Source organism: Nomascus leucogenys, chromosome 8 (assembly GCF_006542625.1).
Source record: "Nomascus leucogenys isolate Asia chromosome 8, Asia_NLE_v1, whole genome shotgun sequence".
Classification (NCBI taxonomy): Eukaryota; Metazoa; Chordata; class Mammalia; order Primates; family Hylobatidae; genus Nomascus; species Nomascus leucogenys.
Genome location: NC_044388.1, coordinates 84,090,704 through 84,162,792, shown reverse-complemented (window position 1 = coordinate 84,162,792; position 72,089 = coordinate 84,090,704). Strand labels below are relative to the sequence as shown.

Sequence of the window (72,089 nt, the reverse complement as noted above, 5' to 3'; positions counted from 1 at the left end):
CATATGCAAGGTAACCTATGTAAGGCTATTAGCAAATTTATCAGCAGAAACGTTTCAGGCCAGGACTGAGTGAGATAATACATTGAAAGAGCTGAAAGAAAAAAACTGCTAAGCAAGAATACTTTATCTGGCAAAGCTGTCCTTTATAAATGAAGGAAAGATAAAGATTTTTTCAGACAAACAAAAGCTGAAGGAGGTCATCACCACTAGAACTGCTTACAGAAAATGCTAAAGGGAGTTAGTTATTCAAGTCAAAATGAAAGGGTGTTAATGTTATATGAAAGCACTAATTTCACTGGTAAAGGTGGATATATACTCAAATACAGAGTACTCTAATATTGTAATAGTGGTCTCTAATCCACTTTTAACTCTCATATTAAGGTTAAAAGACAAAAGAGCCCAAAAGAGCCATAGCTATAATATTTTCTCAATGGATATACAATATGAAAAGATTTAAACTGTGACATCAACAATATTAAATGTGTGGAAGGGTATGAGTAAAAGTGTAGAACTTTTTATGTGATTAAATTTAAGATGTTATCAACTTAAAGTAGAATGTTACAACTATAACATATTTTATTTAAGCCTTTAAGGTTACTACAAAGTAAAACCCTATAATTGATATAGAAAATATGAAAAGTAAAGAATTAAAACATACCATTACAAAACATCATCAAAAGGGAAGACAGCAAGAGAAAAAGAAGGGAACAAAAGAACTATTAAAAAGTCAGAAAAAATTAACAAAATAGCAATTAATAATAATATTTAAGTTAATTAATTAAATTGTCCAACCAAAATACATACAGTGGCAGAATGAATTTTTTTATTTTTAAGGAGTCAACTGGGGCAGCAGGGCCAAGATGGCAGACTAGAAGCAGCCGTGATCTGAGGCTTCCATGGAAAAGATCCAAAACAGTGTGTGAATCCTGCACCAGCAACCAAGGTATCCAGGTTCTGTCATTAGGACCGAGTAGGCGGCTGGCATGACCCAGGGAGAAGAAGGAAGAGCAATGTCATGTGGCAGCCCACCTGAAAGCCACAAAGTTCAGTGGAGCCCCCAACCCCAGACAAGGGAGGCAGTGAGTGAGCATGCTACCCAGCCTGGAAACCATGCTTTTTCCACAGAACTGAAATAAGGCAGGCAGACAAGATTAGAGAAAACAGAATGAAAATGAATGAACAAAACCTCCAAGAAGGATGTGACTATGTAAAAAGACTGAACCTACAACTGATTGGAGTACCTGAAAGAGATGGGGAGAATGGAACCAAGTTGGAAAACACACTTCAGGATATTATCCAGGATAACTTCCCCAACATAGGAAGACAGGCCAACATTCAAACTCAGGAAATACAGAGAACCCCACTAAGATACTCCATGAGAGATCAACCCAAAGACAAATGATCATCAATTCACTGAGGTCAAAATGAAGGAAAAAATATTAAAGGCAGCCAGAAAGAAAGGCCAGGTCGCCTACAAAGGGAAGCCCATCAGACTAACAGTGGATCTCTCAGCAGAAACCCAACAAGCCAGAAGAGAGTGGAGGCCAATAATCAACATTTTTTAAATAAAATAATTTTCAGCCCAGAATTTCATGTCTGGCCAAACTAAGCCTCATAAGCAAAGGAGAAATAAAATCCTTTTCAGACAAGCAAATGCTGAGGGAATTCATCACTACCAGGCCTACCTTGCAAGAGCTACTGAAGGCAGCACTAAATATGGAAAGGGAAAACTGGTATCACCACAGCAAAACACACAAAAATATAAAGACCAATGACACTATGAAGAAACGGCATCAACTAGTGTGCAAAATCATGATATAACATCATGTTGACAAGGTCAAATTTACACATAATAATAGTATCCTTAAATGTAAATAGGCTAGCCGGGCGCGGTGGCTCACGCTTGTAATCCCAGCACTTTGGGAGGCCGAGGCGGGCGGATCACGAGGTCAGGAGATCGAGACCACGGTGAAACCCCGTCTCTACTAAAAATACAAAAAATTAGCCGGGCGTGGTGGCGGGCGCCTGTAGTCCCAGCTACTCGGAGAGGCTGAGGCAGGAGAATGGTGTGAACCCAGGAGGCGGAGCTTGCAGTGAGCCGAGACTGCGCACTGCACTCCAGCCTGGGCGACAGAGCGAGACTCCGTCTCAAAAAAAAAAAAAAAAATGTAAATAGGCTTAATGTCCCAATTAAAAGAGACAGACTGGCAAATTGGATAAAGAGTCAAGATCCATTGGTGTGCTGTATTCAAGAGATCCATCTCATGTGCACAGACACACATAGGCTCAAAATAAAGGGATGGAGGAAAATTTATCAAGCAAATGGAAAGAAAAAAAAGAAAACAAAGATTGCAATCCTAGACTCTGAAAAAAGAGCCTTTAAACCAACAAAGATCAAAAAAGACAAAAAAGAGCATTACATAATGGTAAAAGGATCAATTCAACAAGAAGATCTAACTATCCTAAATATGTAAGCACCCAATACAGGAGCACCCAGATTCATAAAGCAAGTTTTAGGGACTAACAAAGAGACTTAGACTCCCACGCAGTAATAGTGGGAGACTTTAACACCCCACTGTTAATACTAGACAGATCAACAAGACAGAAAATTAACAAGGATATTGAGGACTTGAACTTAGCACTGGATCAAGTAGACTTAATAGATATCTACAGAACTCTCCACCCCAAAAAAACAGAATATACATTTTTCTCAGTGCCACATGACACTTAACGTTAAAATCGACCACATAATTAGAAGTAAAACACTCCTCAGCAAATCCAAAAGAACTGAAAACATAAAAAACAGTCTCTCAGACCACAGTGCAAACAAATTAGAATCCAGATAAAGAAACTCACGCAAAACTACACAACTACAAGGAAATTGAACAACCTGGTCCTGAATGACTCCTAGGTAAATAATGAAATTAAGGAAGAAATCAAAAAGTTCTTTGAAACCAATGAGAACAAAGAAACAATGTACAAGAATCTCTGGGATTCAGCTAAAGCAGTGTTAAGGGGGAAACTTATAGCACTAAATGCCCATGTCCGAAAGCTAGAAAGATCTCAAATAGACACCTTAAGATCACAATTAAAAGAACTAGAGAAGCAAGAGCAAACAAATCCAAAAGCTAGCAGAAACAAGAAATAACTAAGATCAGAGCAGAAGTGAGGGAGATAGAGACACACAACACCCTTCAAAAAATCAATGAATCTAGGAGCTTTTCTTTTTTGAAAAAATTAATAGGCCATTAGCCAGACTAAAAAAGAAGAAAAGAGAGAAGAATCAAATAGACACAATAAAAAATGATAAAGAAGATATCACCACAGATCCCACAGAAATACAACTACCATCAGAGAAGACTATAAACACCTCGATGCAAATAAACTAGACTATCAGGAAGAAATGGATAAATTCCTGGCCACATACACCGTCCCAAGACTAAACCAGAAGAAAGTCAAATCCTTGAGTAGCCCAATAACAAGTTCTGAAATTGAGGCAGTAATAAGTAGCCTACCAACCAAAAAAGGCTCAGGACCAGACAGATCCACAGCCAAATTCCACCACACATACAAGGAGGAGCTGGTACCATTGCTTCACAACTATTTCAAACAACTGAAAATGAGGAACTCTTCCTTAACTCATTTTATGATGCCAGCATTACCCTGATACCAAAACCTGACAGAGACACAACAAAAAAATAAAACTTCAGGCCAATATCCCTGATGAACTTTGATGCAAAAGTCCTCAATAAAATACTGGTAAACCAAATCCAGCAGCACATCAAAAAGCTCATCCACCACGAACAAGTCGGCTTCATCCCTGGGATGCAAGGCTGGTTCAACATACGCAAATCAATAAACATGATATATCACATAAAGAGAACCAATGACTAAAACCATATGATTATCTCAATAGATGCAGCAAAGGCCTTCAATAAAATTCAACATTACTTCATGTTAAAAACTCTCAATAAACTGGGTATTGATGAAACATATCTTAAAATAATAAGAGCTATTTATGATAAACCAACAGTAAATACCATACTGAATGAGCAAAAGCTGGAAGCATATCTTTGAAAGCTGGCACAGAACAAGGAGGCCCTTTTTCAGCACTTCTATTCAACAGAGTGTTGGAAGTCCTGACCAGGGCAATCAGGCAAGAGAAAGAAATAAAGGGTATTCAAATAAGAAGATAGGAAGTCAAACTGTCTCTGTTTGTAGACGACATGATATATATTTAGAAAACCCCATTGTCTCAGCCCCAAAACTCCTTAAGCTGATGAGCAACTTCAGCAAAGTCTCAGGATACAAAATAAATGTGTGCAAAATTCACAAGCATTTCTATACACCAAAAATAGACAAGCAGAGAGCCAAATCATGAATGAACTCCCATTCACAATTGTTACAAAGAGAATAAAATACCTAGGAATACAGCTAACAAGGGACATGAAGAACCTCTTCAAGGACAGCAACAAAGCACTGCTCAAGAAAATAAGAGAGGATACAGACAAATGGAAAAACATCCCATCCTCTTGGATACAAAGAATCAGTATCGTGAAAATGGCCGTACTGCCCAAAGTAGTTTATAGATTAAATGCTGTTCCCATAAAACTACCATAGACATTCCTCAAAGAATTAGAAAAAACTACTTTAAAATTTATATGGAACCAAAAAAGAGCCCACAGAGCCAAGACAATCCTAAGGAAAAAGAGCAAAGCTGGAGGCATCATGTGATCTGACTTCAAACTATACTGCAAGGCCACAGTAACCAAAACAGCATGATACTGGTACCAAAAACAGACATATGGACCAACGGAACAGAAAAGAGACCTCAGACATAAGACCACACACTTACAACTATCTGATCTTTGAAAATCCTGACAAAAGCAAGCAATGGGGAAAGGATTCCTTATTTAATAAACGGTGCTGGGAGAACTGGCTAGCCATATGGAGAAAACTGAAACTGGACCCCTTTTTATACCTTATATAAAAATTAACTCAAGATGGATTAAAGACTTAAATGTAAAACTCAAAACTATAAAAAACTCTAGAAGAAAACTTAGACAATACCATTCAGGACACAGGCATGGCAAAAATTTTATGATGAAATTGCCAAAAGCAATTACAACAAAAGCTAAAATTGACAAATGAAATCTAATTAAACTAAAGAGTTTCTGCACAGCAAAAGAAACTATCATCAGAGTGAACAGGCAACCTATAGAATAGCATAAAATTTTTGCAATCTACCCATCTAACAAAAGTCTAATATCTGGAATTTACAAGGAACTTAAAGAAATGTACAAACAAACAGCCCCATCAAAAAGTGGGCAAAGGATACGAATGGACACTTCTTAAAAGGAGACATTTATGCGGCCAACAAACATATGAAAAAAAGCTCAACATCAGTGATCATTAGAGAAATGCAAATTGAAACCACAATGAGATACCATCTCATGCCAGTCAGAATGGTGATTATAAAAAAGTCAAGAAACAATAGATGCTGGTGAGGCTGTGGAGAAATGGGAACACTACACTGTTCGTGGGAAAGTAAATTAGTTCAACCATTGTGGAAGACCGTGTGGCTATTCCTCAAGGATCTAGAACCAGAAATACCATTTGACCCAGCAATCCCAACCACTGGGATTCCTTGGGATAAACAAAGGAATAAAAATAATTCTATTATAAAGATACATGCACAAGTATATGTATTGCAGCACTATGCACAATAGCAAAGACATGGAATCAACCCAAATGCCCATCGATGATAGACTGGATAAAAAAAAAATGAGGTACATATACACCACGGAATTCTATGCAGCCATAAAAAGGAATGAGATCATGTCATTTACAGAGGCATAGATTAAGCTGGAAGCCGTCATCCTCAGCAAACTAACACAGGAACAGAAAACCAAATACCACATGTTCTCACTCATAAGTGGGAGTTGAACAATGAGAACACATGGACACAGGGATGGGAACAACACACACCGGGGCCTGTCAGAGGGCAGGAACGAGGAGAGGGAGAACATCAGGACAAATAGCTAATGCACGTGGTGCTTAAAACCTAGGTGACGGGTTGATAGGTGCAGCAAACCACCATGACACACGTATACCTATGTAACAGTCCTGTACTTTCTGCATGTGTATAGATTCAATGCTATTCCGGAACTTTAAGTAAATAAAAGAAAAAAGAAAAAGCCAACTCTATGCTGCCTATAAAGGATTTACCTTAGCTTCAAAAACAGAAATAGGCTGAAAGTGAAAGGATGGAAATATACATTCCATACAGGTAGAAAACAAAAAATAGAAGGGGGTATATAAACTTATGTCAGATAAAATAGAAGTCAGTCAAAAAGTGTATCAAGAGAAAAGGAAGATTACTCCATAAGGATAAATGGGTCAATCTATCAAGAAGACATAATAATTATAAATATATATGCAGCCCAAAATGGAGTGCCTAAATATATAAAGCAGAAGAGAGATATAGCAACATGATAATAGTAGGGGACTTCAATACTCCACTTTCAACAGTGGTTACATCATCCAGACAAAAAGTCAGAAAAGAAACATTAGATTTGAACTGTAATTTAAATCAGATGGACCTAATAGACAAATATCAAACATTTCTTCTAACAGCAGCCGAATGCATATTCTTCTCAAGCACCATGAAATACTCTAGGATAGGTCATACTTCAGGCCACTAAACAAGTCATAACAAATGTAGTAAGATGAAAATTACATCAAACGTCTTTTCTATCCACTAAGCTTTGAAAGTAGAAATCAGTAACAAGAGGAAAATTTACAAATATGTGGAACTTAAAGAATACACTCCTGCACAAGCAACAGACAAAAAAAAAATCAAACAGGAAATGAGAAAGTATACTGAGTCAAATGAAAATGGAAATGCAATATACCAAAATGTGTGAGATGCAGCAAAAGCAGTTCTAAGAGGGAGGTTTATACCTCAAGAAACCAGAAAAAGAACAAACTAAGCCCAAACAAACTAAGCCCAAAGTTAGCCCAAACTTCTTTTCCAAAGGAAAAAAATAATAAATATTAGAGCAGAAATAAATGAAATAGAGAATAAAAAAAGATAAACAGAACTAAGAGTTTGCTTTCTGGAAAGCTAAAAATGGATAAAATATTAGCTAAAGAAAAAAGCTATGTCTCAAGTAAAGTATAAATGAAAGTGGAGACATTACAAATAATACCATGGAAATGCAAAGGATCATAAAAGAGTACTATGAGCAATTTTATGCCAACAAATTGAATAACCTAGCAACCAATATTTTATAATAAATCTCTCTCTCTTCCCCCTATTTACATCTATACACACATATCTATATTCTATTATTTCTGTTTCTCTGGATAACCCTGATTAAGACAAGTTTACACATTTGAAGGCAGTTTACCATAGTCTTCGGACCTGAGCTATTGCTGCAGAAAAATTTAACTCCGTCCTGCTTTCCAATGCTGTAGCTGCCTGTGATGGCGGTGGCGATCATTTGTTTTTATATAGAATCTAACAGGATTATCTTTTAATTTCTGTTTTTCTGAAATGTATGATAATGTATCTCTGTGTGAGTTTACTTTTATTCACTTCTTCAGCATTGCAGGGGCATTTTCAATATAGCATTTTATGCACTTTAATTATCAAAATTTCCTTATGCTACCTTTTCTCCTCTGTTTTCTCAATCCTCCGTGCAAGACATCATTAGTGTAATTACAGACGGCAAATAGGAATGATAAAACCAATAAGAACTCTTAAAACTTGTGCTCAAAGAGGGAATACATCCATCCCTTCTGTTCATATTTCATTAGTCAAAGCAAATCACATAATCAGGGTTTATGTCAATGAGGTGAAATTAACCATCCTCCCACCAGGAATGGGTCTGGTGGGGAGGGCCAGTGAATATTTTGCCAATAATAAAATGTACTACACTCGGTGCCCGTTCATATTTGACCGTTGGCTTTGCAGGCACATCTTAGAGCTGATAGGTTAGCTTCACTGTGTAGTCATTGAATGAGGAGTCAAGTATTTTAACAGTGGAGAATGCACAAGTTAGTACATAGGGTATTTTCCCCCTATGATTATCCAGTTTCTTTAGAAAGGAATCCTTGACTCCGGCTTCATGTAATTTTGCCTGGCCATAGTTGTTCCAGAAGCAAAGAGGACTAAGTGAGCAGGCCTTCAATAAAACATCTTATTTTAGTTACACATCTTGCTCCTGTTTTTCAACATACATGAGTCTATAGTTTCCAGATTCTTCTACTAAGTTTCCTCAGAGAGTAAACCTTTGTTCTGCCTGGGAGCATTCATCTGGTTAGGTGGCATTATGGAACAATCTGGATTTAAGTCTTTTATATGTAGATGCACAAATAATTACCCCATTTTTGGTTTTGCACTCACTACTCTTCCTAACTGGGAAGAGTATCTCCAATTTCTGAACTTTTTAAAAGTCCCCTGCCATGAAATGGTTTGGCTCATTATCAGTATTCTCACCATGCACTTAAGGTTTCAGTTCTTTCCAGCCAGTTGGATTTGTTATAACTTTTCCATTTGTTTCCAACTGATCTCCCATTGTCTCCACTTCCATAATCTTTGTCCATGTGGGTTTTACCATTTTATACTCTTTAGTGTCAATTTAGTGGCCATTTGAGAGGAAGCAGAGATAAGCACATGTGATTTAAAGTCAAAGTGTAAAGGTTTAAAGAGTATAAAAGGGAGTAGAATTGTTGAAGAGTTTTGAAACACATTGGAAGAAAAGGTAAAAATGTACTAGAACAATGTTTGAATGAACCCTGAGACAAAGGAAACTTGAGGTTGACAATGAACAATGAAGAGGGAAAAGAATAAATATAAACTGGAAAAAAGGAGCAAAATTCCTTAACATAATGAAATGGACATAATAAATGTGAATAACCAAGTCATAATTAATACGGAAGATAAAAATATAATAAAATAAGTAAAATAATATCTTAATAATAACCTTAATGAGCTCTTATATATTTGTTTTTAAACATGAGATGAAGTTATATTTAAAAAAAAATACCTGTAATAAGATTTAGATCCAAGGGTGGAAAACATGTTTCGTTCATTTTTAAATTTCCACTTCCAAGCAGAGTGCTTGGAATGTAATTCAATCGCTGTTGCTTGAAGGCCTTAATGCCTTCATGATTTAACATAATTGAGGGTCACAATACCAATTTAGTAATTTTAATTCAGAAAATTTGTGCAATAAGAATCTGGCATCTGCAGTTATTTAAACAGTATATGAAAACATAGGCTATATTTGGTAAAGGAGCCCATGTTCAGGGAAATATGATAATATTTACAGGAGTCTTTCATTTGCAAAACATTTTGTACTCCTAAAATTGCTCAACATTATTCTTTGTTTAATAATTACTGCCAGGATTTGAGGTAGGACCACTTACGTAAGAGAAGTACAAAGTTTTATAAACTTTGAACAAAGTTACAAGAACTTAGATTTATTTGTTGTAGACATATGTGTTCATTCAAAAATATATATATTGAACACCTATGTTTCTGGCACTCATGCATGTTTTAGTCGTAGCGATGAACAAAACAGTGAGACATCCTTTTTCTAGTGGAGCTTATATAGTAATGGTGTTGACAGCTGTTGTGAGACCTCGGTTCTTGTCTTCTAAGCTTAAAAGAAATAAGAGATAAACGGCAAAGGAGATGCAGCATAACTTATCGTGAAAGAAAAAGAGTATTTTGAAAGTTAAGTGCAGAGTAGACAGTGCATCCCGAGAGAATTCAGGGTGGGCTACTCGTAAGGATGAGACAGCAAAGACTGGCACTAGGGAGACTCCTTTCGTGGAAGTTTTACATGATTAATCATAAGGAGGTGGGAAGAGGTGTTACTAGTAAGCATGTTCTGGATGGTCATCTGGGTGCACATGCGCAGTAGCTGTACATGCTTGTTTATACATTGCATGTCTCATTAGCATCTTAAATCTCACAGAGGGATGTGTTTTTTACCATCATGATGAGCAAAGGGTCAATCTGAGGACAGGTAAAATTAAAGTGTGCATGCTCTCTACAGGGGAAATTCCCTACTGAAGATAGCTTTGCTTGAATGCACGTAACTACAATGAGAATGCTGAGGCTTACTGTGTTGATTGTAGGGCCCCACGGTTGCCATGTCCCAACGACATGACTACCTATCCTGCCTCAACAGTGGTAGAGGCACAGTGAAAAAAATCAGTAAAATATATAGCATATTGAATTGTTATAAAATTTATGGAGAAAACTAAAGCAAGAGAGTGGAAAATGTTCCTGAAAAGTTGGCATTTGAGTAAAACCCAAACTTGATAGTGAGGGAAGAGTATTCCCAAAAGAGTCAACAGCAAATGCAAAAGCCATGAAGTGCTACAGGTTTTGTATTTTTGAAGAATTAAAAGAAGAGAAGTTTGACCTGCGTAGGATGTGAGTAGGGAAAAGTAGAAGTTAAGTAAGATAGATGATAGGGAAACAAAGTTTAAAAAACTTCTCAGGGGCCATTAAAGGGACTTTGGCTTTTACTATAAGTGACATGAAAAACTAATGAGGATTTTGAGTAGGGCAGTAAAAGCTCAAAAGGAATTCCTTTTTTTCTGAGTTCACTACAAGTTCTAATAAAAATATTCAGTGACTAAATAAAAGTTAGTATACAGTTTAGCTGTTCTTACACATGTTTGAGGCTGAGCTTCTTTTATCATTAAATGTATACTGTAAAAGATAAATGGCATTTGTGGCATCAAAAATTTTAATCCAGCCCATATCCTATCCATTTACCACATAAACGTATATGGCTTCCCAAGGTAACACTGCGTGTGACCACAGAGTTTCCTTTTGGCCACATGGTCAAAAAAGTTCACTTACTTTTAAAATCTATTAACACAATACATAAAATTAAAATGTCAAATGAGAAAAAACAATGTTGTCATCTCAAAAGTTCCCCAAATGAACTTAATAAAATACAAACAATGTTTTAACAAAATCCTTCAGAAAATAGATGAACATCAATATGGATATTTCCCAACATAATAAAGGATATTAAATTTAAGCCAAGAATTTATATTATAAACTTACTGTTGCTTTCTGATTAAAATTACAATGAGTTGAGTATCCCTGGCAGTCAGAATTCTACAATGGCCTTCAAGTTTCATGGCCCCACTACACCCAATACACACACACACACACACACACACACACACACACACACACACACACAATCTCTTCTATAATCCCCTTCCATTTAGTACAGATCTAATTTATGAAAATGATGAAATATCACTCCCATGATTAGTTTACTAATCAGTTGACCTTGGGTTAATAAAAAGGGGTATTAACCTGGCAAGTCTGAGCAGTAGGATTTATGACCTATTGAAACCATGAGATAATAATTGCCTGTGGTTTTAAGTTGCTATTCTGTGGTAATTTGTTATGCAGAAATAGAAAACTGAAACAGACTGCAAAATATCACCATTGTGATATTACACAAAAGAAAGCATATTTATCTAGGGAAAATTCTGTGGTAATTAAGTGAAGATCATTTGAACTAAAATAAGTTAATGTATATATACATGAATACACAGGTATAAAATAATAAGCTCAAAAATGGACTCATTTCTTGGTAGTAATAAAATAATTCTAAAAACCTAAAACAAGCCAACAAAAAATACAATGGGTCCATATGTTTAAATGCATGCGGCATTTCCTCTTTCAGTACCACATACTCTTCCTACAACCTCTCAAGCTTCATTTCATCAGAGACACTGTCCCTAAATTTTATTAGATTGAAGTCAATCCCTATATGCTCTTGGTGCTTCACATACCTCTCTCGTTTTATTAATTATGATATTACAATTATATCTTCATATTGCTTGTTCTTTTATTATTATTTTCTCCAATGGATGACATGAAAAGCTCTCTTTGGATAGGTGTTTTTCTTCAGGACTTCTGTAGAGGTTAGCCCTCAAAAATTGTTATAAATATTTATAAATGATGAGATAGAATATAAATGTTAATTATTCCTAAGTTAGTTTATAGGTTTGATAAAGTATCAGTTACTGAATAGCACAGGTAGCCTGTAACAGAGACCCTTCATTATGTAGTGAAAATAGTCAACAAAAGATGAAGTAAAAGAGATGTTTAAATGTGTGTACCTGTGTGTGTTTCTGCATTTATTGTATTGCCAAGTTAATTTCTGAATTATTGCATGTCACTTTTTTGTTGGCAAAATAAAGGCAGTGTGGTAAGGAAAAAATTGTGATCGAATTTGATTAACCTCTATTTAAAGATAAGAAAATATATAAGTATTTAGTCATTCTCATCTAATGTAGAGTCTCAAAGGTAGGGCAATACCTTTGATTATCTTTAAATCAATATCAATGATTTTATTCTACTGGAGTTAATAGGTATTTACACAATCAAATAAATCAAGGATATGAACTCTCAAAATGATTATCACCCTTTTATAATTATAGGTAATTACTTATTAGTGTTAATTATCACTATAGTTAATAATTTATTCAACAAATAGAGCAGACCAATAAGGCAGGACTTATGATGACATATAAAATCAACCCTAGGACACTTGATTGAGGAAAATGACCTTTTAAGGACTGAGAGATCAGTAGTGCCACCTGCAATATCTACGAAGGGGACTATAGTGTAGAGCCAATGAATGAAAAAGCAAGAAATGATGATAAAGAGGATATTTTCTCATAAGAATAGAGAGCAATAAAGGTAAGGCAAATGGATGAGAAAACAAAGGAAGTAAAAGCAAAATTAGCAACTGAGAAAAATGTGGGAGATGAAAATATTAATCACGGGGAAAAAAAGAAAGGGAAACAAATATGAGGAAAGGAACAATGTCCATTATAGGAGAAACAGAAATTTATCATAGAAGGGAGAAAAATATCTGAGTAAAAAATATGAGAGGATAAAGATAAATATAAAGGCAATAAAAAAGTGATAGGCAAGAGGTAATGCAACTGAACGGTACAGAAAGTAGAAAAGAGTGAAAATATTGGAATGCAAGAGAAACACACAGAGGAGACAGACTGAGAGAGGAAGAATGAAAGTGAGAAGGCCCAGGATACAGTAAGTCATTTTAAGAGAGAATGAAAATGGAATGAGAAGAAAAATGAAAGTGGATGAATATAAAAGACAGTAGGGGGATATCTGAACATCAGCAGGATTAATATTTCCAAGCAATTATTGTGGAAGCAAATAAATGTTCTTAAAATTCTTATTCTACTATAAGTCATAGGTATTCAAGTAATTAAACTAAGAACATTACCCATAAATATAATCACCCACTTTAACAATTAATGTAATTACATATTAGTGTCAATTCTGATGGTGTTTAGTCATTTATTGAACATATAGAGCAGGCCAATAAATGAATGTAAGAAATGACAAAATCAATTCTACGTGTGCTTGTGCACCGTTGTGCATGTGTGTGTGTGTGTGTGGTGCTGTCTCTCCTCACCTTCCTTTCCAGCCCTGTTAGGAGGAACTCATTGTAGAGCCTACATCACAGTGTGGGGAACTGATGATTAATGAGGGAGAGTGTTTTCAAATCTAAGGTTCTTCATGATCGCTAAACAGTAAAACCACAGGGAACAACAGAACACCTGTGCCAGTACTACCTAACAATGAAAAATGAGAAGAGTGTTGCTTTTCCCTCCTTTGTCTTTCCATAAGAGAGAAAAATCTTTCAAAAGTTGACGGAGATTTTGACATCTGGTGCTAAGCCAAAGTCCCATAACTATTCCATAAATATGCTTCAAAATATAACATGCTCTCTAGCTGGGTGCCTGGGAACTTTCCTGCATCAAATTATTTATGAGTGATAGATAAACTACAGTTGTAAAGATGTTTATGGGTGTTTTCAAAGATGGTTTCATGTCCTCCTGCCAGATTTCTATGGGTAGCTGGAACATACATACTTGGTGCTGCATAGCAACCTGTACTACTAAATAAAAATAAAATTCCGAGATGTTGTTTCAAACATTCACTGAAGTCCATGTTATTTCCGTTAATGCCTTTGTCTTTTTAATGCAGCCCTTAGATTTCCCAATCAATTTTCACCGACTTTCTAATTTGGACTTCAGTAATATGCAGCAATCTCATCAGAAAATACATTTAGCACATGGCTAAATTACTGGGTTGGAATTTCATTTTCTTTGGCATTTTAAGATAGTCTGAGTAAACTGATAGTAAATGCTCTGGGGACAATAGGCCTCTTTTATCAGTGTACAGCTCTCCACTCAGTGTTAAATTATTTCTTGAAATGGGTAGTTGGAGAGAATAATACTGAGAAGAGAAACATTAAATATGTTTGACTAAGCTAAGAGCCCCAGAATATATTTTAAATTAGTAGGTTCAGTATTATCACCCTTAATTTAGTTCAGTCACAAATATACTGTGTTGTAGGATAGCACATTTTTCAAATAAACAGGGACCAGAGCAGCAGAATTAGCTGACACTAACTGAATGGCAATTTTAAGGATTTATTTTTCTGTTGAAATGAGCTCCTAGCGATAAATGTAGAAGACTCTGGAAATGGACTGGTGCAATTCAGAAATCTACAGAAGCTCCTTGACTTATGATGAGGGTGCATCCTGATAAACACATCATAAGTAGAAAAGACCCTAAGTTAAAAATGCATGTAATGCCCCTAACCTATTGAACATCATAGCTTAGCCTAGCCTACCTTAAAAGTGATCAGAACAGTTACTGTAGCCCACAGTTGGGCAAAATAATCTAACACAGAGCCTATTTTACAATACAGTGTTGAATATATCTTGTAATTTATTGGACAGTGAGCTGAAAGTGAAAAGCAGAATGGTTGTATGGGTACTCCAAGTATGGTTTCTAATGAATGGGTATTGCTTCCACACTATTGCAGTAAAAAAATCGTGAGCTAAATAATAGTAAGTTGGGGGTCATCTGCATTTTTCTAAATTTTGGTGACAAATTCTTGGTTTAAAAATAAAAACATCTAGGTGCAGAATTAGAGTGAAACATCAGGGCTGGAAGGGCAGTAGGGCATGAGGGTGACAAACACCCAAGGACACATCTTTGAAACCTCACATTCTACTTCAACCTAGCCTTTCCTTTTTATTCCTCTTCTTCTCCTACATGAAAGAGGAAACAGTCCCTAAAGCCAATTTCAGCCCCTCCTCATGTTAGTTCTCAGTACTTCATGATTGTTTAAAATGTGTGATCTTTTCCCATCTTTTCTAAAACCTCCTAGGTATCTTGCCTTTTCGCTGTTATTGCAATCTCTCCAGAAAATTGCTGCTGACTTGTAACCCATTCTTCCTCATTTTTTTGTCTTTCCATTGGCAAAGTCACATGGTATAGTTGTGAGTCAATACCATAATAGAACATTAACATACATATGCATATCAGGATATTAGAGAAAATATGAAGAATAAAGCAACTGTATAAATTTGCAGCACCATCCAAAAAGTGGTAAAATTTCCACCACTGCTCTCTTACATAAATATATTTTTAAAGATTAAAAGCATGTGGGAAGATATACTAAACCAATCTGTTTTATCTAAATCAGTATGATTTACTTCGTCTACATATTTATAGCCAATTTTTAGTCAATCAAAGTTATTTATACACACACAAACACACACACACATATATATATATAAAATACACACACACACACAAACGAATTCCTCAGCTAAGCATATTGCTATAAGATATAGTGTAATGGGTTTTGAAGGATAAACAGTTGTTCCTTTAGGAAACAGAAGAAATAGCCCAATTTTCAATCTACTGCATATATTTTAAGTGAAATTAGTGGGATGTCTTCATGCAAGAAAGATCCACTAAGAAGGGCGATGGTTGATATTTGGTCTTCATTCAGAAAAGTTGCTTTGACCTCAACTGAAAGTACTGAGAAGAACAGAAAACAATACTGTATGTTATATTGAGGAGCTGAAGCACATTTATTGTGACATTTGATGATAGTATAATAATGTGCCTCGGTACCATATTATTTGGTGTGCCATTCTTAGATCTTATGTTGCCATAACGACAGAATATGTGTGTGTGTTTAGTAGAAAGACAATCCTTTTTTTTTCCAGTCAATTTTTTCTTTGATCTATAGAACTTGCTTCTTTTCTCTGAAGTTTTCACAATACAGCATGATAGAAGGAGCACAGGTAATAATTACAGAAACTTCAAGAGAAAAAGAATACATGTTTTAAATGAAAGCGTTAAGTCCCTTGCCTTATGTCCTAAGACACTTAAAGATGATTGAAGTGATTCCTTTCTGTATCTATCATAATGCCCTTTTCCCCTTATCAGAGACAAACTAAAGATACAAAGGTTATGGCTTTCTTGATTAATCTGTGTGACAGGGGCAAATTGCCTGTTTTCTTTTGTTCCTTGTGTTTTCTTTTTTTTTTTTTTTTTCCTATAGAGTGCCAGAGGCAGGGAATTCCTATGCTTCACTAGTGACTCATAAGAAAACTTAACAGAAGGTCTCTACTGCCCACTGGCCCTGCAGTACCTGACTGATGTGGTCCCAAACTAAAGTAGGCTAACCTTCATTGAACCAAGCACTTCAGAGGCATGGGAAGAAGTATGGGGGAAGGAGTCCTTGCACTCTGGCAATGAAAGAAAGTAAGTCTGCTATTTTGCTGTTAGTTGTGTTATTTATATTTTTGAAGACAACCTTTTGTTATCACTGTTACCTGTAGAGTTACTGTATTTTGTAGTTACTGTATTATCTTAGGAGTTAAAAAATATAGGTCTCTGTGAAAGCCTCAGTTTTCTAGATTGTAACATGGATTTAATAACATATAATATTTTTGGTGAGAATTATGTTAAATAATCTACGCCAATGTTTAAAAGACTACCTACAAAAAACTTTGAGCATAATCAGTGATAATTACCATAATTACATGAAGTGATGTGGAAAACACTGAAGGGGCTCTTTAGGCTACTGCTGAGCTGATGACATATACTCTTTACCCCTGAAGTCACTGTTCCCCTTTTCCTTCAGTATAGAAGAGTTCATCAAGTTTGCATTTGATAATCCAGTTCACATTTGATAATCTTCTTGCTAACTATCACCCATGACCCCAAGCCAACACAATAAGCTGTTAAGAGGCACTATGCTAGGTATTAATACTTTGTAGCATTTACCGTGGTGATGTAGGGCAGGGAGTTACTCATAAAACCATTATTTTACATATTTTACAATTTCAAAGAAACATCACATGTATTTTCAGTAGCAAATATGTACACACATTTAATATTTGATATGAATATCTTATCAGTGGTCCTCAAATCCAGCTGTGCATCAGAATTACCATGGAGAGTATTACAAATGTAGGTTTATGGGCACACCAACACTGATGTTATGATTTGGTAGGAAAAAAGTAGGGCCACAAAACCTACATCTTGACAACTTCTAAGACTATTCTGATATAAAATCCAGTTTCAGAATTAGAGTTCTGTAGTAGTTACAGTACTTAAACTTATATTAACTTCGTGGTAAACACACACACACACACATACACACACATGCCCTATTTGCTACTTTAATTTTCCTTCTCCTCATGTATTCACAGCAATCCTAAGAAAGAGACAATATGATACCCTACATAACAAAACATAGGATGTACTGTATTTGCTTTTAGCACAATAGAAAGACATGCCAGAAAAAAATGTAGACCTGAGAGAAAAATATTCTATAATGCTTTGCAAAATTCTCATTATTTTAATCATGTAAAAAGGACTGAATTTAATTTTTGCAAGTTTTTCTTTTCTTTGCATGTTAAGTATTGAAATATCTTCAATATTGTGATCTCTTCCAATTTATCTCAGCAAAAAGCAAGGGCTATATTCTATCATTGTGGCCTATTTTTGTATTTCTATTTATGAGGTAGGCCATCATTATAATGTTAAGTAATTAATGAGATATGAACAGTAAAATTATTATGGGGCTTTAAATCATTTAAAGTCTATTCAGTATTATTACATCTTTGACAAAGGAAAATAAAATTCATGATGAAAATGAGAATTACAACCTCATCTAAACTAATCTAACTGTGGTTTTTAAATACCACTTGGATCAATGCATTAGCTCTCCCTGATAACTGTCAGTCTCAATATATAGGTGACTGACCTAACTTTATAGTATTCACCATAACTCCTTAGCTACAGCTGACAGTACTGAAAATTGCGTGGGATTATTTCTCCTACGTCTAACGTGGTCTTGCATATTAACATTGGCTAGTTGAATGCATGTTCCCTAAAAGCATCCCTCCTTCAAATTTGAGCTCCCATGTAATGTGTTTAGATTTTATTTTCTTCAGTTTCAATTAACTGGCCAAAATCCAACCTAACCTTGTAGAAGAAACAACTAGTAACAGTGTTATCAAAGGACTCAAACACGCATGTGTGTTTAGACATTTGGTGTATTCTGTTCTGCTTATGTATAGGAGATGGTTCATGAAGCCATTTGAAAAAGTTGCTTTTCCCACTTTCAAGCTAAACTCTGTGTAACAATTTTTTTAAGCTATCCCCATGCATTCGAAGCACTTGGGCCTTTTCTTGCATTCTACATTTTTCAGTATGTGTGCCAGCTTGTCCTCTATCCTCTGAATTCACCCAGTTCAAGTCCTGGTTTAAAACATTTTATTAATTATACTCTTTTAAAAGAAGATGTCATAAATTCTATGTATGAACAAATACACAGTCATGACTTCCCATTTTATTACAGTAACTATGATGCTAAGAAATAGAGAATAAAAGTATGCAAACTTGGGAATTAAAATGACTTAGATTTTACTCCATAAATCTGTGGTAATCTTGGGCCAGTTCTTATTACACTAAGCCTTTGTTCCCTCATATGTAAATGGGAATAAATATGCTTACCTTCTGCTTCACAATGTGGTTATGAGTTTAGAATAAGTCAATTTATGTGAGGATGCTTTGGAACTGTGAAGCATTACATAGAAAAATTATGTTATTAAAATAAGTAACTTCCAATTTAATATCTCAGTTGTATAGAGTAAAAGATTGAATAGGTTTTTGTATATAGCAGATTTGGCCAGGAATCAGTACCATGACTTCTGTGAAATATGGTTAATAATGTCTAAAAGTTAGGACTTCCCTGAAGATTAATAAGATCAAGTTTATCTCTTGACTGCCTCTCCCCTCCAATCCCTACTTCCTAAAACTTATCCTGTTTTCCAAATCCATACATCTCAGGCTTTTGCACATAAAAGTTTGATTATATAAGCATATAACTGTAAAAATACACACACACACACACACACACACCACACACACAACAACCAAATGAAAATCCTCCTCTCTGGTTTCCCTTGGAAGCTATGTATCTCCATCACGAAATGTCACCATGATGATTTTATGTTTTTCACTGACTACTAGGTTATACCATAAGTTCCTTGAAATATAGGAAAATTGACTTAATCTGCTTTATATTTTCATGATCTGACACGTCATATACTTAACACTCAATAAACATTTTTAGAATTAAAGTAAGTAGCTCAGCAATGGGCATTCAATTTCACATGAATTCATGTGAATATGAATGCCCATTGCTGAGCTACTGATTATAGAAACTGTGTTGTAATTCTTACTTATTAGATTAAATCCAACTTCTTCTCTGTTATTTGGAAATAATAAAAAAAACCCTGATGTTATACTGAGTATTATAATAAGATACATTTTATTCAGAGAAAGTGTTTTTCTGTAATAAGCTGTTTATTACAGTAAAATTCCGTTTAAAAATTCTGGTAGGTATTAAGAATGATAACACTATTTATCCTTAAGATGTTTGTCCTATACTCAGAGGACATATAGTCATATATTATATTGGAAATATTATTCATGCCATTTAAGTTCCAGAACAACTGCAAAATATCGCCATTGTGATATTACACAAAAGAAAGCATATTTATCTAAGGAAAATTCTGTGGTAATTAAGTGAAGATTATTTGAACTAATATAAGTTAATGTATATACACATGAATACACAGGTATAAAATAAAAGCTCGAAAATGGACTCATTTCTTGGTAGTAATAAAATAATTCTAAAAACCTAAAACAAGCTAACAAAAAATACAATGGGTCCATATGTTTAAATGCATGCGGCATTTCCTCTTTCAGTACCACATACTCTTCCTACAACCTCTCAAGCTTCATTTCGTCAGAGACACCGACCCTAAATTTTATTAGATTGAAGTCAATCGCTATATGCTCTTGGTGCTTCACATACCTCTCTCGTTTTATTAATTATGGTATTAAGATTATATCTTTATATTGCTTATATGTATAAGCAATTAATACATCTTTTTATACAGTAGTCATATAATCCATTAAGTATGTTTACCCACAGTGGAATTGTAACTGGGATGGATGACATGAAATCAACCTTATAACTTCTCAGAAACTCATAGTTGCACAATAGCAAGAATGAATAAAAAGGGAAGAGTCTCACTCTGACCTTTTTTTAATCTGTAAAATTTAAAATTAAAAAATTAATCGTTTTCTTCAAATACAAGTAGGGTTTGGAGCTCCCATGGAGTGGCTTGCCCAGCAGCCTTTCATCCTCTTATTGAATCTCTGAAGATATATGCAATGCATGGTGAAAGCACTACCCTCCACTTTCTGCATTTTCTTGGTCTTTCCTTTCCATTCCCCTCAAAAGTCTATAAAAGCAGATATTAGGGATTGAAGGAGGTAATGATCACGATTGGTTACTGAGGTGGGAAGCGCTGCCTATAATCCTAAGAAATGTTACTTTCCCCCAGACAAACATTAACAGTGCAAGACACAGTGAGAGTCACAGATCCATGGATGGACGATCCTTTTGAGGACAATAGAGGGGGAATTTGGATAAGTTTCCTGAGTGAGAAACCTTCCAGATGGCAATCTGAAAGTTAGTTGTTCCTTCTCAAAACACAGAGCTTTCTCAAGAGAAAGATAACACTCTCTTTCATCAGAGTGAGTGAGGTAAGTTTTCAACAGAGTTAATCTGGAATTGGAAAACAAAATGTGTGCAAGGAGTTTTGTTGTTGTTGTTGTTGTTGTTTGTTTGCTTACATAACATAGTAGAAATACCTGATGTTTTGCGGTTGAGGCAAAACCTCCTCTAACACAAGAATACAATGTTTATAATGCATCCGAGGACCTTTCCAATCAGGAATAACAGCACAGAATTCAAAGAGGTCAACACAGGCTAGAGTATGAAGCAAACTAGAAGGGGTTATGAGTCTCATGCTCTACCAACTGAGCTAGTCAGGTGACCATAGAAGAGAAACAGGACACAGAAGTGACCCGATTACTTCCCAGTCCTCAAACTGCAGTTAGGATTCATCACTAATAAGGAAAATTGCTGATTATTGTTCATACTTGAATATGTTATATAGGTGATTATGTATACATTTAAGTTAATCAGTCACTGCATTCCTTTAACCATTTTGAAATTGAGTTGTTTTTAATACATTTATTTGATTGAAAAGTTAAGATTAAAACAAATTAAAAACCCAAATGTACATCAGCAATAGATTATTCTTACAATTCTATACAATTGAATACTAATAAACAATAAAAAGAAGCTATAGTTACACTAAATAAGGATCTTCAGTAAAAGAAGTCAAACACAAGTTTATCTAATATTTTATTTATATTAAGTTCTAAACAGAAAAACTACTATACTGTGATATGACGGTACATATAAAAATGGATAATGATTTTTATGGGGTGTGTGTGTGTGACTAAAAGAGGCTATGGAGGTTGGGGGGCCTCTGGATGATGGTAATATGATTCTTTGATCTAGATGCTGGTTACTAGGATTTTATCACTTTGGGGAAATTTTACCAAGTTATAGAGAATGACTTCATATGTCATCTTTCATTTGAAAGGGTTCAAAATAAATAAACACACAGGTCATGAATGTAATATATCAAAGAAATACATGGCAGGACAATTTTCTTGTCAACAGCTCTCATATTTGCCATCCCAACCAGCATACTCCACACGTCAATGAACAATTTGCCAACTCCAAATATCCTAATACTTCAAATTTGATGCTTTGGTTCCTTTTGTCCCCCCAGCTGGGATCATCTACCTTTTCTCTCCCCTGGAAAAACCAAGTTCAATCCACAAAGCCCATATAATATTTCTCTGAACTTAAGAGCTCTTGATCTGAACATCTTTACATCTTTGATTATCTCTAAATGAACTTTTTTTTTTTTTTTTGAGACAGAGTCTTGCTCCTTCACCCAGGCTGAAGTGCAGTGCTGCAATCTCGGCTCACTGCAACCTCCGCCTCCCAGGTTCAAGCAATTCTCCTGCCTCAGCCTCCTGAGTAGCTGGGATTACAGGCACACGCCACCATGCCTGGCTAATTTTTGTATTTTTTTGGTAGAGATGGGGTTTCACCATGTTGGCCAGGCTGCTCTCAAACTCCTGACCTTGTGGTCCGCCTGCCTCAGCCTCCCAAAGTGCTGGGATTACAGGCATGAGCCACCACACCCGGCCTAAATGAACTTTTTTTGGTGCCTGTTACAGTTTGTGTGCTTGTCCTACTCTTTCTCTTAAACATGAAGTTTCCGTAAGTCAGGGGCTATGCTTGCCATCTCTGTATTTCCATCTAAAGTACTTGGCATAGCCCCTGGCCTATATTAGGTACCACAATCTGTAAACATTTGTACAATCGAATGATACTTACAGCCATTTTTGACTGCAATATCTTTATATTCCACACAATTTTTGAGGTCATTTTGCAGTTCTTCAGAAGGCTATGATCTTTTAATCTATGGTCAAGGATAAGATTACTTGTGGTACTTCATCACAGTATAACATAACAGCAAACTTTAATTGTTTAATATTTCATTCTGCAAGATCTGCCTAATAGATGGAAAGAATGGTTCCTTTCTTATCGGAGTGAATGTTCCAGGGAGACTAATATATATATATATATATATATCCTGTAACTATATTGCAACAAAACAAATTATCAACTCCACTCATGCTGGGGCTGAAACTTTCTACCTTGATTTGCATTCACTAAACAACTTGGGCTAAGCCTAGTTCTGAGAATCAAATCATTACTATAAATATAATGATCTGTTATGCTGCTCTCTCTCTCTTCATGATTGCTGTTTTTCTTCCTTGAACCTGGAACGCAAAGAATTAGGAGAAAGTTGCAAGTCTAGAAGGTGAAATCAAGGATGTATTCTTCATACTATTACACAAAATTAAGGAAGCTGTGACAAATTTTTTAATCAGAAGGAGCTCTATCTGCACTAGACAATACTATTCACTTTAGGTCTGTTTAGATAGAGACCAGTTCTGTCTCTCGGTTGAGGGGATTACCATAATTTTCATTTTTTATTTCAGAAGGCTTAATGTCTCTACAGTTTCTTTTTGAACCTCAACAGTCAACTAAGTCATGCAGACAGTTTTTTACATAACCTTCCCACCTGCCACTTGTTTGGCACATTATACTGCTTGGGAGAACAGTGAACCAGCTGTAAACAGGTCCTGAGGAGAAGCTTCCAGATTGCAACAGTTTAAGTTCTGATTGCTTCCCTCCTGGCTATGACATTGTTTTTCCCTAACATTGAAATACCATTATTTTCTTGATACAAACTTTGTTTACTGCTTGTGATCGTGTTGCCTAGGGTTTCAAAAAATTAGTCCCCCTTAAATAATCCAAGAAGAAAAAAGATCATCTAAAAGAAAGCACAGTTACTATGCAGTATCTTTCAAGGCTTGAAGCTACACCGATTAGAATGCTTTTCTGTAGTTACATATCTTCATCTGCCATATTGGCTGGAGACAAAAAAAAATGCCTTCTCTCCATTTTACTCACACAGATTTCTAGAAACTGACTCTTGCTCTCAAACATGCAGTATGCAGAACTCCTTGAGAAATAACATTTATCTAAGACTGAGCCTTCACAATTGTAAAAACTAATACACTCATCATCTTGCAGAAGAGCTTTCAAATGAAACATAACAAACCTAACTGGAGAGCAGGAAAAAAAAAGGGGGGTCAGGGAGACGGGACTGGATTATAGCAGCAGATAAATATTTTTCATTAAACATTAAAAACAACATCTGTTACTCTCTTTAACAGTGTGAAGATTTTATTAAGTTTGGGGTGGTTAATGACTTTCAAAGTAATTTGCAATTTAAACGTGCCTCTATCTAGTGACTAATTCATGACAGTCTTCAGCATTAACTATCAATTTTATTAACGGTTTCTCTCTCAAAAGTGAAAAAGTGGTACATCATTTCCTTGAATTGTGATAATAAGAAATAAATGGATATTCTAAAAATATTTAGTCTGTGACTTTTCTCAGTGTTTCCCATTTCTAAACTTTCCCCCTTTTTCTCCAAGAAAGGAATATCTGGGAACTAAAGAACAATTGATCAGTAAAAGCAAGAATCTCTTCTTTTCTCCTATATTATTCGTCCCCAAATTGCCAGCTGATGGTGGTCATTACATTTCTTGTAAGGACGACTTTATTCACAGAGCCAGGCTCAGCCTAAGTTGTTTAGTGAATGCAGATCAAAGTAGACAGTTTTAACCGTACAGTAATGGAGCTGACAACTTGTTTTGTTGCAATATACCTAGAGCACGGGTGAGATGATGAGAACTCAGAGTATGCTAGAGCCACAGTGCTTGCCTGTACATTCCCAACCTTCACTGTGAGTTTCAGCTTCAGCTTCTTATCACCCACTGGGGCTGTGCTCTCAACTCCAATGTGGTTAGCTGATGCTCTTAGTAAGGTCTTACCCTCAAAAAGGCTGGAAATTATTTCTTATTTTCAATCAATACTTGAAGTCAATACAACAGAAACATCAGTCCAATTCAAACTTGTGCTTATGATGTTCCTCAGGAAGACATGATACCACTGATAACCTCACCTTGGTAGTCAACCTCTTCTCTCCCTGGCTTTGCCTAATGTTAATGAGAGAATATTAATATTCCTTCTTTATCCACTTACCTATGCCAGTTAAGTCCCAGCAGGTTCCAAGTCAGCTTAGGATATCAGTAATTTGAAATATATATTTCATTAAATATGAATATATATATATAAAAAATCAATACTATCCTTTCTTTCTTTATCCCAAACCAATTTTTTTTTTTGGAATTCCGAGGAAATGTGATTCCATATTTAGAAGAGGTAAGAGAAAGAAGAAAAAGAATAAAAGGAAGCATTTTCTTTCACATGGAATATTGTATAATTGCCCCTCTTGGTATGATTTATTTTTAAACTGAACTAAGTATGTTCAAATAGACCTCAGTTTCTAAATTTTTTACAAAATGATAATTATATTTCCCTTCAATAGATCTACAAGATATTCAAATGAGGGAATTACTAAGGTCTTCTTTTATAGTATCCCCTAAAGATAGAATTGGTGGAGTCTGATGGGTGAAGAAAATAGTCTAAATCAATCCTAGTATTTCTTTGCAAACTCATATTTTATTTGAAAGATTCATGAAGATTTTGTATTTGACCCCCTAATGTAGGTGAGTGGGTCTTCTGTGTCTGCATTTAAGATTTTTTTTTTTTTTTGCATTAGCACAAGTTTTGAGCAACTTACAGTATGCACTGGTATAGTTTTCTTCACGTTTCCAATACTTGGGTTTTGCTTAATCTCTTTGTTCTTTGAGTTTATAGTCTTCTCTGAATTTGAAAACATGTTGGACATTATTTCTTTGCTTGTTTTCTATTGTATGTACTTTAAAAAAATACCACAAACTTGACATTTAAAGCAGCAACACTTTATTTGTTTACAGCTCTGTAGGTCAGAAATCCAATAAGGCATAGAGAGGTCTTCTGCTTAAACTGTTGTGTCTGACTGGGTTCTCTTTTTTTTCCTCTTTCTTTCAGAGGCTCTGGGAACAAAATCTTCTAAAATCCTTCTTTTTGTTGGCAGAATTTAGTTCCTTATGATTTTAGGACTGGATTCCCCATTTCCTGCTGGCTATAAGCCAGGAGGTGCTTTTCCTCGATGCTGCCTGCTTTCCGTGACACTTGGCCCCTTCTATCCTTGGGCCAGTATTGATATGCTGAAGCTTTCTTATGCATCAAATCTCTGACTTTCTCTTCTGCAATCAGCTAGAGAAAGCTCTCTTCTTTCCAACACTTTATGTGATTAGGCAAGGCCCACACAGATGATCTTCCGATTTAAAGGATAGTTGTGCCTTATAACCGAATCAAGAAAGTAAAATCTACCGTATTCATGTTCTGGGGATTATATAGGGTGAATACACCAGGGGCTGAAAAATGTTGGGGCTATATTAGAATTCTGTCTACCACCTTAGCTATTATTTTGTGCCCATCCTCTCTCTTATTGAGGGATTCTCATTACGTGCATATTCAGACTGCGATGCGGTCCTGCAGCTCACTGATGCTCTGTTAATTTTTTTTAGTCTATTTTCTCTCTGAATTTCATTTCCAACTATTGCTGCTGATGTATCTTCAAGTTAACTACTCTTTTTTTCTACCATGTGTAATCTGTTAATTACAACCAGTGTATGTCTCACATGTTGTAGTTGTATTTCTAGAAGTTTGAATGGGGTTTTAAATATCTTCCGTGTCTCTAACTTTTTGAATGTATGTAATACAATTATAATTGCTATTTTTAAGTCTTGACTATTAATTCTAATGCATGTGTCCTCTCTGAGATGGTTTCAATTATTTCCATAATTATATTCTGTATTCTCCTGCTTATTTGTAAGCCTGGTAATTTTTGCTTGGATATTAAGCATTATAAATTTTACTTTGTTGTGCCTATTTTTGTGTTTTTACAATATCATTGATTTTTTTGTTTTGGTTTTTGTATTCTCTGGGACACAGTTAAGTTACTTGTAAAATACCTCATCCATTTGGACCTTGCTTTTAAGATTTGTTATACAGGACTAGAGCAGTAAACAGTCTAGAACCAGAGAGGTGACAGAAATTAAGAGTTCAGTTTTGGATGTCTTAAGCTTTAGGTGCTTGTTAGACATATGAATGATGCTACAGAATAGGTAGTTGAATATATGTGTCTGGTTTCAGAGAATACATTAGTGATGGGAATATAAATTATCTTAATAATGCAAACAAGCAATTTAACACACACATAACTGTGTATTATTTAACTGAAGGAGTCTAATCAATAGGACTGGCAGGAGAAGGACACTCTGACTTTCTATGTCATTGTTGTACCATGGTTCAGTATTTTTTCAAAGTGTGGCCTCTGGATCAGCAGCATTATCACCTGGAAATTTGTTAATTATGCAAATTTGTGACTCCACCTCAGGCCTACTGAATCAGATGTTTCAGGAGTGCGGCCAGCCATCTTTTTAAATAAACCCTCTGGATAAATCTGATAAACTCAAGTTTGAGAGCCACCCATCTTGCCAATAAATGCTAGAGAGTACTTTCTGGATTACTGTGCTGTCATCTTAGCTGCCAGGTCTCAAAGAAAGCAGACGTTTCTAGATGAGGAATAGAGAAAGGACATTCTATGTGAGAGGAGCAACCCGTGAGAAGGCATTGCGTCTAAATGGCATTCACATCAGTCCCTCACTATTTAGAGTAATTTATATAATCTTTTTTACTTGAAAGAGGCACTCTGAGCACCCCTAAGTGTCAGTTTCTAATCAGGGAATTCAGTGAAAATCCTTTTCCTCCTAAAAATTTTATCTGAGCTTTCTAGAAAATACAATGTTTCAAAATACAATGTCAAACTACAATGTTTCAAAAATCCCAATTTTACAAACGTCTGTACTGTTGAAATGTGTAAATTGAAGTAATAATTATTCAATTTCTAACCCTATATTTACTTTGAGACTATGGACAAATCAGAAATTCAATTTTCCAGATATTTTTACTACTGTAACATTTCCTATAAGAGCTTAACACATGCCTAACACGTAAGTATTTAACAAATACTTGCAAATATAATTTGTATTATTTCAAAAGCACTGACCGTTCTCTTGGTGCACTTTGAAGAGTGTCACAGGGGCTCAGTGATTCATAGCTAGTGTTCTAAGTAATCTCTTCCATTTAGGTAGTATGCATTTGCATACCATAAAAGTAGAGCATGATTAATTGCATTGTTTATAGCCCTAATAAAGTACTATTTTGGAATAAATATGGCCTGCCTGTAAAGGTATTATTAAATACCACACTTTCTTCTTTCTCAAAAGTAAAAGATAGATATTACCTGTCTAACCTCTCCCTAGATGGGCTGGATCAGACACTTATAAGGGGAGCATAGTGCTGAGACATGGTCTACAAGGCCAGAAATGTTAAATTGGCTGTCAGGTACAGGGATATAGGTTCAAGATTAGAAATAAAATACGAAGGCAAATAAAGACAGGAAATGGGGGTAGACGAAGAGTTAAGTAGGACCAAGCTGAGCCAGCCCACTATTAGTGAACTGACCTGGACGTCTCCTTTCACCTTCCCAGAACTCCACCTTGATGACTGGTTTTGACGAAATGCTTTACTTAGGATCTGGTGCACACTCTCTTCCACTTCTTAAATAGATGCCTGTTTAATTCATGTTTCAAGCAATTTCAAAACAAAAATTTCATACTTCAATACAGGTATCTAATCCTGAAATGGATTAAAATTTCCTATTTCTGTCAAAAGCATCATTCTACTTATGCCTAGGTTCAAGATTTTACAATTATACTATTAATTCTCTTTCATTAGCCACATCTCCCTTTTCACTACTTTTTATTTTATTATTTATTATTTATTTATTTATTGAGATGGAGTCTCACTCTGTTGCCCAGGCTGGAGGGCAGTGGTGTGATCTCAGCTCACTGCAACCTCTGCCTCCCAGGTTCAAGTGATTCTCCTGCCTCAGCCTCCCGAGTAGAGACAGGGTTTCACCACACTGGCCAGGCTAGTCTCAAACTCCTGACCTCAGCTGATCCGCCCGCCTCGACTTCCCAAGGTGCTGGGATTACAGGCGTGAGCCACCGTGCCTGGCCTCCATTTTGTTTTTAATGTGGTGGAATACATTACATTTTTTAGTATAATACAAGACACTAAAAAGTGTAGAAAACTTATGATGCAGTTATATTACTCAGGCACCAGGCTTGGACCCACCCATGGTCTAGGAAGTTGAGTGGTAACCACCTACCGTTAAAGTTTTTCATGCCAAAATGATATTTTTCATAAAGTGCTATACAGAAATCTGGAGTTTCAATTTGTTTACTCTTCAAGAACTTTAACAGATTCAAAACTCTGTTGTGGAGAAACCTGTGGACTGGTTGCAAATACCCTTGGAGGCTACCTCTGTGAAAAAGGGTGACTGCCCTCTGTCTGCACAAGAAAGAAAGTCAGCCTGTCAACTTTTGACAGTAAAATGCCCAATGCAACTTCTTGCTCAGCTTGTTTCTAAAACATATAAATCCCTTGTTAATCAATAATACAGCACTCAGTCACTAATTTCAGAATAGAACTATGAATAAGCTGTGACCCAGCATTTCTCCAAGACTGCTTGGAACATCTAATACTTAAGAAAGATAGCTTAATAGGCATGTAAATCTTTTAATTCTCTAGGTTCAATAAATTCTATCCTGACATTTAGATAACCAGAAATAAGGTACTAGAGTAATATTGCTTCAACTGTCCTTAGGAATCTCTTTGTTCATGAGAACATCAATTATGCACTGAATGATGCAAGATGTGGGAGATACCATTCTGGGTACTTCGGAATATCAGAGGAAAAGGAAACACAAACCATTTAAGATGGCATGTTCTGACTGCAACTCTTAGAGAGGGTTAATAGTAAAAATTTTCATACATAGAATATTTGTGTATTTTTTAAAATCAGTATTAATATTAATTAACATGTATTTTATAATCGATCTTGAGAAAAAAGCACAATAGTTCTTATTCTTATTTTTATCCCACAGACTAATTTAATAAATATTTATTGATTGACTTCCACGTATAATAGAAATATGATGGGAAACCAGGCAGACATAGTCCCCATCTCGAAGAAAAATATACTAAAGAAATCTTGGGAAGATTACAATTAAAGACATAGCCATATTAAAGCTTTAAGATCGTTTGAAAAATTGTAAAATAATCAATTATAGGTAATGAAGCCTGAAGAAAATAGCGGGAAATTCGTTACACCTAAAAACTTACCCTATCGGAAGCTATTCTTTTTAAGGACATAATTTATCTTTTATCTTCCTGATACTAATATTTATTCTGAAAAAGACTGAAAAGTTCATATAATTTCTTCTTATTGGCAATGATGATGACTTTATTTCTCAAAATACAACTGTTTACTTTAAAAAAGTCAAATGATGAGAAATCCTTTACTAATCCTATTTCTTGTTAAGTCACATAAAATGCAGAACTCGCTGTACATAATTATCTCATTGGATCACCTCTATTTCTCTACTCCCTATTTTTTGTTGTGATTTTATATTGTCCATTTTTAGGTTACCTTCTTTACTGTATGCGGTTTCAAACTTGCAAAGACAGTTTTTGGAAGAAGCAAAGCATAGCAAACTTTATTAAAGATGTGCAAACACGTTGAAAATACATTCCGCATATTAGGTAGAAATTCTCCATTCCATATTAAGTGTAGTTTTTTTCTTAATTCCATATGAAGGGCAGTCATTTCCATATTAAGCGTAGTGACCACCTACAACATTCACAGAGTGTATTACTTATGCCCTTTAAGAGCAAGCACCACCCATTATATATGTATGTATATTTTTGTGTGACCTGTGAAAAACTCTATTAGGACCAACATCAGTTTTCCACTTTCTCTTTGTTAAGGAAGAGACTTGATCACGATTTGGTGATGTAGGTTTTGTGAGTGGCAATGCACACAGGCCAGGGCAGTGTATCATGTACACTGTGTCCTCATTCTCTATATTCATAGCCTTCATTTCAGCTGGGGCTGGACATGTGGTCCAGTTTTTGCCAATGATGACAGAGAAAATCTGATGAGAGGATTTCTAAAAACCTTTTCCTTTCTTATAAAAAGTTCACGGAATTGTCAGGCACTGCCTTTTCCCCTACCTTCACTGATTAAGAGGCCATGTCAAAGATATGACATATATTTTGTGACTGTGAGATGTTACCCAAGATGGAAGCCAACAGCCTCAGAATGTTGGAGAAAAGTTCAAGATCCCAGATGTTAGTGGGTAGAGGAAATGGGGAGATGTCAAAGGGTATAAACTTCCAGTTATAAGAGGAGTTAAGTTCTGGGAATCTAATGTACAGTAAGGTGACGATAGTTAATAATAATATATTGTATACTTGAAATTTGTCAAGAGAGTAGATTTTAAGTATTCTTATCACATATGCATAAAAGAAAATTATGTGATGTGACAGATATGTTAATTAGCTTGATTATGGATAACATTTCACAATGAATATGTATATGAAAAAATCATGTTGTACATCTTGAATATATGCAATTTTTATTCATCAATTATACCTCAATAAAGCTGAAAACAAAATACTGACGTTATGTCATTTTTAAGAAGCTGAACCAGCACTAGCAATATCTGCTATGGTCTTCTTACTATGTGAAGGAGATGAACTGCCACATATTTAGAAAAGTATTAGTTGGGTTTTCAGTTTATGGCAGCTGAATATATTCTTAACTTATGCACTTTCATACCTTTTCATTAGTAGTACTCAATAAATAATTCTTCAAATTGTTCTTTAATCAAGATGTCATGTATGTTACTTGTCACCCTCCCACTCGAGTGATCTAAATTAGTTGCTCACTAATTTTTGCCAGAGCTAGTCAGTAGACCTTTAATAACTATTTACCAAATGAAAATGAATAACATTTTTATAATACTCATTTATGTTTTCTTGCTACATAAATTTCCTTCTCTTTCCTGTAATCTTGAGGTCAATTTATTTTTCCAGATCATAATTTTGATCATGCCTTTTTCCCTGTTTATGTACGTTAAACGGCTCCCCAGAGTCTACAGAAATCCAAATTTGTTACTCTATTATTAGCAATCACTCAAAATCTACCCTTAATATTTCTTTTCAATCTAATTTCACATTATTGATTATAATCCAAACAAATGGCTGTTACTTTTTCTTACATAGCTTACCAACTTTGGGGAAGGGATACTAATTATTTTGCTGAAATGACTGGCCACTCCTCATTTGTGCCTATCAATCACTTGTTTCTCTTTTCAGTTCCATCTCAAATTTTATCTCCTCCAGAAAACCTTTCTTCACTCCTCAATTTAATCTACCTCCACCAAAGTGGAAACAATATTCTCCTACTCTGAACTAGGAAACAGTAACTTATTTGTGATTTCCTAATCACTTATAAATGCTGCTGAATATTATAGGTTTCTAAGTACAAGGCTTTTCTACTCTACTATATTTGGGATACTGTCTGTGCTTTTATGAATTTTGTTGCAGTGTAAAACACACAGAGGTAATGGAATATATATATTGTAATATATATACAGAAACTATAAAAATCATAAGTATAGAATCTGATGAATATTTAGGCACATGAATAATGTACATATTATTATATATAACTCCCACTTAAATGAAGATATAGAACAAAACCAGTATATCCAGAATCCTTTCTAATGTTTCTTCCCAGTGACCATCCTCTGTGAAAGGTAATCACTCCCCTGATTTCCATCATCATATATTAGTATTGCCTGTTCTTGAACTATATGTAAGTGATATCATTTGTTATGGATTCTTTTGTGTTTGGCTTCTTGTGTTTATGAGTTATATTCATGTTGTTCATATGAATGTAGTTTGTTCCATTTCATGAATATAGTATTTTGTGTGAATGTACCATAATTTTTATCCATACATTTATTTTATTCAAACATAACTTTTATGTTTATTGGTAAACATTTGGTTTGCTTCCAGTTTTTCACTATTACAAATAATGTTGCTATAATCATTCTTATACAAGAGTTTTGGGAACACAGTAGATACATTTCCACTGAGTATATATCTGAGTGTAGAATTTCAGGTAATAGTGTGCGTGTAAGTCCAGACACTCTGCTTTGCAAAGTAAAAAGAAAAAAATTCTCCACTTGCATCACAGATGACTGTAAATATGTGGATCTACTTCTGAACTCTCCATTCTGTTTAATTATATTCTTTGCCTGTTTTTATGCCAAACATCACACCTTTTCAATAACTATAGCTTTATAATAAATCTGAATGTCTGATAGGGTAAATCTTCCATTTTTTTTATTTCTTAATTTTCTCTACCATTCTTGTCAATACATTAAAAAGAATATAACTGTTATAAGTACATGGAACTATTTATTACAGATTAACTTAGAAACATTTGGCATTGTTAAAATTCTGAGTTTTCTAATTTATGGAAATAGTATATCCCTTCATTTATTTAGGTCTTCTTACATTTTTTGTCATAATTATCTTGTAGTTTTCTATGTTGAGGTTTTGCATCTCTTTTCCTTAAAATTTTTTGTTTGTTTGTTTTGTTTTGAGACAGAGTCTCGCTCTGTCGCCCAGGCTGGAGTGCAGTGGCGCGATCTTGGCTCACCGCAAGCTCAGCCTCCTGGGTTCACGCCATTCTCCTGCCTCAGCCTCCCGAGTAGCTGGGACTACAAGCGCCTGCGACCACGCCTGGATAATTTTTTTGTATTTTTAGTGGAGACAGGGTTTCACTGTGTTAGCCAGGATGGTCTTCATCTCCTGACCTTGTGATCTGCCTGCCTCGGCCTCCCAAAGTGCTGGGATTACAGGCATGAGCCACTGCGCCCAGCCAGAATTGTTTTTATTTTATTTCTTTTACTTGCCTTATTGAACTTGCAAAAAACTCCAAATGATAATAAATTGAAGCAATTATAGCTGGAATCCTTGTCCTGCTCTCTTTCCCAATCTCTGTCATTCAATATTTTATTGCTAATGTGACTTTTGCTGGAGGATTTTTGCATATATGCTTTATCAGATTTTTTTAGACTATGATTTCTGGTTTAATAACAGTTTTTAACGTGAATAGGAAGGATTAGCCTTCTAATCATAAGTGTCTGGTACAGAAGTTATACATCCACAGTAAACAAATTAAAAGCTGGTCAAAATATATGAAATGACTGTTTTTAGCTATTGAGACAAGTAGTGTTGGGCTGTGATTCCTCATAAAAGGGAAACAAATTAGATGGTCCCTATTGAATTTTCAGCTTTCTTCATGGTCGCAATGTCCAGACGCCAGTGCAAGGAGGGGAAACTGAAGGAGAATAAGGTGGTTACATTCAGTTAGAGCCTGAGAGCAGAATTTAGTTAGGCTGAAGCAGCTGGAAACTGTGGAATGTAATACCAGAGAGGAGACTGCCACACAAAGAACTCCAAAAATGTGAGCAAAGATCCCCTGTACTCTGTTGTCAAATACTAAGCTGTGCATCAACAATGTTGTTGCATTATATGTGGATATGGCCAACACCCCAAAATATGGTGCTTCTGTCTCCCCCAAAGCATAGAATGAAGTTGTTCTCCGGAGTCTCCTTATCTACCTAAAGTCTGGACCTGTCACAGAAGAAAACAATGACCTCTGGTCACTTTCTTAAATTTTCATTAACTGAACTCTGATCACAGGATGAAAGATTGAAGTCTGGCCACATACCTGGGCACACTTTTGTCACTAACCACTGTCTCTTCTGTGAGCCCAAAAGACTTCCTTCCAGCCATTGTATGTTCTTTAAGCTCATTGAATTTCCCTAACAATCATTTGCTACCCCACCAAAATCATCCACACTTCCCCATCTCACTTTTCCCTAAGAAGGAGAGCATGTAACCATTTGTATCCCATTGCATGGTAATCACTCTGTGGTTCTCCCCCAGGTACATTAATAACTTTGTATGTCTTTTCTCCTATCAATCTTCCTTTTTTTCAGTTTGATTTTCAGCAAAACTTCAGAAGACAAAAGGGAAAGTTTTCCCATGGGCCAACGTGGATATGTATCTGTAATAGTCTGCTCAGCCTTCTACAGCAAGATGTTGCAGACTGGGTGACTTAAACCAGGGATCCTCAAACCCTGGCCATGGATCGGTATGGGTCAGTGGCCTGTTAGGAATCAGGTCACATAACAGGAGGTGAGTGGCCAAGCAAGCATTACAGCCTGAGCTCTGCCTCCTGTCAGATCAGTGGTGGCATTAGATTCTCATAGGAGCACAAACCCTATTGCTAACTGTACTTGCAAGGGATCTAGGCTGCATTTTCCTTATGAGAATCTAATGCCTGATGATCTGAGGTGGAATAGTTTCATCCAAAAACCGTCCTCCATAGTCCCCTCCATGAAAAAAATTGTCTTCTGCAAAACTGGTCCCTGGTGCCAAAAAACTTGGGGATCGTTAACTTGAACAACAGAAATTGGTTACTCACAGATTTGGAAACCGGTAAGTCCAAGATCAAGGTACCTACTGATTTGGTTCCAGGGCTCTTTTCCTGGTTTGTAGATGGCCATATTTTTACTGTATACTCATATGACCTCAACTTTGTGCACGTGTCGGGGAGAGAGAAAAAAGCTCTCTGATACCTCTTCTTAGAAGGGCACTTAATCTAATAGGATCAAGGCTCCACCTTTAAGACTTATAGGCCCTGTCTCCAAAAAGTAGTCATATTAGGGGTTAGAGCATCAACATATAAATCCAGGGAAGGGGTTGGCAGGAGTTCCCAATTTTGTCCATAGGAGCTTCTGTTGTCTGTTTCCCTCCCCTTTCATGTGTCTTACTGTACCTGGTAATTTTTGCCTGAATGTCAGAAATTATACATATATAATTATTATCTCTGGGCCATATTCTCTTCTACCACCAATGATTCATCTTCCTCTAGGAGGCAGCTAGAGTATGAAACAGATTACCTTAATGCAATCAAGACCAATCAGATTTACGGTTGGTTTATTGCGGTCATAAGGCTCAGATGCTTTTTAATTTGCCTCCACTCCTAAGGCATAGCTCTGCAGGGTCTCTAGCTGGAGACCTAACTCCAGTTATTGTTTGATCAGATACTTGCATAGGCTGAAAACTCCTCTCTCCCTGGCAGCAGCTTTCTGTTTTGCTTCTTAGCCTCTTTCCATGTTCACCTTAAAGTATTAGGATATTCCTCAAAAGAAAATATCCAGAGTGTTCCCTTTTCCCCATCTCTGAAAACTCTGAGACCATTGTCCCCAAGTCTTACTTGTGTCCTAAACAAAAATTATTCACCAGCCCCATGCAGTTACCAAAACCTGCTCAGCTTATCTGTTTTGGTTATGGTCCTTTGTCCTGTTTTTCAGATTCTCACTTTCCCAAGACCATAACCTGGCAGATTCCCTGAGGGGAAAATGTCTTCTTATTCTCTGTTTTTGATTTTCTGCTTCCTCATTTGCCTTAGCAGCAATATGGTCTTTTCAATTTGATTTTTAAACATTTTATCCAGCTTTTCTAAATGTATTGACTGAAGTATTGGTCTGCCATGAGCTGCTGCATCAGAGCCAGAAGTGAAAGTATGACTCTTCGACATGTCACTTAGTACCTAATATAAAATAATTGTTAGCTAAATCTAAATATTTAGTGACTGAAAAAAAGAATAAACAAATGAACAAATTAAAAAATACTTTTTTTACTTAGTAAAGAGACCTTGATCAAAGTGCTGAATCTAATATTAAATTTTCTTGGAAATTATAACAATGTTCAAACTATCCTATCAACTGTTGCATTTTTTTTCTCTTTTTTTGGGGGGTGCATGGGTGTTAAGTTACAGAGGTTATAGTAGAAAGAAATTCTGGGGACAGGATATACAGGAATATTTCACATTTTCTTCTTCCACCAATGTAATAATTGAGAACTGGAAATATTAGTTAAATTAGTGTAAGAATACGTAGAGAAGCTTAATCTTTTCTGCTAGTTACTATAATTTTACAAAAGGACAAGAAGTATATTAGGTTAAAATTTCTTAATGTTGGGTTAATTGTAATAAATAAGAGTTCTTTAATTTTAGAGCACCTGATTAGCTTTATTTAACATATGAAATGCTAGTCAATGAAAATTAAAAAGGGTTAATGTTTTGACATGCATATTTCATTATTTAGCCTTATATTTCTAATATTTTCAATGCATATTAATAAAATGAGTTGAGAACTTGGCATTTCTCCTACAAAGAATAAGAAGATAGACAGTACATGAAGATTATGACCTCCTATTCCAGTTTTCCTCCAATTTAAATTTGGCAAATCTCAGTTTAATATTTACAGATAAATGATGGACTACAGGTAACTTCTAGCTACTGTGGAGTTAACATGATTTTCAGATGCCTATTTAAGGCATGATAGATGGAAAATGTCTAAACCTTAATTTCTTTCTTCTTATTTTTATTTTTTTATTTTATTTTTTGAGACAAGGGTCTTGCTCTATCACCCAGGCTGGAGTGCAATGGCACGACCTCAGCTGACTGCAACCTCCACCTTCCAGGCTCAAGTGATTCTCCCACTTCAGCCTCTCAGGTAGGTGGGACTATAGGCACATGCCACCACACCCAGCTAATTTTTGAATTTTTTATAGAGACAGGGTCTTGCTATGTTGCCCAGGCTGGCCTCAAACTCCTGAGCTCCAACGATCTGCCTGCCTTTGCCTCCCAAACTGGTGGTATTACAGGTGTAAGCTACCACCCCCAGCCTAAACCTTAATGTTAAATCTACTCTCTTACTTTAATTTACAATTCAGCCTAAAGAATCAAGATTAAGTATAGAAAAGTGCTGATGGTCTTTGATTTGAAGAGGTCATAAGTGTAAAAGAAAAATTGCACTGGACAGAGTTAAACAAGAAGACTTTATTCAAGACGACTGCAGTAGGGAAGACAGATTGAACTCAATCCCAATGACACACAAGGCAGGAGAGTTTTTAAGCACTGGGATGAGCTAATGAAAAAGAACCAGAGAACTATAGGCTGATGTGGTCCACTGTGTTTGCTAATTGGTGCTTATGGAAGTTAGGTTCCTAGCCTCCCACCTAGACTGGGAGATAGGAGCCCTATCTTCTTTGATGATTACATTTCAAAGGAATGGTTCCCAGGTCCTTGAAAAATGAAATGCCTGGATTGTAAGACTGGGAAGAGATTGGGAGAAGATTTACATCTCAAAAAGTCAGGAAATTATTTACACTAAAAAATTGTCTGAGGTAGGCTGGGAGCAGTGGCTCACTCCTGTAATCCCAGCACTTTGGGAGGCTGTGGCAGGTAGATCACTTGAGGTCAGGAGTTCTAGTCCAGCCTGGCCAACATGATGAAACCCCATTTCTACTAAAAATACAAAATTAGGTGGGCATGATGGCAGGAGCCTGTAACCCAGCTACTCTGGAGGTGGAGGTGGCAGTTAGCCAAGACCGTGCCACTGAACTCCAGTCTGGGTGACAGAGCAAAACCTCATCTCAAAAATAAATTAAAAAAAAATTGTCTAAGTTAAATTAGGATGTCAGGGCCCCTAATATCAAGAAGAAACCTATTTAATGTTTAGTCAAGCTGAGGGGAACATTAAGGCCTTCTTGGTCACCATGTAGCACAAAACCTGTGGGATCCCATATAGAAACTTTGTCTCTCTTTTTTCCTCAGTCCACATTTGGAATAACAACAATATAACACTCCTTTGGTAGTTATATTTTCTCACCTTCTTTACAGAAGAAGAAATCCTTACTTAGAAAAGGTAAGTAACTTGACCCTAATGACCTAGCTGGAAGTGACAGGTCTCTGTGAGATTCAAGAGTCTATTTTCCTAACCATTGTGTTACGGAGATGAAATAGACCTAATTGTGACATCCTTTTCCTCTTTTATGCCCTTTTTATTTACCCTTATGTTGCCTTTATCCAAATTAATTCACTGGGGTAGTCTAACAAATCTAGTTTACATTTCATTAATTATGTGAATGTTAATAACAACTCTTAACCCCAAACACTACCACAGTTCAATGACAAAGGTTATTAACGAGGATATAAATCCTCTATATGTACTGGATGGCTCCCAAGGAAACAGAGAGGATTGGCATGTTTTACTATCAGGGTTATCAGAGTCACGTTGTAGGCAGCTCCCTTCTATCAAGTCAACAAATAAAATAATGGTAACTACCTTTTTTGATGGATAACATGTTAGCCTCTGTGCTAAGAGATTTGCTTAACTTTTTTCATTTAGCTGACCTAGTATCTAGAGAGATAGCAGTGTTATCCATTTTAAAAGTGAGAAACCTGAGTTTTAGAGAAGCTAAGTAACTTGCACAAGGAGAAGTCACTTTAGCAATATTCATAGTTATTACAATTTGAATCTGGAATTGAATTTGCATTAGCTCATTCCCATGGCTGTGTTCAAGGGCTACCCTCTACTGCTCTGGTTCTGGGCAATATGTCAGCTTCTTCCCTCTTTTCTTTCTGAAGGAGACCACACAATGTCACCCCAAAATATGGCACCCTAGTATGCTTAAGTATTTTGAAATGAAGGCCCTTGGAGATCAGCAGGTGCTAGGAGAGGCTTTTCCCCTATCTGCAGAGGGACTGGGCACACCCAAAAAGAAAACAATTACCTTCTGTCCCTTCCCTGAGTTTTCATTCAGTAAACTCATATTGTAGGGAGTGGGGAATGTAACTACACTATTTCATCAGGAGCCACTGTCTATTCCCCTAGACCCATTCAGTTTCCAAAGAAACTAACCATTGGTTAGGAACTACTGTCTGAGCACTGGGCCTATTCATTTCCCCTAATATTGTTTACTCTAGATTTCCTAATCTCCCTTCCCCTGTGAAGAAGGTTTTAAAAGCATATGCACTTCATTTGGTTTTGGATAATCATTCTACTGTGATTTTTTTTTTAACCCACGCATAATAAAACAAATTTGTATGCCTTTTTCTTCTATTAATGTGACTTTTGTCAGTTTATTTTCAGCAAATCTTCAGACTGCAAAGGGGAAGTCTTCCCCCTTCACTCCTATGCTTCTTTCTTTTCTTCATTTTTTTTTCTGCCTTCCAATTTACCTTGACTACCTTTTTGTCAATTATCTCACAATCTTGAATAAATCAACATTTAGTAGTTATGTAGTTAAGTACTTTTATATTTGAGCAACGTGAATAATGTAATATAGTTGACTTCTTAAATGGAAGGCCTTCCCTTGGGCTTTTACAGTAATTTTAAAAAGAGAAAAAAATAAATTTTTATAAATGGAAACAAAAATATTTTCTGTCACAGGTGTAAATTTATATTAAATTTCAATTAAAATACAACTACTTATGTATTTCATAAATTTGTGGTAGAGGCCATTGATAATCAAATATATTGGTGTTCAGAAAAGGATACCTCCAAATTTGTCACTTTGGACTTCAAACAGAGCAGCTGAAGAGCAGCAAAAGCAGGGAAAGGGCTTTCTCTCATCTACCCTTAACTGACTAAGGTAAGTTCCTCCAGAAGACATACAATTGTCAATCAGGGAAGATTAAATCAGGAAAAGAGACTACAAGTCTGACACCTCCATTGAGAGACTTTAACCACAGCTACCATCAATTCCTCTGAGGGCTGCTTCTGAGAAACTTTATCTGCATAGTAAGACAGCCTTTGTTCCCAGTGCAGTTTCTCCCCTGACCCTCCCATGGCTTGTCACCATCTCCCCCTGAAAAGCCCCCAGACCCTCTTCTTTCTCTATGATATAAAACTTCAGTCATTTGAGGGCATAAAGGTATAAAATCTTTATTCACCGAGTCTTTCTTCGAGTCTCACATTTTATGGGATGCCCATGCATGTTGACATAATGAATTTGTTTGCCTTTTTACCTCTTAATCTGTCTACTGTCAAGTTTATTCCAGAAATCTAACTTTCAGGGGGTAGAAGAGAATTTTCTTTCACACCTACAAGTGCATTCTTTAAATTGTACTTTTACACCTTCAATAAAATGCTTAGGAATTCCTACATCAGTGCTTTTTAAATCCCGGCTAAAGAATTGCCTACGTAGTTAAAAAAAAAAAAAAAAAAAAGAAAAATATATTCAAACCCTGCCACACAGCCACTCTACATTGTCAGGTGTCTGTGATTAAAAACATCCCCACTGTTGATTCTGATATATAGCCTGGGATTGAGAATCTCTGCCCAATTTGTTTTTATTAACATTTTAATACATTGATCAGTTTAGCTTAAAAATGATTTAAGAAGTATTTATTTTGCTTCTGTGCTATATAAATAGCCATGTTAATGTTTCTGGATGTTCACCAAATATTTTCAGTTCTGTCTTCTGGGTATCTGATTGGATTGTATTTCCCAGCTGTCTTGTTGTTGAGAGGAGCAGTGTGTCTAATGAAATTGTACTTCTGGGGCAGAACACTTAATTGCTAGTTTAGTTAGGCCTGAGCTACTGAACATACACTAGGCAGTGCAGCAGCAGCACCATCACTTGAACTCTTCTTAGAAATGTAGATTTTTCAGGGTCTGCCCAGATGTACTGAATCAGAATCAACATTTTCATAAGATTCCCCAGGTGAACTCATGCAAGTTAAACTGTGAGAAGTCTTTCCCTAGAGTTCTAGCTTTCCCTTGTACTATGGCCAGCAATATTTGAGGTGGTAGCTGATTTCTTGGCCTGAACTCTGAGTGACTATGGTGGGCAGGACTCCCTGCCAATCAGCAATGGACATGTAGCATGAGCTAAACCTTTACGTTTTCAGATGTTTGTGTGACTTGCCTTTGTAGCATAACATATCCCATACTAACTGGATACCTTGGATGTACAGAATTTCCTTGCCTTTCTCTTCAAACTCACTTATAAAATATACAGCATCAAATCTAAACCAAAAATCTGTAAAAATGTTCAATTTAAACACAGATTTTTATCAGAAAAGGCAGAGATTTAGATTGATAGGAAAATAAATTCAAGACCAGGAAGAGACAGGACAGGACAGGAAAGGTTCCTTCAGATTGTTGAGGAAATAGCTGAATTGAGCCTATAAGCAGCCAAGAAGAATGGCTGCCTGCGTTTTGGTATTTGAAACTCTCTGGTATTAAAACCAAGGCCAAATGTGTGAGTGAGGGCTTGAGGGGATATTTTCACAATTTGTCAGATGGGCAACTCTGTTTACTAAGCAAAGGAAAAAGCAGGTGGATTCAAAAAGAGAGAGCAGGAAATGGAGAGAAGAGAGGAATACAAATAGTAACAAAGGTTTCCAGCTTACCACAGCTTGCTCTTTTATTTCAAACCCAGAAAATAGCATCGGGCAAGTTAGCCTTGATGAACTGGAAAAGTTCCACACATTAAGGCCAGCAACCCTGACATAAGGCCATATCGAGAATGAATACATCTTCTCGATGAAGGGCTAATCTTGTACAAACACATTGCAGGGTGTTTTCAGGTCCTCTAATGATCCCCAGACTCTCTCTCGCACCATATTGTTAATGGAGAAGATATTTGTGTTAAACGTTGTGCAGATTAAACTGGTGGATTATTTTCCCTGCATTTAAAAATATCATTGTGCCCCGTGGCCAGACCATTCTTAACTGAGAAATACAAAATGCAACTGAATTTTTCTTTGCTTCATTAAAGGAAGCTTGAGAAAATTTAAAGGGACTGTTCAGATTTCTTCCTTAAAATATGTCTATTTCTAGGGCACCCTATGATACCAGTGGCTTCAGAATAGGAATGAGATTATTATAGACTAGATGACAAATTTATTTAATCATTGTGGTATCCATTTATTTAAAATCTGTGTGCATGCTCTCTTTGTACCAGACACTGTATTAGGAGCTGGTGACATAGTGGGATACAAGGACAAAGCCATGCTCTTATGAAGCTTACATTCTAGGATAATTCTTTGCCATAAACATAAACCAAACACTTCCACTAGAAATGCTGACCAATTCCTGGATTCTCTGGTAAGTTTCATGAACTCATCCTGCTTGGTAGCATGACATCATTTTATGATATACTAATTTCTACCTTGCTTGACATATCAACGTCTCTATATTTTTTACTTACTCCATCTTTTAACAGACCATTTATTTAGCACTTCCTGTCATAAAACTTAACTTTCTGACAGTGCTGCTTTCCCAATGCATCTTTATCAATACTGTTTCCAAAGAAGTGGGTAAAACAACACAGTGACAAAAGAAATTTGCATATCAGTTCTCGGCTCACACTAAAAATCTATGCCACATCCACAAAGGATGCCAACTATTTACAATACCCAGGAGGCAGTCCTGGGACCAAACCAAATGGGCCCATTACCAAGAGTGCTGTTAAAATCAAGCTCCAGGCTAGTAGGAAGGAATAATGTATTGATGGAGAAATTAAGCAAGTGGACCATGTATGGATGATTTGTGGATGGGAGAAAGATAAAGAAAATAGACATCGGGGTGGAGTGAGCTGAGATAATAAATACATGTGAGTTGGCCAAGTGCCCATTTGAAATTAATGTTGCAAAGATTGAGTGTTCATGCATCAAACAATTTTTGTACACAGTTTTAAGGATTCCCCTAGGCCTGGATGTTTCCTTAAAGCCATGAAACTAGATTATACAAATTAGCTAGTGCAAGGGTACAGATGGGTAAGATTGCGATGCTAAAGAATTTGCCAGCATATCCACAACAACTGTTGCTTCTCTTATAGTGCTGTTGAAAGAATCAAAGGAGAAGATATCTATGAAAGTGTTTTACACACCAGAAAGCACTTTACTTATGAGAAGTGGTGCTATTGTTTGCTATTGTTATTATTACTGTGCTTGTTTTAATGCAACCTAGACACTGTGGTAGTGTGTCCAGAATTGGTTCCTTCCCGTGGGTTCCTGGTCTGACTTCAAGAATGAAGCCGCGGACCCTTGCGGTGAGTGTTACAGTTCTTAAAGATGGTGTGTCCGGAGTTTGTTCCTTCAGATGTTTGTAGTCTCGCTGACTGTAGGAGTGAAGCTGCAGACCCTTGCAGTGAGTGTTGCAGCTCTTAAAAGTGGCCCATCCAGAGTTGTTCATTCCTCTCAGTGGGTTCGTGGTCTCGCTGACTTCAGGAGTGAAGCTGCAGACCTTCACAGTGAGTGTTACAGCTCTTAAAGGTGGCACGTCCGGAGTTGTTTGTTCCTCCGTGTGGGTTCGTGGTCTTTCTGGCTTCAGGAGTGAAGCTGCAGACCTTCATGGTGAGTGTTGCAGCTCATAAAGGTAGTGTGGACCTAAAGAGTGGGCAGCAAGATTTATTGCTAAGAGCAAAAGAACGAAGCTTCCACAGCGTGGAAGGGGACCCCAACAAGTGGCCAGCTGCTGGCTCCGTGGCCTGTTTTTATTCCCTTAATTGGCCCCATCCACATCCTCCTGATTGGTCCATTTTACAGAGTACTGATTGGTCCGTTTTACAGAGTGCTGATTGGTCCATTTTTACAGAGTGCTGACTGGTGCGTTTACAAACCTTTAGCTAGACACAGAGCACTGATTGGTGCCATTTACAATCTTTTAGCTATACAGAAAAGTTCTCCAAGTCCCCTACCCGATTAGCTAGACACTGAGCGCTGATTGGTGCATTTACAAACCTTTAGCTAGACACAGAGTGCTGATTGGTGCATTTACAATCCTTTAGCTAGACAGAAAAGTTCTCCAAGTCCCCACCCAACCCAGAAGCCCAACCGGCTTCACCTCTCAGTAGCATGGCTTCTATGTCACAAGGTCACTGTTTCCTGGAAAGGCTCATTCTGATTTTGTTGATGCTATCATTCAGATAGATTTGTGATAGGTAACTCTGAACTTTCATTGTTCTTAATGCTCTTGCCCTGCTGAGCTAAAATAGGGCAGTATGCCTTCTGCCCTGCTTCTCAATGAAACTGCACACGTGGGTTATAAATTGAGACCTATTTATGATGAAGAAAATAGGAGGATGAAAATACAGTGCTTATCAACCTGTCACAACAGGAAGAGGCTGGAAAGTAAAGTGTCATTCTCATGCTATTCTCAGGAAGAAAACTGAATTTCCTTTCAACAAATGTCAAAAGGAAAACTTTTAGGCTGTCACTTATGGCCCGTATTTCTAGAATCTGGACCAATTTGGCTACTGCAAGGCTTTGTGAACACAGCTATCCAGAGGATGCTGTTTAGAGGGAAGGAGGTAAGATATTACCAGGATAGAATGGTGATATGCAAATGCAGCACCAGAGGACAAGAAAGCAGATACACAGAGAAAACAATTTTGGTCGTCAAATCATTATGTTAAGTTAACCCATGAATACTTACACTAACTAGAAATACATAGGGCTACTTCTCTGTCTTTGTGTGTCCACACTCCTGCTTGCAGACACGTGCACTCATGCATTCTGTCCTAAATTAGATTTCTCTAGAAGGAGGCCCTGTAAGTAGGATCACGTAAAAGAAGTTTATCTGGAAAGTGGTCCTAGAAATTACCAATAGTGGAGTAGGAAGACAAGAAAACCTAATCAAGATGTGTTTGTCGGCGGGTCACTGCTGCAGGCAACTGAGACTCTGTATTTTTGGCAGGGACTCCATATTTTGCACACCTCTGGACAAAAGTGCAAAACACACATATAATCCCACATGAGGGGCAAAGAAACCAGGACATTTATTTATCGATTTCTATTTATCTTTGGTTAAAGGCTATCCTTTTTTTTTTTTTTTTTCATTTTTATTATACTTTAAGTTCTGGGATATATGTACAGAACATGAAGATCTGTTACATGTGCCATGGTGGTTTGCGGCAGCCATCAACCCATCATCTACATTAGATATTTCTCCTAATGCTATCCCTCCCCTTGCCCCCCACCCCCCAACAAGCCCCGGTGTGTGATATTCCCCTCCATGTGCCCATATGTTCTCATTGTTCAATTCCCACTTACGAGAGAGAACATGCAGTGTTTGGTTTTCCATTCCTGTGTTAGTTTGCTGAGAATAATGGTTTCCAGCATCATCTATGTCCTTGCAAATGACATGAACTCATTCTTTTTTATGGCTGCATAAAATTCCATGGTGAATATGTGCCACATTTTCTTTATCCAGTCTAACATTGATGGACATTTGGGTTGTTTCCAAGTCCTTGCTATTGTGAATAGTGCTGTGATAAACATGTGTGTGGATGTGTCTTTATAATAGAATGATTTACAATCCTTTGGGTATATATCCAGTAATGGGATTGCTGCGTCAAATGCTATTTCTAGTTCTACATCCTTGAGGAATCACCACACTGTCTTCCACAATGGTTGAACTAATTTGAACTCCCACCAATGGTGTAAAAATGTTCCTATTTCTCCACATCTTCTCTAGCATGTTGTTTCCTGACTTTTTAATAATCGCCATTTTAACTGGCATGAGATAGTGTCTCACTGTGGTTTTGATTTGTATTTCTCTAATGACCAGTGATGATGAGCTTTTCTTTCAGGTTTGTTGGCCGCATAAATGTCTTTTTTTTTTTTAAAGTGTCTGTTCATATCCTTCTCCCACTTTTTGATGAGGTTGTTTGTTTTTTTCTTGTAAATCTGTTTAAGTTCCTTGTAGATTCTGGATATTAGCCCTTTGTCAGATGGATAGATTGCAAAAATTTTCTCCCATTCTGTAGGTTGCCAGTTCACTCTAATGGTAGTTTCTTTTGCTGTGCAGAAGCTCTTTAGTTTAATTAGATCCATTTGACAATTTTGGATTTTGTTGAAATTGCTTTTAGTGTTTTAGTAATGAAGTCTTTGCCCATGCCTATGTCCTGAAAGGTATTGCCTAGGTTTTCTTCTAGGGTTTTTTGTTTTAGGTCTTAACGTTTAAATCTTTAATTCATCTTGAGTTGATATTTCTTGTTTTTTTGAGACGGAGTCTCCCTCTGTCGCCCAGGATGGAGTGCAGTGGCATGATCTCTGCTCACTACAAGCTCTCCTTCCTGGGTTCCCTCCATTCTCCTGCTTCAGCCTCCCAAGTAGCTGGGACTATAGGCACCTGCCACCATGCCCGGCTAATTCTTTGTATTTTTAGTACAGATGGGGTTTCACCATGTTAGCCAGGATGGTCTCGATCTCCTGACCTCGTGATCTGCCTGCCTCAGCCTCCCAAAGTGCTGGGATTATAGGTGTGAGCCAATGCACCCGGTCCTTGAGTTGATTTTTGTATAAGGTGTAAGGAAGGGGCCCGGTTTCAGTTTTCTGCATATTGCTAGGCAGTTTTCCCAACACCATTTATTAAATAGGGTATCCTTTCCCCACTGCTTGTTTTTGTCAGGTTTGTCAAAGATCAGATGGTTGTAGATGTGTGGTGTTATTTCTGAGGCCTCTGTTCTGTTTCATTGGTCTATATATCTCTTTTGGTACCAGTACCATGCTGTTTAGGTTATTGTAGCCTTGTAGTATAGTTTGAAGTCAGGTAGCGTGATGCCTCCTGCTTTGTCTTTTTTTTCTTAGGATTGTCTTGGCTATAGGGGCTCTTTTTTTGGTTCCATACGAAATTTAAAATAGTTTTTTTCCAATTCTGTGAACAAAAGTCAATGGTAGCTTGATGGGAATAACATTGAATCTATAAATTACTTTGGGCTGTATGGCCATTTTCATGATATTGATTGTTCCTATCCATGAGCATTTCAGTTAAAGGCTATTCTTTGAGACAATAATATCCAGGCCCCTTCATCTTCTGTCCTCCTGGGTTGGAGATACTCTTGCTATTAGAATAATCTGGAGGAATTTTCTGAGTGTGTTCAGGAAGAAGCAGGCAGTGTTTATTGAATAATGAATGAGAGGAAATATGGGGAAGTTATTGAAAGTTTCTGCTATGCACACCATTGTTCTAAGACTCTATGATATTTACCTGTGATTTTTCCTGAAGTCAATTTTTATTATTCACTTTCACCAAATATCACCTGTGGAAGGGCACTTCACACTCCTGTATTGGATAGGGAGGCTTTTCCTCTATATTTCTACTTTCCATTCAAGAAGCACTGTCTAATAGAAATGTAAGCCACCAATGCAAGCCATTTAAATATTTTTTCCAATAGATTTAAAAAAAAAAATACAAAACAGCTAACATTAAACTAACTTAACACTACATTTTATTTAATCCAACATAACTAAAACACTGTTTCAATATGTAATCAATACAGAAATACTAATTAGATAGTTTACTTTTTTCTTGCAAAGCCTTTAAAATAGATGTGTATTTTACACTTAACAGCACATGTCAATTCTGCCTACTGCATTTCTAGTACTTGATAGCCATGTATGGCTAGTAGCTATCGTATTGGACAGTGAAGACCTGGGTCCATCTCACTCTCCATCTGAAATATGGGGAACTTATGAGTATCTTAATACTTTGGGGGAATGAAAGATGGCATTCCTGCTGGACATTAAGTGAGAGATGTACTAACAATGTCCATGATAATTTGTCATCAGTTTTCAAGGTGGCTATACAATAATGCCCAAAATCAGATATACCTGCCCTTTTAAACATCCTCTCTCTTCCACAACAAAACAAAACAAGAAAACAAAAACCAAACCTAGACTTGGTACTACATAAGGATTCACACACAGCTCCAGGAATGAGTGTTGAGGAAAACCTTACATTCATTGTAATTACGTTTCCACACTTTGGCAAACTAAGAAGGGAAAATACATGTGTCCTCTCCATGACCTATCTTTCGTATTTACACGCTTATGTAGTCCCCTCTTATATTGTATCAGGATTGGTCTGTGTGAACAGAATAAAGCATAAGTAATAGTCATTTCTAAGGTGAGATTATAAAGAAAAACCTTCTTGTTGTCACTTCCACAGCTCATTCCAGGGGAAACCAGCTGCCATATTGAGAAAACAGTCCTGTGGAAAGGGCCATGGAACAAAGAACTGACTCCTGCCAACAACCTCATGAGTGAACCTAGAAGTGGCTCTTCTAGTCCTGGTCAAGTCTCATAGACTGTGGCTCCAACTGATAATGTGACTGTAACTTCATAAGAGACGCTGAACCAGACCACTCGATAAGACACTCCCCGATTCTATACTCTCAAAAGGTGTGTGAAATAATCACCCCCAGTTGTTTTAAACTGCTAAGTTTGGGGGTAGTGTGTTACACAGCAATAAATAATAAATACAACATCCAAGAAATAAATTTCTATGATAAATAAATATAGAGAGTAGATCTCTGTTTGTAGGCTGAGATTTGTGTTCATTAGAGTCCTATTGAAAGGAATAAAGGTTAACCCGAGGTTAGAAGGTGAGGCCACACTGTGACAGGAAGAGAGAAGAATGTGAAAAACATTATAGAAAGAAAAATTATATTCCAGAATTTCTTTAAACAGAACAAAAATACCAAAAAAAAAAAAAACCCACACTTGTTTTCATTGTTTCCTAACCTCTTGTAAATCATAGGGTCAGGACTGATTTATTACAAGGAAGTTCTAGGTCTAGAAGTCATCCCAGTGTTATCCAGATCATCAGCAATTAAGAGAATAAAAGGAAAATGGGGGAAAAAGTCCTTCCTCATAGGGCTGAGGACATATTCTGAGAATATATAGCAGAGTCAACTGAAAGTAGCATTGTAACCCCTGCCTAGAATTTCACCTAGTATTAAAGGAGGCTTTGGTTCTCCCTGGGGCCTACATTCCAGAAATGTTAACTGCATTTCTTAGGAAGCCATGCCATTGGACTTAGTGTACAGAATGCTTTATGTGAGCTTCATTAATCTTATTAAATAACATGTCTTTGCCATTCATTGATTAGACATACAAATCATTCATCCCCAGAAGGAATTGCAAAGGAATCTAAAGTCGCTCAAAACCCAGGCTTGTGCTGTCTGTGGTTGTCAAGGTAACAAACGTCTGACAATTCCAAGCTACCAGACCTCGGCAGACTATTTTGAACCCACCATAGGTATTAGCCAGCCTTCCACCTTCCACTTCATATAACAGTTTCCAAAGGCATTCTCAGGAGAACTAATCAAGATATTAAGTTTATCCACAGACAACTAGAGTGCCAACACCCTGTAGCAAGTTAGAAGAAATAAATAGGATGTTCTTTATGTTCAACCTTGGATGCTAAGTTCTTCCGCACTGAACCAGAGCCCCCTATGCTATCAGTGCTTATTATAGCAGCTGTATTCAGAGCAATAACTAAAAAGAAGTGAACAAAGTCTGGAGATGCTAATTCTACTTGCTCCTTTATATTGAGCACAGCTGTAATTATAGATGGTATTATTTCTTAAATGTTTAAAATAGGGCCAGATACTTTAAATATTACCTCCTGTTTTAAATATTACTCTGTGCAAAATGGGTATTCTCATGCTGGTTTTAAAGATGAGAAAATTGAGGCTCAGTGTGTGGTTAAGTTCTTACCAATAACACACAACTACCCAGTGACAGAGCCTGGATGTGAACTGAACACTGACTTCAACGGGAGTTCTCATATTCACTGTGCTTTTTCTCACTTCCACTTTGTTTCTTCCTGAAATTGAATCTATCTCTTCCTATTTCCTTTTTAAGACCACATTGATTACTAAACATTTTCTCCCCATGTCTGCAAATATGCTATTAAAGACATGTAAAAATTGGTGTGGCATGGGCGAAACCCTGTCTCTACTAAAAATACAAAAAATTAGCCAGGTGAGGTGGCGGGCGCCTGTAGTCCCAGCCACGTGGGAGGCTGAGGCAGGAGAATGGCATGAACCTGGGAGGCAGAGCTTGCAGTGAGTCAATATCACGCTACTGCACTCCAGGCTGGGTGACAGCAAGACTCCGTCTCAAAATAAATAAATAGAATTGGTGTGGCATAAGGGTTGAACAATCAGCATAGATCCCTTATATCTTAGTACAGGAAAAGGTGCCAGAAGACACTGAAATGCCATGGGTTGGCATTCGGTCTCAGATGTGAAGGGTCCCGAGGGAACCATGGAGAGGAAAGCAGGATTCTCAAGGGCTCAGGACAGTCTTCTTCTATTTTAATAGGGGGTGTGGTCTTATCAGTGCAGGATGGCTGAATGTAAGCACTGACTGCCTGAACAAATTAATAATTGCAAGACAGAATTCTGACCTTATGAACAAGCATTTTGCTCCAGAATTCCTACCAGAAAAAAAATGTGGAAGAATTTGTGCATTCTGTGGGAATATATATTTAGTTTCTCACAGAGACTAGACATATTAGTACTAAGAATATAACACAGCTGAAAAGACAGCTAGTGGTTTTAGCTACATAACCTCAGATTCCTCAGAGATAAAAATTCTGTATTGGATACTAGAAACTTATAAATAAGTTGCTTTCATTGTTAGTTGCTTATGTTGCATGTATTTCTATTTTTTTTTTAATTTACTTTTGAGACAGGGTCTCACTCTGTCACCCAGGCTGGAGTGCAGTGGTGCAATCACAGCTCACCGCAGCCTCAACCTACTGGCTCAAGTGATCCTTCTGCCTCAGCCTCCTGATTAGCTGAGACTACAGGCACACGCCACCGCACCCAGAGATTTTTGGATTTTTCGTAGAGACAGGGTTTCGCCATGTCGCCCAGGCTGGTTTCGAACTCCTGGGCTCAAGTGATCCTCCTGCCTTGGCATCCCAAAGTGCTGGGATTACAGGCAGGAGCCACCCCACCCTGCCCTATGTTGCATGTGTTTTTAAAGATAATGTCACATGTATTTTTAAAGATAATATTCACTGAAGAATCTTTAAAAAATAAATAGAATTTGGCCTTTTAAAATGAGTTTCACATTTTGAGATTAAATATATTAGTATACTACTTTGCTGGTTCAACAAAAGTCAGGTCACTTTGTCATGATCTTCTTTCATAAGCAAGTAGTACAATAATGCTGCATTTGAGATAGTTGGCAACTACATGGGAAGAGGAAAAAGAAGGAGAGAATATTCCAAATGTCTGCAGTGATATGCACTGAGAAAAGTTGTTGAAACTAACCTATACTCTCAGGCAAATGAACACCATTTCTTGGGAGAGTCCATTAGTGGGGCAAAAAGTATGAGAATCTGTGTCAGTGTATTTCCTTAAATAATGCAAACAAAGTCCTACATCATTAGTAATATGCTAAAAAACCTTCATTAGATCTAACTTACTATTAAAAATATCTTTAAAAACATTTTATATCTGATTATACAGCTGTGAAAGGATAAACAAATAAGGTATAAACAGGTGAAAATAACTTAGAAATACCTTTAAATAAAGTAATAAAAACCATACTCGCCCTTTAAAGATTTCTGTGCAATTGAGTACATTTCAGTGTCCAACATGAAGCATTTCTCTTGCAGGACTTTGCTGGTTACTAGACATTTCAGTCTAACCAAGGGAATAAAAGTAAGCATTATTTCTTCTGGGCCCAGGGGTCTCCATTTAATAGAAACACACCCATTGACAAACAATAGTTAACACTATCTTAGGCATTTTGCTAACTGATTTCTAAATTTTTGGTTAAGCCATTATTAATTTTAACATTTGAACTAGTTTTTATACAATGACACATATCATCCTGTCACTGCTGCTGCTCCTGCCATTGTACCCGAAGAACCTTGGATAGCCATGATTTTAATGGAAAATTGCCTTGGACACTGTGGCTGCTAGCTATTATTGTCTCTTCTCATTTTCTTTTTCCACGCAACTTTGTGGTCCTCTCACAAAAATACAGTTTGTACATCCTTGACCTTTGATCTCAGCCACATACTTGCTTCGGTCAAAGGCATGTGGGCATAGGGACAGTGTGCCAGTTCCAAGTTTAGCTTTTGAGAGGCCTCACCTGCTTCCAATCTGCTTCTCGTGCTCCTGTCACTGCCATGAAAACAACTTCCTCTGTCCTCATCATGGCCCCCAGACTGAGCACACATGGAGAAGCGCTGCCTTAACAAGCCCAGTCAGCCCCACAGCCATAGTTGAGCTGCCCAGGAAAATCCAGCCTACATGAGCAGACCCAGCGCTTACAAGTGAGAGAAATGAATTCTTATTGTTAAATGACTCTAAGATTTTGCATTTGCTTGTTACATAAAATTTCTGGCAATAGTTGACAGATACAACAGACGTAGCTTTTTGGGAAGGAATTAATTAGAAGTGGTATGGTAGTGATCCAAATGGCCTTAGTTTCTTCCTGATATAATCTTGCCAGTTTTGCTCTCTGTTCAAATTTTATAAACTTTATTTTATTTATTTATTTATTTATTTATTTATTTATTTAAGACAGAGTATCACTCTGTCGCCCAGGCTGGAGTGCAGTGGTGTCATCATGACTCACTGCAATCTCTGCCTCCTGGGTTCAAGCAATTCTCCTGCTTCGGCCTCCCAAGTAGCTAGGATTGCAGGCACGCACCACCATGTCCAGCTAATTTTTGTATTTTTAGTAGAGACAGAGTTTCACCATGTTGGCCAGGCTGGTCTCGAACTCCTGACCTCAGGTGATCCGCCCACCTTGCAAATTATGGAAACTTTAAATTCCTTAAATGACAGTAATAGAAAGGTAACTTAATTAAATCTACAAAAGAAAATAAAAATAATTTTAAAACTATAGATTTAATGTTGCTAACCAAATATGTAATAGCTAATTTAACTGATTTTTATTATCGTTTCAGTTTTTTGGGTAAGAGAAACACTATCACACTATTTTAAAGAGAAATGTCTAGATTTAAACAGAGAAGACCACTGGAATTCAGTAATTATAGAGGGCTTCAAAACTTACATATTCATATTCAATTTGATTCTATCAAAATATTTACACATTTTCTTGAGAGAGTCCATTTGGGGGATAAAAAGTAAGTATAAGTTTTCCTGTCTAAATATTAAATGTATCCAGTTTACTACAACAGTGCAATGATACACGTTATTAATTCACAAGCCTTATTTGTGAAAATCGTGGAAATTTGCTTTGGGTCTAAATATTTTAAATGGTCCTTCTTTCACATTATATTTTGGGTTACACAAACTGTAGCTTTATATATTACATACAGATGTAGACATGACTCTCTCTTCTCAGCACAAGCCTGGAAATAATGCAACCTGCCAAAAAAAAAAAATGCTTTGTGTCTCAGTGTAAGTTTCTAAAGAAGAAAAATAGCAGAGCTCTCAAATTTCTTCACTGTAGAAAAAAGGTTAATGCAGTTCCAGACAGAGGTCAATGCATTGATCAGTGTAGCTTCAAATAAGGAGGCAGGTCTCTTCATAGTGTTTATAGTATGTCTCAAAATTATCAAAACATTGTCCATTTTACCGTGGTTTTATTCATTAAGCAAACATTTCTATTGAAAAATCTTTTGCAGAACAGTAATTGCTACTAAATAATTCCATGTGTAGCTACATGAGATATATTTATTTTAATGGCATCTAAGAACTTTTGTTTTATAAATGCCATATAAAATACGTTAATTTTACGGTTATGATATAAAAATGAAGGACTGTGAACACAATCAGTTGGAACTGAAGCTTAATAGAAATCTAAGGATTTATGGAAGTTAAGACATTTTTCTTCCCCAGCTCCCACCTTCTGTCTTTCAGTGACTCTTAGAATGCCACCATTCTGCTTTTTTGCAACTCAGCAAACAAAGGAACCAAACTCTTATCATTAGCTCACATTACTGAAACATCTCTGGATCAGTACCAATGTCTTTCTTTAATAAACATGTTTCTACCCATCTCTTACTGCCTCTGCTTCCACTAATCACTTTTTCATTAATTTTTCATTCAACAGCTATTTATTAAACACATACTCTTTTCTAGGCACTGCCTATAAAGCAGTTTATAAAGAAAAACATGGGCTTAGCACTCTTGGAGTTTACAGTATAATAGAGGAGATAGAGGAGATAAAGAAATAACTGTTGGTGGGACTGTAAACTAGTTCAACCATTGTGGAAGTCAGTGTGGCGATTCCTCAGGGATCTAGAACTAGAAATACCATTTGACCCAGCCATCCCATTACTGGGTATATACCCAAAGGTCTATAAATCATGCTGCTATAAAGACACATGCACACGTATGTTTATTGCGGCACTATTCACAATAGCAAAGAGTTGGAACCAACCCAAATGTCCAACAACGATAGACTGGATTAAGAAAATGTGGCACATATACACCATGGAATACTATGCAGCCATAAAAAATGATGAGTTCATGTCCTTTATAGGGACATGGATGAAACTGGAAAACATCATTCTCAGTAAACTATTGCAAAGACAAAAAACCAAACACCGCATGTTCTCACTCATAGGTGGGAATTGAACAATGAGAACTCATGGACACAGGAAGGGGAACATCACATTCCGGGGACTGTTGTGGGGTGGGGGGAGGGGGGAGGGACAGCATTAGGAGATATACCTAATGCTAAATGACGAGTTAATGGGTGCAGGAAATCAACATGGCACATGGATACATATGTAAGAAACCTGCACGTTGTGCACATGTACCCTAAAACCTAAAGTCTCAAAAAAAAAAAAAAAGAAATAACTTCAAATAGCAATTAATGCAGTGAAGACAAAGAAGTTGGGTGCTCTGGAAAAGAATTTAAAAATCTAAACTTAAAATTTAGACTGGGTGCTCAATCTATAAAGAATTAACATTTAAGCTGAGACCTGAAGAATGCAAAAGAACCGGCCACATGGAGACATTTCCAGCCAGTGGAGAAGGTGCATGCAAGAGTCCTGTAGCAAGAGACAGATCTGTGCTACGCCTCTGAAATTTTGGGCAGAGTTCCTTCATACCTTCATTTGACTTTTAGGTCATGGTACTTTATATTTTTCTTTTCTCTTAAGGTGTATGTTCTGTTTTCAAAGCTGCTTAAGGGCAAAGTAATTGTTTAGAGCTATTTTTATCATCCACTGTGAAACTACCCTGCTTTCCAGCATCACAAACTAAAATGCCTCCATAGTTAAGACTGGAGGAAAGCTGATGAAGAATAAGCATTTTATTCTTAATTGGGATGAGGAGATTTTTAGTTTCTCACTGAATCAGTCAAGCTTTCAGTCAGGAAAACAGAAGTCATTCTATGTATTCTGGGTATATAATACAGCTGCTTTGAACCTCACACCCACTCAAGATCTACCCAAACATCTATCTCGCCTTTCTGGAGATGTTGCTCTTCTTCCTTCTAGATCTGATTCTGATACCTCTCCTTAACAGACCAGAATCTGCATTTCACAGGAAAGTAGATTCTGGGAAATATAGTTCTCAACTTCTCTTCTTCAATGCACCTTTTCCACTTAGTATTTATATTTACCTTTGTAGCTGTTTGTAGGCTTACAGATTGCAGTGATAAAAACAATACTCGATTCTACCCACCATGGTGTGATTATGCTTTAATCAACCAAAGACATGCCTACCTCTTCTCAAAAATTAGAGATGCAGATTCCATGATGCCTATTATGTATTTATCTTTGGATAATGTTCTGTTATTTAATCTCAGTCATAATTTATCTTTGATATCCTTTAATTTAAAGATTAAATTTACAGTATTAATTGCTGTTAACATCTTTAAAATACCTTGTAATAGATACTATGGGAAAGAGAAAGTGGGAAAATGGTTGGTATAAAAATATGCACATAACCAAATAAGCAAGAAAAATACCCTGTTATTTCCCACCACAATCCCTATTTTTCAAGTGGCAACATGCCATAATTTCTTCCACTACTGCCCACTCCATGTTCCCTTTGCCCTGAGCTGGTACCTGAATGTATCGTGGTTCTTTATATGGTGACCCAAATCACCATTCAAGAAAGATCTGAAGTACAGTCATGCACTGTATAATGATATTTCTGCCCATGATGGACCACATATATGCGGGTTGTCCCATAAAATTATAATACTGTATTTTAATGTACCTTTTCTATGATTAGATTCATAAATACATACCATTGCTACCATTGCATTACAGTTGCCTACAGTATTAAGTACCGCAGTATGCTATATAGGTTTGTAGCCCAAGAGCAATAGGCTACACCATATAGCCTAGGTGTATAGTAGGCTATACCATTTAGGTTTGTGTAAGTACATTCTATGATGTTGACACAATGACAAAAACACCTAATAATGAATTTCTCAGAATGCATCCGTGTTGTTAAACAACAAAGGATTGTGTTAGTGTTCTTGCCTAAAATGGGTTTTTGTATTTAATGTTCTATTAAATGTTATTACTGGACATAACAATACCATGAAGTGTCTTGAGGAAACCTCTGACCTCCAGACCATCGCCTCCATGCCTCTGTTTTGTAGATAATTAGAATCAATTATTCAAGTCAGAATAGTAATCCACTACTTTGCCTATTAGTTTTGTGGCAGAAAAAATTCAATGACCAGGTGGAATTCTCAGCTTCCAATTCAGTGGAACAATTGTTGTGTCTCCAGATGAAAACATCATTGTTATTAAGTCCTTTATGCAGGCAGAAACTGAAGTTTGGGGGACAAGAAGCAAAAATATTGTGACTGAGTTATTAGGGGAAATAAAGAGAGAAGCCACTTCCAGTTCCACACCTTTGTTCAAGATCCTGTGTATTCTGACAATGGGAAAAATGTCACCATTTAAACATTAGTCAGAAGTTGAGAAAGTATGCCTCATTGTAGCAGAATACTTCATCTCATGTGGTTACTCAAGCATTGCCATAACTAAACCTTCAATACACTGTCTTGCCCGCTTCCACTAGGCCACTGTTTTAGATGTGATAAAGTCAATGAATGAATTCCAGTGGTTTAAGTGCATTATCTTATTTCTTTAGTTGTTAAATGAGTACATTGTTCAAAAGCAGTGTTTTGTGGAATGCCTTGATTGTAACAAAGCATTCAGTAAATGCTGGTAGTGGCATTTGAGACAGAGAAGGCAAATCTACATACAGAATAAGAATCCATTCCAGTAAGGACAAATTGCTGCTATGTCCGTGATTGAAGAGGTCCAATGTAATTGACTTGTTCTCATGTGGTTGGTCCTTAACTGCCATGGGGATTAATTCTATATCAGGAATCTAGTCTTGGTTTCTGCTATTGGCAGGTGGGCAATGCAACTGTAGTGGTAGCTAGAAAATTTGTATCAAGGTAAGTTTGTTATGAAAAAAAAACTCCATCCCTGCTAGCACAGGCACTTTGTGCATGAATGCATTAAACATACACAAGCTGGATGTTTTTTTCCACATTGACAGAGAATGTTTTGTGGAAAAAATTCACATAAGATACAGGTATCTTTATTCTCGCTTCCCTTGACAGGTACATTGACATCTGTCTTCACCAGTATTCACATTATGTTTCTTTAAAATGCATACTATTGCCCAAAAATAAAAAAAAATGACGTTTATTTTTGTGACTTTAGGTTGGTCTTTCCTCTTCCTTACTCTATTTTAAAATTAATTATCTTTCCCAGCTTTATTAAGGTACATTTAACAAATAAAAATTGCCTATATTTATAGTGCACAGTGTGATGTTTTGATATATGTGTACACTGTGAAATGAAATGATAAGGAAAAAATAATATATCTATCACCTAATACTTACAATTTTGTTATAATGAGAACATTTAAGGTCTACTCTCTTGATAATTTCAAGAATGTAGTAACTATAGTCATCATGTGTACAATAGCTCTCCAGAACTTACTGCTTTTAATTGAAACTTTTTATCTTTTGACCAACATCTCCCCAATACCCTTGTAACCATCATTAGACTCTCAGTTTATATAAGGTCATTTTTTTTTAATTCCACGTACAAGTGAGATCATGTGGTATTGATCTTTCTGTGCACATCTTAGCATAATGTCCTCCAGGTTTACTCATGTTGTCCTAGATGACAGGATTTCCATCTTTTTTTTAAGGCTTAATGGCATCCCATTGTGTTTTTTTAATTTTTAATTTTTGTGGGTACACAGTCAGTATATATATTAATGGGGTACATGAGATATTTTGGTATAGACATTCAATGCATAATAATCAGATCATAGAAAATTGGGTATCCATCCCCTCCAGCATTTGTTTTTGTGTTACAAGCAACCCAATTATACATTTGTTAGCATTTTAAAGTATACGATTAAATTATTATTGGTTACACTCTCCCTATTGTACTGTCAAATACTAGGTGCTGTTCATTCTTTTTTTTAAAATACCGAATAACCATCTCCACCTCCCCCTCTTCAGTCCTTCTACTACCCTTCCCAGCTCTGTTAACTATCCTTCCATTCCCTGTCTCCATGAGTTCAATTATTTTGCTTTTCAGATACCACAAATAAGTGAGAACATGTAATGTTATGTCTTTCTGTGCATGGCTTATTTCACTTAACATAATGACCTCCAGTTCCATCCATGTTGTTGCAAATGAGAGAATTTCATTCTTTTTTATGGCTGACTAGTATTCCATTGTGTATATATACCACATTTTCTATATCCATTCATCTGTTCATGAACATTTAGATTGCTTCCAAATCTTGGTTATTACAAATAGTGCTGCAACAAACATGGGAATGCAGGTATCTCTTTGAAATACTGATTTCCTTTTTTATTGGTATATACCCAGCAGTGGGATTGCTGGATCACATGGTAGCTCTATTTTTAGATTTTTGAGGAAGCTCCAAACTGTTCTCCATAGTGGTTATAGTGTACAATGGTTTCCTTTTCTCCACATCCTCGTCAGCATTTGCTATTGCCTGTCTTTTGGATATAAAACATTTTAACTGGGGTGAGATGCTATCTCATTGTAGTTTTGATTTGCATTTCTCTGAGTTTCAGTGACGTTGAGCACCTTTTCATATGCCTGTCTGCCTCTATTAAGAAACATCTATTCAAACATTTTGCCTATTTTTTGAATTGGATTATTAGTTTTTTTCTAGAGTTGTTTGAGCTCCTTATATATTTTAGTTATTAACCCCTTGTCAAATGAAAAGTTTGCAAATATTTTTCTCCCATTGTGTGTGTTGTCTCTTCAATGATAATTGTTTCCTTTGCTTTGCAGAAGCTTTTTAACCAGATGTGATCTTATTTCTCAGTTTTTGCTTTGGTTGCCTGTGCTTGTGGGGTATTACTTAAGACATTTCTTTTCCCAGATCAATGTCCCAGAGAGTTTCCACACTGTTTTCTTGCAGTAGTTTCATAGTTGGAGGTATGAGATTTAAGTCTTTAATCCATTTTGATTTTGTGTGTGTGTGTGTGTATGGTGAGAGACAAGAGTCTAGCTTCATTCTTCTGCATATGGGATATCCAGTTTTTCCAGAACCATTTATTGAAGATATTGTTTTCTCCTCATTGTATGTTCTTGGCATTTTTGTCGAAAGTGAGTTCACTGTAGGTGTGTGTGAATCTGTATTTTTTATTTCAATTTCATTTATCTCTTCTCTGATTCTTACTTATATTCTTCTTCTGATTTTAAGTTTTGTTTGCTCTTTCTTTTCTAGTTCTTTAATATGCATCACCAGGTTATTGATTTGAAGATTTTCTTTTTTTCAATAAGGGTACTTACAGCTGTAAACTTTTCTTAGTGCTGCTTTCACTGTATCTCATAGGTTTTGGTATATTGTGTTTTCAGTTTCATTTATTTCAAAAAATTTTCCTTTTTTAGATAAAAAATACTGTATTTATTTCTTTATTTTAACTTTTATCTTAAGTTCGGGGGGGTACAAGTGCAGGTTTGTTACATAGGTAAACTTGTGTCATAGAGGTTTGTTATACAGATTATTTCATCATCCAGGTATTAAGCCTAATACTCATTACTTATTTTTCTTAATGCTCTCCTCCTTCCCATCTTTTGTCCTTCAAAAGGCCCCAATGTGCGTTGGTCCCCTCTATGTGGATCTTTTAGCTCCCACTTATAGGTGAAAATATGTGGCTTTTGGTTTTCTGTTCCTGGGTTCATTTGCTAAGGATAATGAATGGACTTCAGCTCCATCCATGTCTTTGCAAAGGATATGGTCTTGTTCTTCTTTATGGCTGCATAGTATTCCATGGTGTATATGTACCATATTTTCTTTATCCAGTCTATCACTGATGAGAATTTAGGCTGATTCTATGTCTTTGCTATTGTGCATGGTGCTGCGTGAAAATATGCTTGCATGTGTCTAAATACCATGCAACCCAGCAATCCCATTACTGGGTATATACCCAAAGAAATATAAATCATTCTATCATGAAGACACATTCACACTATGTTCACTGCAGCATTATTCACAATAGCAAAGAAATTTTTCAATTTTCTTCTTAATTTCATCATTGACCCACTGGTCATTCAGGAGCACATTGTTTAATTTCCATGTTTTTTTTATGGTTTCCAAAATTCCTTTTCTTATTGAGTTGTAGTTTTATTTTATTGTTATCAGAGAAGATGTTTGATATTATTTTAATTTTTTGAAGGTTTAGGGTGCGTTTCGCGACCTAACATATGATCTATCCTTGAGAATGATCCATATGCTGAGAAGAATGTGTATTCTGCAGCTGTTGGATGAAATCGTCTATAAATATTGATTACGTCCATTTCATCTGTAGTGTAATTTAAATCTGATGTTTGTTGACTTTCTGTCTGAGAGATCGGTCCAACAATGAAAGTTGGGTGTTGAAGTCTCTGGCTATAATTGTATTGAGGTCTATGTCTCCCTTTACCTCTAATAATATTTGCTTTATTTATCTGGGTGCTCCAGTGTTGGGTGATATATGTTTATAATCATTACATTCTCTTGCTGAGTTGACCCCTATATCATTTTATAATGACCTTCTTTGTCTCTTCTGGCAGTTTTTGTCTTAAAATCTATTTTGTCCGATATAAGTATAGTTACTCTTGCTCTTCTTTGGTAACATTGTCAGGAAATATATTTTTTTATCCCTTTATTTTTAGTCTATATGTATCTTTATAGGTGATGTGTGTTTCCTGTAGGTAACAGATCAATGGGTCTTGGTTTTTCATCCCTTCAGTTACTCTACATCTTTTGATTGGAGAGTTTAGTTCACTTACATTCAATGTTGTTAAAGTTCATAAGTAGGTGCTTACTCCCGCCATTTTGTTATTTGCTTTCTGGCTCTTTTGCAGTCTTCTCTTCCTTCTTTCTTCCTTCCTATCTATCTTTTAGTGAGGGTGAGGGTGATTTTCTTGATTAGTATATTTTAGCTTCTTGATTTTTATTTTTTGTGTATCCGTTGCATGTTTTTTGATTTAAGGTTACCAAGAGGTTTGCAAATACTATGTTACAACTCATAATTTTAAAGTGATGACAAAACTTAACTCTGATTGCATATAGAAACAAGCAAGCAGACACACAGAAAGAAAACTAATAAAAACTGTAAACTTTAACTTCATCCCCTGCTTTTTAACATTTTACTGTTTATGTTTCATTGTCTATGCCTTGAAAAGTCATTGTAGTTATTGTTTATGAATGGTTCATCATTTAGTCTTTCTACTTAAGACAAGAGTAGTTTACACACCATCACTGCAGTGTTATACTATTCTGTGTTTTTCTATGTTTACTATTATCAGTGAGTTTTCAACCTTCAGATGATTTCTTCTTGCTCATTAACCTCTTTTTATTTCAGATCGAATAACTCTTTTTAGCATTTCTTAGGACAAGTCTGGTATTGATGAAATCCCTTAGCTTTTGTTTGTCCTTCAGAAATGGAACATATTTTCACTAGATATACTATTCAAGTTTTTTTTTTCCTTTAGCACTTTAAATATGTCATGTCGCTCTCTCCTGGCCTGTAAGATTTCCACTGAAAAGTGTGCTGCCAGATGTATTGGAGCTCCATTGTATGTTATTTCTTACTTTTCACTTGATGCTTTCAGCATCCTTTCTTTGTCCCTAGCCTTTGGAAGTTTGATTACTAAATGTCTTGAGGTAGTCTACTTCGGGTTAAATTTGCTTGGTGTTCCACAACCCTTTTGTACTTGAATACTGATATCTCTTTATAGATTTGAGAAGCCCTTTAAAAATACTTCTGCTAGGTGCAGTGGCTCACACCTGTAATCTCAGCACTTTGGGATGCTGAGGCGGGTGGATCACCTGAGGTCAGGAGTTTGAGACCAGCCTGGCCAACATGATGAAACCCTGTGTCTACTAAAAATACAAACATTAGCTGGGCATGGTGGTGAGCGCCTGTAATCCCAGCTACTCAGACGGCTGAGGCAGGAGGATCGAACCCAGGAGGCACAGGTTGCAGTGAGCCAACATTGTGCCACCACACTCTAGACTGTGCAACAGAGCAAGACTCAAACAAACAAAATAAAAAGTTCTACCCCTACCTCATTATCCACCTCCTCTTAGTTTGCCCTTTTGAGTTTTTTTCTTATAAGTGTATTCATTGTATTTTTTTTCTTTTATCTCCTGTGACTGTGTATTTTTAAATAGCCTGTCTTCAAGCTCACTAATTTCTTCTTCTGTTTGATTGATTCTGCTATTAGGAGACTATGACCCTTTCTTCAATATGTCAATTGCATTTTCTAACTCTAGGATTTCTGCTTGTTTCTGAATCTTGTTAAATTTATCAGATAGAATTCCGAATTCTTTCTCTGTGTTATCTTGAATTTCCTTGAGTTTCCTCAACATGGCTATTTTGAATTCTCTCTCTGAAAGGTCATATATCTCTTTCTCCAGGATTATTCCCTGTTGTCTTATATAGTTCATTTGATGAGGCCATATTTTTCTGGGTGGTGTTGATGCTTGTAGATGTTTGTTGGTGTCTAGGCATTGAAGAGTTATATATTTATTGCAGTCTTCACAGTCTAGGCTTATTTGTACCTGTCTTTCTTGGGAAGGATTTGCAGGTATTCAAAGGCACTTGGGCCTCAAGCCCATTAATGATATGGTGGTTTTTGCAGACTCAAGGAGGTACCCCCTTGGTGGTCTTAGATAAGATCTAGAATAATCTCTGGATTACCAGGAAGGTGATCCAGAATAATCTCTGGATTACCAGGAAGGTGATCCAGGATAATCTCTGGATTACCAGGAAGGTGATCCAGGATAATCTCTGGATTACCAGGAAGGTGATCCAGGATAATCTCTGGATTACCAGGAAGGTGATCCAGAGATTACCATTTTCTTTTTCCCTTACATTTTTTTCTTTTTCCTTACTTTTTCCCAAACAAATGATGTCTCTCTTTCTGTGCTCATCCACCTAGAGCTGGGAGTGTTATGATGCAAGCACTTCTGTAGTCACCATCACTGGGACTGTGCTGGGTCAGAGTTGAAGCCAGAAGAGCACTGGGTCTTGCCCAAGGCCCTTGCCTTCAGGATGTCAAGTTCCCCCAGGCCCTTTGGCATGTCCAGAGATGCTGTCTGGGAGCAAAGACTTAGAGCCAGAAGCCTTAGCAGTTTACCTGATGTTGTATTCTACTGCAGCTAAGCTTGCACCCACACCACAATACAAAATTCTTCCTACTCTTCTCTCTCTTCTCCACAGGCAGAGATGCCTCCCCCTGTGGCCACCACCACCACTGGTCCACGCGGTTTTTGCCAGGTCACCATGATGTTCGCTTAAAGCCCAAGGGCTCTTCTGTCAGCTTGTGGTCAATGCTGCCAGGCCTGGAACTCACCTGTAAGGGTAGTGGGATCCCCTCCGGCCCAGTTAAGGTTCAGAACTGCTGTTGAAGATCCTAGGCCTGAATGTGGGTACTCCAAGATCATGACTATTGCTCCATCTTACTATGGCCAAGCTGGTTCTTAAGGTGCAAGACAAAGTTCCCTTTACTTTTCTCTTCACCTTTCTTAAGCAAGAGTTTTTCACCACAGCCACCACAGCTGGGAATGTGCTGGATCACCCATGAAGCCAGCATGTCTCAGAGCCCAAGGCCTACAGCATACTTCCTGGGAAATGCTGCTAATTATTCCAAGGGCTCTTAAGTCAGCAGGTGATGAATCCTGCCAGGACTGGGTTCTTGCCTTCAAGGCAGTGGATTTTTTTTTTTTTTTTTTTTTTTTTTGGCCCAGAGTGAGCATAGAAATGTCACATAGGAGTTAGTGCCTGGAATGGAGCCCTCACGGCTCAGTCCAGTGCCCTATCCTACTGTGGCTGAGCTGGTATTCAAGATCCAAGTCAAGGTCCTCTTTACTCTTCACTCCCCTCTCCTTAAGCAGAAGTAAGGAGTCACTTTCATTGCTTCAAGCTGTATTGCCTGCGGTTGGGAGAGTGATGGCCCCACACTCCCTTAAGCCATGCCAGCTGGTGTCTCGCTAGGTCATGTGCCACTCTAGTCCACTGGCTCTAAGCCCATTCTAGCAAGAGGAATTGCCTAGAAATTGCAATCCATGTGTCCTAGGCTTCCTTTCAAGTTTACCTGAGAACCCAGATCACTTCAGTCCACAGTGGCAAGGCTTACCGAGAAACTCAAGTTCTAATCATTGCAGTGAGCAATTCCCTTCCGGCTAGGGCTAGTCCAAATGCTTTCTCTCTTCATGGGTGCTGGCTGACCTCAGTACAGCTTTATTCTCTGCTGTGACAGAGCAGCACTGAGTTCAGTGTAAAGTCCCCAGTCACTGGTCTCTCCCTCCCCAAAGTGCACAGATTCTCTCTCCATGCCAAATGGCAGCTGCTCATAAGGGAGAGGTGGTGTCGGAGATTCAAGGCTGTCTTTCCATTCCTCTTCAATGCTTCTTTTAGCGATATGAAGTCAAAAATGAGGTACTGTGATTGCTTGCCTGATTTTTTGTTCTTGTGACAGTGCTTTTCTGTGTGCATAGTGGTTAAAATTTGGTGTTGCCACAGTGGGGTCCGGGTAGGTGTACAATGGTGTAGGCTTCTATTCCATCGGCTTGCTCCACCCCTCCATTGTGTTTAAAATCTTCAATGTATATAAAACCACATTTTCTTTATCCATGTGTCCATCAGTGGACACTTAAGTCAATTCCATGTCTTGGCTACTGTGAATAATGCTGCAATAAACATGGGAGTGCAAACATCTCTTTGACAAACTGACTTCATTTATTTTGGATATATATCCATAAATGGGTTTCTTGAATCATATGGTAGTCCCATTTTTTATTCTTTGAGGAACCTCTGTACTGTTTTCCATAATGACACCATCCCTTTACATTTCCAACAACAGTATACGACGGTTCCTCTTTCTCCACATCCTTGCCAACACTTACCTTTTGTCTTTTTGATAATAGCCATTTTAACATGTGTGAGGTGAAGTATCACTGTGGTTTTAGCTTACATTTCCCAATGATTAATAATGTTGAATATTTTTAATATACTTTTTAGCCATTTGAATGTCTTCTTTTGAGCAATTTCTATTCAGATCCTATACTTTTTAAATTGGCTTTTGTTTTGCTACTGTTTGAGCTTCTTATATATGTTGGATATTAACCCCATATCAGATGTACATTTTGAAAATATTTTCTCCCATCCTGTAGGTTGTCTCTTACCTCTGTTGATTGTCTCCTTTGCTGTGTAGCAATTTTTCAGTTTGATGCAATCCCATTGCCTATTTGGTTTTTTTGTTTTCATTTTTGTTTTTTTTGGCTGTGATTTTAGAGTAATATCCCCAAATCCCTTACCCAGACTAATGTATTAAAGCAATTTCTCATGACTTTTTTTAGTAGTTTTATACTTTTAGGTCTTATATTTAAGTTCTTAAACCGTTTTGAGTTGATTTTTGTATGTGGTATCAGATATGGTCCAATTTTTTTCTTTCCCAGCACGACTTACTGAAAAGATTATTCCCTTTCCATTGTGTATTCTTGGCACCTTTGTCAAAGATAAATTAACAGTACATGTGTAGGTTTATTTCTAGGCTTTCTATTCTGTTCCGTTAGTCCATGTGTCTGTTTTTATGCCAATACCGTGCTGTTTTTATTACCATAGCTTTGTATTATATTTTAAAATTAAGTAGTTTGGTGCTTCCAGGTTTATTTTGGCTCAGCTTTCTTTGGCTATTTGGGGTCTTTTACAGTTTTATATAAATTTTTGAATTGATTTTTCTATTTCTGTGAAAAATGTTACTGAAAATTTGATAGGAATTGCATTAAATATGTAGGTCACTTTGGGTAGTATGAACATTTTAACAACTTTTACAATCCAGGAACATAGAATATATTTTCATTTACTTGTGTCTTCTTCCTGTTTTTTGAGATGGAGTCTCATTCTGTCACCCAGGTTGGATGCAATGGTGCAATCTCGGCTCATTGTGACCTCCACTACACAGGTTCAAGTGATTATGCTGCCTCAGCCTCCTGAGTCACTGAGATTACAGGCACCCACCATCACGCCCAGCTAATATTTTGTGTTTTTAGTAGAGATGGGGTTTAACCATGTTGGCCAGGCTGGTTGCAAACTCCTGACTTCAAGTGACTCACCCTCCTTAGCCTCCCAAAGTTCTGGGATTAAAGGCATGAGCCACTGTGCCCAGCTTTCTTCCTTTTTTTAACCACAAGTTGATTTTGGACAATATTTTTGGCCACATGTTGGATTATATAAGTGAATGAATAGATGTATGGCACGATTCTGCCCATTTGAATTTTTATTTCATTGCTCTTTCCATACTTGAGTGAAGCTTTTATACTGCAATTATCTAATTTAATGCTGTGTCAGCATATCATTCACAGCTATCTGTCAACCAGGCCATTTTGTCCTCTTTCACATTCAGATAGTGATATGGAGGTGAGGCCATAATGTAGGGGTTGATGGAGACATGTTAATGTAGCAGTATGTGCTATTGATGATTAAGCTATGTGTTTTAAAACTTACTTATGTGCTTATGTACAACTTGAACCACATTTACACACACACACATCACACTTGGCCCTTGAACAAATAGGAGTTTCGGGTACTGATCCCCCCAACACAGTTGAAAAATCCATGTGTAACTTTTAACACCCCCCAAATTTACCAATAGCTAACCGTTGACTGGAAACTTTACCAATAACTCAAAGTCAACAAATATTTTGTATGTTACATGCATTACGTACTATATTCTTACAATATAGTAAGCTAGATAAAAGAAACTGTTAAGAAAGAGAAAATGTATTTATTACATTAAGTGGAAGTGGATCATTTTTAAAGCCTTCATCCTTATCTTCATGTTGAGTAGGCTGAGGAGGAGGAAAAAGAGGAGGGGTTGGTCTTGCTTTCTGGGGGTGACAACAGTACAAGAGGTGGAGGAGGTGGAAGGGGAGGCAGGAAAGACAGGCACACTTGATGTAACTTTACAGAAAGACATTATAATTTCTGTCTGGCTTTTTTTTTCTTTTGCCTTTCCATTTCTGTAAAAATGTTTCTATATGGTACCAATCTTTCATCCACTGTTTGCTTTCATTTCAGTGCCTGTATCACAGAAGGGTCCATGCCATAAAATAAGTCTAAAGCAATCTTGACTAATCAAAACGCTTCTTCCAAATTGTCTAATGTCAATTTGTTTTCTGTCACTGCTTTTTCTACATCTTCCTCACCATTTGGCACTGGTTCAGAAGCACTCATCTCTATCAAGTCATCCTCTGTTAATTTCTCTGGTGTGGTTTTTATTAGCTCTTGAATTTTCTCCAAGGCTCATGTCTTAAAACTCTTCACCACCCTCATTTTGTTGTTGTCATTTTCACAATTTCTTTCATGATTTCCTTGACTTGCTCTGTTGTAAATCCTGGAAAGTCATGTACAACATCTGGACACAGTTTCCTCCAGCAGAAATTTATTGTGTCAGGCTTGGTGATTTTCACAGCTTTTTCTATAACAATGGCAATTTCAATGGTGCAATCCTTCTAGAGTTTTATGATGTTCTCTCAATGAGATAACTCTTCCATAGCATTGATGATCCTTTCCATAGAGTACCATGTGTAATGAGCCTTAAAGGTCCTTATGGATCCCTGACCTGGAGGCTGAATTAAAGATGTTGTATAAGGGGTCAAGTAGATTACTTTAATGCCTTCAGTGCTGACCTTATGGAGTTCTGGGTGGTCACAGGCATTCTTCAACAGGAAAATAACTTAAAAATACAGACCCTTACTGGTAAGGTCCTTCCTGACTTCAAGGACAAAGCGTCAATAGAACTAATCTAGGAAATAGATTATTCTTATTTTCCAGGCCTTCTTGTTTTACAATCAAAATATTGGTAGCTGGTGTTAGATAAGGGCAGTCCTGATCATAAACCCAACTGCATTTGCACAAAACAGTAGAGTTGGCGTATCCCTTCCTGCCTTAAATTCTGGTGCTTGTTTCTCTTCCTTACTAATAAATGTCCTTTGTGGTACTGGTTTCCAAAACAGGACATTTTCATCTGTAATAAAAATCCATCCATGCAGATCTCCTTTCTCCTCAGTGATTTTTTTCATTTGGGAAGTTATCTGCTGCCTCTTGGTCAGCAGAAACTGCTTCTCCTGTTATTTCGACATTTTTTAATCCAAATCTCTTTCTAAAATTATCAAACTATCCTTTGCTGTTGTTAAATTCTTCAGCTTAAATTCTTTACTTTCTTTTGCTTTAAATTGTCATATAATGACATCACTTGTTTTCAAAACATATTACATTCTATAGGTATGCCTTTCCTATAGCAATTTTTCACCAACGTAAAGGTTGTGTTTTCAATGCAAAATAAAAAGGTAATCACAAATATACAAGGTTTCTGCATTTGCTGGTGTAGTTACAGCTATGGCTTCATAAATGTTCTCTTTTTCTTTTTAATGGTCCTTAGGCTGGATTTATTTATCTTAAAATGGTGGACCACTACCACTGCAAACCTCAATCTACAATACATATTAAGCAATTCAACATTTTTAAATAATGCCATGACTTTGCTTCTTGGGACCACTTCTAGCATCACTAATAGCATTTCTTAAGGGTCTCACGTTGTTATTCAGGGTTTATGATATTGCACCAAACACAATGAAAACTATGTGACAGCCATGAAATCTTAGTCTTTACTTCAATGTGCAATTTTCTAGAGAGGATCTGCTCCACACAGACATGATTAATGTCAGAAAGCATTTTAAGCAGATATTCGCAACACTTGAGGTCACCACAATAGCAACAGGATATGGCTACAAAATTATTACAGTAGTACCATATGTACTACAGTTAATTTTATGCAGTTATAATTTAGTATGACATATTCATGTTTGTTTACATTTTTCTGGACTGTGAGTGGCATAGTGTACGGTCTATAAGTGTGTTTGTAAGCTTTGATAAATTTTGACTTTTTACAATAGATACATGTATATTTCATGGTAGTAAATTACAAAATTTACTAGTAACTACATATATTTTATGCACGTGTGACATGTCTAAATCTTACATATATATTTCTCAGCGATGCAGTTCATCTGCAAGTTTTATGAAATTGTCTCAAACCTCCAACAAGTTTTAAATATATTTGTTGAAAAATATTCACATATAAGTTGACCCATGCAATTCAAACCTGTGTTGTCCAAGGGTCACCTCTCTCCATATATGTAACTATAAAATTATATATATGATATAAAGTTATAAATATTATATATATATACACACACATATATATAACTTTCAATTGATGATTGCTACTTTGCATTCCTGAATTTATGCCTTAGATTCACCAGCTAAATTATAAGCACTTTGGGTCACATGTATTCCATTTTTAGAAATTCAGTCCACAATAGGGTTCAGTAGCAGGCCAGGAACTGTTTCTCTAAAGCAGAGTATTTTTCTGCATAAGAGAACATAACTTTTCTCCAAAACTCTAGGGAACTGCATTGTGCTGTGATTGCATTAGGACTAACCAGAAGTTCCAATCAGCATTTATAAGCAAGGACGAGGGATAGGGAACTTCAAGCACTATTTAATCTATTGGATGATACTGCCCAAATGGGAAACTTTAATAACAAATTAGACTGGTTGCAAAGCCTTGTTCTGTTCTGAGACCCACTCAAAACTGACCTCAGTTAAAACTACAGAATTATGAGTTATTTTATAAAATGGTTGAAGGAACAAACCCAAATATAGCATATATTGCCTTTGAAATACAGAAAGGCCTGCTAGGTTTTGTGCCTTTATGTTGGTGGTAGATGATATAAAAAGAAAGAATTTTTTTGAAAATTTTTGAGATGACATTAACAAGCCCCTGTTCAATAGTCTATTAGAAACTTACTAAAGTGTCAGTCTTTGCTTTTTCATGCTGTTTCCCTCTCACATTCTAGTGTGCAGGTGTCTTAATAAAGCAATTATATAGTTGCTACCTGTTGATAACCAAGTAGATAAAACTACCTTTGCTAAGTCAATTATAGTGCTAGATTCTCCTCCTGCAAGCCATTCTCATTTCTTCCTTTCTCCCAACCCTAGCAAAGCTTCCAGGGTTTACTTTATAAGAATAGTGAGTATCTTAAGATGATATGTATCCTAAAAACAAAAACAAAAGGCACTCCACTTCTTTTCCAGTTAATTCAATGCTTGTCTGTTTTGTACATGGCTATTCAAGGCAGTTTCTTCTCACCATAAAAGTTTGCCTAAATAAATTTATGTAGTTGAGATAGATTTGGAATTTTTTCCAAATTTATTAACAAATTTCAAATTGTTACTGAAATGTAAAAACAAATAGAAATAACTTAGTTTTTATTAGAAACTTCTATTTTCTATTGAAGGAGCTCATATAATCAAAGCAAGAGTTAATATTTACTAAGTTTTTGAAGGAAAGAGAATAAAAAAAGATACTACTGAACAATAGGTACAGGTAATTATGTGACATAAGGAGGCATGGCCTGAGATTGCAGATTAGTAGCAAGGACAGTTTTTTCCTTGCATTCTTGAAATGTTATTTAAATAGATGCCCTCTAAGTGTCTGCCCTCATCATTTTCCTTACCCCCACCATTACCACATATTTAAGCCAAAGAAACCAACATTCATTATTCCTAATGGAATATAATCTGGGAATGCTGAAAACTGAAACAAAACAAACCTCAAATTATTGGAACACAGATTATTGGTCATGCCTAGCAACATCTACAAATGAGTCTCTTGGAAGATGCGAAGAGAATAGGTAGAGAACATTTTGGGTTGACACAGTTGACATTTAAATGAAATGTCTCTGGTCTCAAAGAGTAAAACTAGTAATACTAGTAAAACTAGTATGTACAAATCAAAGAAGGAAGTAAGAGTGCTCTTAGATATCCCCTTACCCCCCTCAATAGGTACCTAATAAAACTAGTAAAAGCCAGGAGGCCAGGACTACAGCTAGTTGGGCTGAGAATCAGTTTTCTAGAACAAAACCAAATGTATGTAGGAAACAAGTCTGGAAAGC

The 72,089-nt window shown here is 36.6% G+C and overlaps 1 long non-coding RNA gene across 1 annotated transcript; it reads left to right on the top strand.

Moving 5' to 3' along the window:
- Positions 1-16,090: 16,090 nt before the first annotated feature.
- Positions 16,091-49,113, top strand: LOC105740236. The gene is made up of 6 exons (XR_001116256.1): positions 16,091-16,203; positions 16,464-16,666; positions 20,833-21,034; positions 34,229-34,401; positions 34,940-35,138; positions 48,758-49,113. It is a non-coding gene; the product is annotated as an uncharacterized LOC105740236 (long non-coding RNA).
- Positions 49,114-72,089: the final 22,976 nt, after the last annotated feature.